Source organism: Caretta caretta, chromosome 4, assembly GCF_965140235.1.
Source record: "Caretta caretta isolate rCarCar2 chromosome 4, rCarCar1.hap1, whole genome shotgun sequence".
Taxonomy (NCBI): domain Eukaryota; kingdom Metazoa; phylum Chordata; order Testudines; family Cheloniidae; genus Caretta; species Caretta caretta.
In genome coordinates this window covers 152,225,269-152,296,641 of record NC_134209.1, presented here as the reverse complement: position 1 = coordinate 152,296,641, position 71,373 = coordinate 152,225,269, and the positions used below count along the sequence as shown (strand labels likewise).

Sequence of the window (71,373 nt, the reverse complement as noted above, 5' to 3'; positions counted from 1 at the left end):
GGTCGCCCACACGGCTCAGCTCCATGTGGGAGCAAGAGAGGCTGGAATACGTGCATGGCTGGCACCCCACTGCTGCCACCCACGGTGCCGGCTGCTGCTCGCGCCAGGCCAGCTGGCAGCGGACAGGCCCCTGCTGGTCTCTGTGCTGCTGATGGAAGCAGTCAGCAGCCGAGGTGCCTGCGAGCAGCTGCTGTGCAGGGTGGGGAAGTCCTGGCAGCCCCATAGGGAAGGATAGAGCCTGCAACTCGGGTGCCCAGGAGGAAGGAGGAGCTGTTGTCTGCCAGGGGGTCAGCAGCAGAAGGAAATGCAGCTTCAGGCCTCATTGGGCCAACAAGTCACTTCCAAGACAGCCTGGCTGAGCCTCACAGCAGCCCGGGGGGCCACAAGGCAGGAGCAAGATCCTGGCCCCAGTGAAGTCAATGGGAGTTTTGCCAACAACTTCAGCGGAGCCAGGCTATCATGCTGGGCGTGAGAGCTTTGAACAATGGCCGTAGGTCCCCCACCTACTGTTCCCTCTAAGCTCTGCGCGTGTGTGCACACGCACACGAATCCTAAACCCCACGCACACGGCGAAACACCGCACGCACAACAATTTGCACAGAAGAAATTTTTTGCGCACACGGGCTGTCAAAAATTAGAGGGAACATTGCCCCCACCCCTGCTTTTTCCTCGTCTTCTTGGTGCCTCCCATGCCAGGCCCCCGGGGGCGTCCGTGCCCCTTGGGCTGGTGGCGTTTGCTGGGGCCAGCTGTAGGAGGGCACCCCAGAGGCCCATGGTAAGGATGAACCATGTAACTGGCAGACAAACATGTGTGGGTTTAGGAGGAGGAGAAGCTCTGGGTTAGAGGCCCGGGACTCAGGAGGTCAGGGCTCAATTCCCAGCTCTGCCACCGCATCCCTGTGTGACCCTGGGTCAGTCACTGAGCCTCAGTTTTCCTGTCTGTAAAATGGGGATCATCTCCCCCCACCTCACTGCTGTGTGACTAAAGCCATTAGTCTGGAAGGCACTTGGGTCCTGTGGCGACGAGGGCTGCATAAGGGCATGTCTACATATGAGAGTTATTACACAGCAAGGTAAGATGGGAATGCAACGCAGAATGGGAATCCCTCCATGTGAGGACAAACCCTGAATGCCCTCCCCTCTGCTGCTTGTCTTCCTGGATGGGGAATGCCCCAGGGCAGGGCCCAGAGGTTTGTTCTGCATGGCGAGGCCCAGCTCCTGACTGCAGTATCGAAGATGGAAGTGCTGTCGGTCAGGTCTGCCTTTCCTTGCGGGCTCCACAGTTTCGGGCTCGCCAAGCAACCGGACAGTCCCCTCACTCTCGACACCCAGGGTGGTCAATAAACCACAGGCACAGCCCAGCATTGTGGGCAGCAGCAGCTGTGGTCTGCAGGGCAGTTATGGGAGGACACAGGAGAGAAGCCCTCCGATCCTGCCCTGGTGAAGGATCCTGAAGCCATTTAAGGGAACTGTGTGAGAGTGTGCAGGAGTCCAGTATGCAGTCTCTGGGTGTGGCTTTGCTGGCCTGGTCTGTGAGAGCTATGAAGGCAGCGTTCCCATCTCTTTTCAAAGACGGAGCACCTCCAGCCAAGCCAGGAGACTCTGGATAGGCCCAGGGTTTCCTTGGGACAGCTCCACCAAAGAAAGATGAACTGGCTTCAGGGCCTTCAGGGGGATAAATGGTGCATTTCACCAGGAAGTGCCACGCCTCCTATGTTGGTGTGAACCGATGCATTAAAGTGTGGGTCATCCTGTCCAGGTTCCTTCCCCACTCTGAACTCTAGGGTACAGATGTAGGGACCTGCATGAAAACCCCCTAAGCTTATTTTTACCAGCTTAGGTTAAAAACTTCCACAAGGTACAAAGTGTGCCTTGTCCTTGAACCCTCTGCTGCCACCACCAAGCATGTTAACAAAGAACAGGAAAAGAGCCCACTTGGAGACGCCTCTGCGTAGGTGCCAGAGGAGGGGACATGCTGCTGCTTCCTGGAGCTGCCTGAGGTAAGCACCACGCAGAGCCTGCCCTGCACCCTGAACCTCCTCCCCCAGCCCTGATCCCCCTCCTGCCTTCCAAACCCCTCAATCCCAGCCCGGAGACCCCTCCCACACTCCGAACCCCTCAGCCCCAGCCTGGAGCCCCCTCCTGCACCTCAAACCCCTCATCTCTGGCCCCAAACCAGAGCCCACCCCCCCAGCCAGAGCCCTCACCCCCCTGTACCCCAACCGCCAAAATATCCCCCCAAGCCCTACACCCCCTTTCCTGAGGAAGGCTTGATAATAATATCCTCACCAATTGGTACAGGTGAACACAGACCCAAACCTTGGATCTTAAAAACAATAAAAAAAATCAATCAGGTTCTTAAAAGAAGAATTTTAATTAAAGAAAAGGTAAAAGAATCACCTCTGTAAAATCAGGATGGTAAATACCTTACAGGGTAATTAGATTCAAAACAGAGAATCCCTCTAGGCAAAACCTTAAGTTACAAAAAGACACAAAAACAGGAATACACATTCCCTCCCGCACAGCTTATTTTACAAGCCATTAAACAAAAGAAAACCTAACGCATTTTCTAGCTGGATTTCTCACTAACTTTACAGGAGTTGTAAGGCTGCATTCCTGATCTGTTCCCGGTAAAGGCATCACACAGACAGACCAAACGCTTTGTTCCCCCTCACCCCTTCAGATTTGAAAGAATCTTGTCTCCTCATTGGCCATTTTGGGTCAGGTGCCAGTGGGGTTACCTTAGCTTCTTAACCCTTTACGGTGAAAGGATGTTGCCTTTAGCCAGGAGGGATTTTATAGCACTGTATACAGAAAGGTGGTTACCCTTCCCTTTAGATTTATGACACATCCAATGACACAAATGTCTGTGTCATACATGTGACGACATGACATCTTAGCCTCCCATTGCAGGGTGCCGGCCAGCCTCTCGGAGCTGAGCTTCCCTCCCTCAGACGTCCATAATGAAGTCCAAAGGTCAGTCATTCCTCCTCTCTTCTTCCTATGGTCTCTTGTGGCCCATTGCTGTCCTCCAGAGTGTGTGAGACCTCCTGATCACCGACAGCCATGCAGTGGGACATCTCCTCTGGGCAAAAGGCCTCTGAGCATCCCAGAATGTCCATGCAGGAGTGAGTCCATCCAGGTGGCTTTCCTGGGGTCTTTGAACACCAGGGCCCGAGGCTGAGTCAGATGGGCCTGGATTGGGTTGTAACAGCTCCACTTCTGCCACTGAGTATGACCATACTGAGCAAGAGCTTGGCCCAGGTGTCCCTGTGGGTATCAGGCTACATCTGGGCTACATGGCCATGGCTGGAAGGGATATACTCAAGATCCCATAAAACACTGCACTGAATATCAACGATACATCCTGCGTGTCACCTACATTTCTGTTCTTTAATCTCCCTTTTGCCACTTCTGCCTCTGAACATAGACCCTCAGACCTATTTATCACCACTTAACTACTTAGCACTAGCCACATGCGCCTCCAGTAGCTACAATTTATGAGCAGACTGTCTCGACTGAATGGCAGACAGTGTCATTCCCGACTTAGATCTGAATCAGGAATCAGCGCTATGTTAACGAGCATTAGGGAACATTTAGTGCACACTAGCAGGATCTATGTGGGCCAGGCAGGGCAAGACCCATTGGTGCGCTTTAGAAATCACACCCTGCTCGTGGGCATCACCGTGCTGTGTAGCCAAGCCCTGGACCTCTGTGAATAGTTGTTCTAATGACACATGGATTGTATGCTGCCCCCAGGTGGGTTTTGGATCTTGTTACCAGGCAATGCCTGCTTCCCTAAGCTGTGAACACAGGCCAGTGAAGTTGCTCCTGACAAAGCCCCGCTGGCCGGCTCTGTATCCCCATGGGCTGCGATTCATTATCAGCCGAGATTGAATTTCGTCTCCTGGCTCAGGCGCTACATAGAATCATAGAATATCAGGGTTGGAAGGGACCCCAGAAGGTCATCTAGTCCAACCCCCTGCTCGAAGCAGGACCAATTCCCAGTTAAATCATCCCAGCCAGGGCTTTGTCAAGCCTGACCTTAAAAACCTCTAAGGAAGGAGATTCTACCACCTCCCTAGGTAACACATTCCAGTGTTTCACCACCCTCCTACGGAAAAAGTTTTTCCTAATATCCAACCTAAACCTCCCCCACTGCAACTTGAGACCATTACTCCTCGTTCTGTCATCTGCTACCATTGAGAACAGTCTAGAGCCATCCTCTTTGGAACCCCCTTTCAGGTAGTTGAAAGCAGCTATCAAATCCCCCCTCATTCTTCTCTTCTGCAGGCTAAACAATCCCAGCTCCCTCAGCCTCTCCTCATAAGTCATGTGTTCCAGACCCCTAATCATTTTTGTTGCCCTTCGCTGGACTCTCTCCAATTTATCCACATCCTTCTTGTAGTGTGGGGCCCAAAACTGGACACAGTACTCCAGATGAGGCCTCACCAATGTCGAATAGAGGGGAACGATCACGTCCCTCGATCTGCTCGCTATGCCCCTACTTATACATCCCAAAATGCCATTGGCCTTCTTGGCAACAAGGGCACACTGCTGACTCATATCCAGCTTCTCGTCCACTGTCACCCCTAGGTCCTTTTCCGCAGAACTGCTGCCTAGCCATTCGGTCCCCAGTCTGTAGCTGTGCATTGGGTTCTTCCGTCCTAAGTGCAGGACCCTGCACTTGTCCTTGTTGAACCTCATCAGATTTCTTTTGGCCCAATCCTCCAATTTGTCTAGGTCCTTCTGTATCCTATCCCTCCCCTCCAGCGTATCTACCACTCCTCCCAGTTTAGTATCATCCGCAAATTTGCTGAGAGTGCAATCCACACCATCCTCCAGATCATTTATGAAGATATTGAGCAAAACCGGCCCCAGGACCGACCCTTGGGGCACTCCACTTGATATCGGCTGCCAACTAGACATGGAGCCATTGATCACTACCCGTTGAGCCCGACAATCTAGCCAGCTTTCTACCCACCTTATAGTGCATTCTTCCAGCCCATACTTCCTTAACTTGCTGACAAGAATACTGTGGGAGACCGTGTCAAAAGCTTTGCTAAAGTCAAGAAACAATACATCCACTGCTTTCCTTTCATCCACAGAACCAGTAATCTCATCATAAAAGGCGATTAGATTAGTCAGGCATGACCTTCCCTTGGTGAATCCATGCTGGCTGTTCCTGATCACTTTCCTCTCATGCAAGTGCTTCAGGATTGATTCTTTGAGGACCTGCTCCATGATTTTTCCAGGGACTGAGGTGAGGCTGACTGGCCTGTAGTTCCCAGGATCCTCCTTCTTCCCTTTTTTAAAGATTGGCACTACATTCGCCTTTTTCCAGTCATCCGGGACTTCCCTGGTTCGCCACGAGTTTTCAAAGATAATGGCCAATGGCTCTGCAATCACAGCCGCCAATTTCTTCAGCACTCTCGGATGCAACTCGTCCGGCCCCATGGACTTGTGCACGTCCAGCTTTTCTAAATAGTCCCTAACCAGCTCTATCTCCACAGAGGGCTGGCCATCTCTTCCCCATTTTGTGATGCCCAGCGCAGCAGTCTGGGAGCTGACCTTGTTAGTGAAAACAGAGGCAAAAAAAGCATTGAGTACATTAGCTTTTTCCACATCCTCTGTCACTAGGTTGCCTCCCTCATTCAGTAAGGGGCCCACACTTTCCTTGGCTTTCTTCTTGTTGCCAACATACCTGAAGAAACCCTTCTTGTTACTCTTAACATTTCTGGCTAGCTGCAGCTCCAGGTGCGATTTGGCCCTCCTGGTATCATTCCTACATGCCCGAGCAATATTTTTATACTCTTCCCTGGTCATATGTCCAACCTTCCACTTCTTGTAAGCTTCTTTTTTATGTTTAAGATCCGCTAGGATTTCACCATTAAGCCAAGCTGGTCGCCTGCCATATTTACTATTCTTTCGACTCATTGGGATGGTTTGTCCCTGTAACCTCAACAGGGATTCCTTGAAATACAGCCAGCTCTCCTGGACTCCTTTCCCCTTCATGTTAGTCCCCCAGGGGATCCTGGCCATCCGTTCCCTGAGGGAGTCGAAGTCTGCTTTCCTGAAGTCCAGGGTCCGTATCCTGCTGCTTACCTTTCTTCCCTGCGTCAGGATCCTGAACTCAACCAACTCATGGTCACTGCCTCCCAGATTCCCATCCACTTTTGCTTCCCCCACTAATTCTACCCGGTTTCTACATTGGAAGCCAGATGATGTATTCACTGCAAACAGTCAATTCATTCCAAGGTGGTTCATGCAAACGAGTGCTCTCTGCATTGCATGAGGCTCCTCCAAAGGCAGGGCAGAGCAGGAGGCCGGGGATTGGCACGAGAGAGGAAATTAAAATCTGCTCTGGATGGGCCCCAGGGACCCGGCTGTCAGGGCGTCTCTCACTAGCAATATTGATGCAGCAATTCTGTTCAATTTGCACCGATCTCAGAGAGCTCAGCTGGCCCCGTTCCACGTCGCTGGGCCTGTCTAGGGGTGCTGTGTGTTTCACACCTCACCTGGGCCAGGGCTGGGGGAGCTGATCGGGGTGGATAACCTGTGGCACTGAGAGCTGGAGTGCAGCTCCCAGGGACTTCCCCTGAGCAGCACTGCAAATCCGTCCCCTTTTACTTGGGTTTAGGTGCTGAGCACTAGGGCCTTAACCCTTCCAGATCTCAGTTTCCCCATGGGATGAATTAGCTCATTACAAAGCTGGGTAAGTATTTGAGGTCGGCAGGCATGGAGGGCTGTGCACTACTGCGGCCTGAATTCAGGCCTCAAGGTTTGGAAAGGTCACTGTATGTGACTTGCCAACGGTCACCCCGTGAGTCAGTGGCAGAGCTGGGAACAGACACCACCTGTCAAGTTAAGGTCCTTATCCATCATCACAGGACCTGAACACCTCACCTTCCTCAGTATATTTCTCCTCACAATGCCCCTGTGCATCAGGGCAGAGCTATTAATACCATTGTACAGATGGGGAAACTGAGGCACGGAGAAATGGAGTGACTTGCCTGTGGTCACACAGAATGCTTACAGTTGAGCAGGACCTGAAGCTCCTTCCCCCCCAAGGACTTCTTTGTGGCGGGGACAGTTGGATGAATGCTCCCTGGAGTAACGAGAATATTACGAGCACCAGGAAAAGGAGCCAGCTGACTGGGTTGCCACTTCCCCTTCTGCCAGTCATTCCCAGCACAGTCTGGCCCCCTTTCCCTGGGGCGGCCAGCTGACTGCAGCCCCACCCCCCAGGATCGAAGGACAGCCAGAGAAGACATCAAAGGAGATGCAATTAAAACTGCTAAAGCAGGCGGGGAATCAGATCAGAGAAGGTGGCGGCAGGAGCTGAACAGAGCCCGAACCCAGAACTCATAAAGGGACACAGTGAATTATGCAAAGAAATCTAAGGAAAGGAGAAGCCATTATATCTGTCCAGCTTGAGTCATTCAGACTAGACAAAGCGTGACTGTAGGGAACAGACCCACAAGGAACTGGAATAGACACACCCTAAAGGCTCTTTTCATCTCGGACTGTGGGACGACAGAAGCAATACACTATCTCAATGCACATGACCGTGTCTCGATCTCCCCCGGTGGTGGGCTGCAGTGACCATAGCAGCCTGCTACTTTACAACACCTACAGGCGTCTTCCCCCGCTTACGAGGGGCTGTGTGGCCCAGTGGTGAGCATGCTAAGCTAGGGCTCAGGAGAGCTGGGTCCTGGGCCCAGCACTGGCCCCACCCGGCTGGGTGACTGTGACAATACACCCCATATTCCTCATAGAGATATTATTATAATAACAATCATAATATAGTGTATGCAGGAGAGGTCCTATGAGATGTCACTGGAAAGGTTATGACTTACTGAATATGATTATCCTATTTGTATTCATGTATCATTTTTGTATCTGAAGTTAGGAATATTGACTATATCTGTATTATGAAAGTGTTTACACCTGGGGAAGGCCCACTAGGCAAAAGACTGTCAGTCTAGATGGCTAGCAGGGAAGGACCCATTCAGGTTAAAGGGCGATTTGGAGAAAACAATAGGCTTTAGAAGCAGCTAATCTACCACCAGGAAGCCTTCCCGAGGATGCTGTAAACAGCTTCTGACTCGTGGCTGCTATGACACTATCAGGTCACCTGGTGCTGGACTCCATCTTGGAATATCAGTGTTTTTCCACTGACGGGTCTGGGAACCAAGCTTTGAGACAAAGGATTCCCGCCATCCGCAAAAGCTATTTAAGGCACTGGAGTGACATCATCATGGTTCTTCACTGACTCCCCGCCCCAAAGAGACTCCTGGAAACACCTGAGGAACAAGGCCTGAACTAGAGGGAAGTGCTGGACCAGTCTAAAGGGATTTTTAGCCTCTGAATCATAGAATCAGAGAACTGGAAGGGACCTCGAGAGGTCATCTAGTCCAGTCGCCTGCAATCAAGGCAGGACTAAGTATTATCTAGACCGTCCCTGACAGGTGTTTGTCCAACCTGCTCTTAAAAATCCCCAATGGGGGAGATTCCACAACCTCCCTGGGCAATTTATTCCAGTGCTTCACCACCCTGACAGTTAGGAAGTTTTTCCTAACGTCCAACCTAAACCTCCCCTGCTGCAATTTAAGCCCATTGCTTCTTGTCCTATCCTCAGAGGTTAAGAAGAACAATTCTTCTCTCTCCTCCTTATAACTACCTTTTATGTACTTGAAAACTGTTCTCATGTCCCCTCTCAGTCTTCTCTTCTCCAGACTAAACAAACCCAATTTTTTCAATCTCCCCTCATAGGTCATGTTTTCTAGACCTTTAATCATTTTTGTTGCTCTTCTCTGGACTTTCTCCAATTTCTCCACATCTTTCCTGAAATGTGGCAGCCAGAACTGGACACAATACTCCAGCTGAGGCTTAATCAGCACAGAGTAGAGCAGAAGAATTACTTCTTGTTCTTGCTTACAACCCTCCTGCTAATACAGCCCAGAATTATGTTTGCTTTTTTTGGAACAGAGTTACCCTGTTGACTCATATTTAGCTTATGGTCCACTGTGACCCCCAGATCCTGTTCTGCAGTACCCCTTCCTAGCTCCACCTGGAGGACAGTTGCAGTCCTGCAAGGTGCCAGGCTGCACTGCGGAACCTGGGGAGAGTCCAGTGCAGCCTATGCAGGGGTGGTGGTAGCCAAGAAGCAGAGGGCATGGCTAGGGTGATGCAGTGGGTGAGCATCACCCAGAGAAGCCTGAAAAAGGGAGCCCATTCCCCGAGGTAAAGGTGCTCAACCTGGGTGGATCCAGAAGTGGATGGGATCTTCTCCAGAGTCCAGGCGGGCTCAGGTCGAGCAGCCATCAGAGTAGCCAGAGTGCGGCACACCCTGCCCATGTTCCTTCTTTCCCAGACGTGCCTTTGACACCTCCATGCCATGGTCTAAAAGGGGTACAGGGTGGCACTATTCTGGCAGGTCCATGCTATCTGGGGACCCCTCTCCTACCTGTGCTATTCCTCAGGAGCCACCTCTACCCAGTCCATAGCCCATTCCTGGTGCCAGAGTGTCAGAAAGAGGCCAAAGGGCAAGCCAAAATTAGGCTCTCTGTTAAGACAGGAAACAGCTGGGCCCAAGAAGCCCAGCTGTTGTCTGGCTGGTATTTGAGTGGCCAGCACATGCTTTGAAGTCAATGCAGAATATTGGTTAAGATCAATCCCAAGCCTCCATCTGTTCTCCTTTTGAGATCACCAGGGGAGGTGTTTGATTGGCCCAGCAGGGTGCGGGAGACAGAGCCGGCTGCGAATATACTGAGAGCCCATTAGCAACTCTTAATGCATCCTGTACAGGAGCTGTTGAGAGAGGAAGGGAGGGGGAAGGCCCCATCTGCACTGGCAGGGCGAATACCGCATTCAGACTAAGGAACAGTTTGGCTCTGGCTGTGGCTAGACAGAGAGAGTCCTGGCCAGTTTGGACACCCATGATGACAGGTCTCAAAGTCTGGGGCAGGGAAGAGAACGCGGGGAAGAGAGGGAATGGAGCTGCTGTCTCCAAGGCAGACCCGAGCAGCCAAACAAATGCACCCATGTTTGCACTAGCATGTGCTTGGTGTTCATTTAACAATCCCAGCACAGGCCACTGTCAGGGAATGAACCTGGGATCTTCAGAGCACAGACCTCTACTGCGTAAAGCTAAAGGAGCAACTCCATTAGTGGATAGCACTAGTGGGATGTTATCCTGTATGCGGAACAGCCGCTAGAAGGAGACAAGACTCACACGTCACGCTCCCAGCCCTGTGCCTAGAAATGCGGCTGTATAGATCTAGTTGAGAGAGATTCTGCACTGATATCAAAGCCACCAGATGACAGGACCCTGGACAAGTCTGAGACTCCTTGGGACTAAGGTAAAGGAAAGATTTTAAGCAAAAAAGGAGGCGTGGGAGTCTTTTCCCTCTCATGCTTAACTGCACCTGGCCAGGAGCGAGCTCAGGTCTAGCCAAATATCAACAAAAAGGCACCAAGTTCACAAAGCCAGCAGACCTCAGTGCATAAAAGCAGCGCAAATGCTTCCCCCTCTCCTATCCATGCCCCAAACCAGGCTCCCAAGTCACCTCCTGCCACACAGGCATGGCCCTGCTCATTGCTCCGAAAGGATGGGATTTATGTGGCTCCAGAGATTATAAACTCGCAGGCTCCAGGGCTTGGGCCAACCTGTACCCACCAGAGGGTAGGAAGAAATGTTTCCTATGGATGGGTTATCCCACCAGGGGATTTTTTGCACTTGCATCTGATGCTAGCCACTGCTGGAGATGGGATACTGGGTTAGATGGACTTTGGGTCTGATCCATTCTGGCAATTCAGTTAGGACTTCTTGACAGTGAGGTCTGTAACATATGGATTGCCAGACTGGATCAGCCATGAGCCCACCTAGCTCAGTGGCCAGCACCAGATGTTGCAGAGAAAAGTGAAAGAACCCTGCAGTCGCAGATGTGAGGTAGTCCACCCCCATAAAAGTCTCTTCCCAATCTCTAATACTTAGAGATTGGCTTAAACCCTGAAGCAGGAGGTTTAATGTCCCTTCCAAACTTTCTGTTAGAGTTAACTGTGATCCAGAGTTAGCTATATAAATGTCAAACCCCTCTTTGAATCTCACTCCATTCTTGGCCTTACTGACATCAGGTGGCAGTGAGTCCCACAGATTAATAGTATATTGTTTGGGAAAAATAGTTCCCCACCTTTCAGCTTCATTGAACGTCCTCTTGTTCTTGTGTTATGAGCCAGGGAGGTTCAGACTGTAGAAGAGTCTCGCTATTGAAGCAGCACAAGCCCCCTTCCTGGAGACATTTCACATGAGATTGGAGTAAAGCCCTAGGCACACCAGGAACCATACTGTGTTGTCCTGGAGGGATTGATGCTGTTGTCAGCCTTTCCTTCTCTGATTTCCAGGTTCCTTTGATAAAAGGTTAGAGCGCTCACAGGAGGAAGCAGGAGAAGAGCATGGAGCCATCACCATGGCATTGCTTGGCATCGTTTGACACTTGGCTGCGATGTCTGAATAAGCAGATGTCAAAACACACTAGCATGTATTCCCAGGTGTGATGTTGCTCTCTGTATGCTCTATAAAAATATGTTTATAAGTGTGAATATGATGTAACTGGAATATGCTTTATGCAAAAGGTCTCTTGTAGGGTACCATTACAAACCTTATGTTCTACTGAGTGTGTTCATACTATTTGTATGTATGGTTTCAGAGTAGCAACCGTGTTAGTCTGTATCCTCAAAAAGAAAAGGAGGACTTGTGGCACCTTAGAGACTAACAAATTTATTTGAGCATAAGCTTTCGTGGGCTACAGCCCCACTTCATCGGATGCATGTAGTGGAAAATACAGTAGGACAATTTTATATACACAGAGAACATGAAACAATGGGTGTTACCATGCACACTATAATGAGAGTGATTGGTTAAGATGAGCTATTACCAGCAGGAGAGAAGAAAAAAAAAACCAAAAAACACCTTTTGTAGTCCATGGAAGTTTATGCTCAAATAAATTTGTTAGTCTCTAAGGTGCCACAAGTACTCCTGTTCTATTTGTATGTATGTATCACTCTTATATCTAAAGCTAGAAATATGAAGTATTACTCTGAACTCCTATTGTAATTATACAAAATGTGGGCCATTAATGTTGACTTGGAATCTTGATGGCTCCCATCAACTAGGACAATTGGTCGTGAATGGCTCTGTTTACTTGCAAAACTTCCGGGGTACATGCTGGCCAGTCTTGGAAGAATGGAGACTAGGGGTCTCACAGGACATTTGACCATGTCACATGATACTGGAATCCATCTTAAACCTGGTACTTTTCCATTTCGAAGGAGGTGTGGGAACCCAGAGAGACAAAAGATTCCCGTCTTGTGCCAAAGCTATAAAAGGGAATGGAACAGAACAAAGGGGGTCCCCAGTCATGAGAAAGGTCCTGCTTTTCACCTAAGATGCCTGCTGGAACTAACAAGGACTGTACCAGGGAAAAGAATTGGGCTCAGACTAGGAAGGAGTCCAGTCTGTGAACAAAGATTATTGGAACATCTCTGAGGGTGAGATTTACTTGTACTCAGTTTCTTAGTGTATTAGGCTTAGACTTGCATGTTTTGTTTTATTTTGCTTGATAACCTACTTTGTTCTGTCTGTTATTACTTGAAACCTTCTTTTTATACTTAATAAAGTCACTTTTGTTTATTGATAAGCCCAGAGTAAGTGATTAATACCCGGGGGAGCAAACAGCTGTGCATATCGCTCTATCAATGTTATAGAGGGCGGACAATTTATGAGTTTACCCTGTATAAACTTTATACAGAGTAAAACAGATTTATTTGGGGTTTGGATCCCATTGCAAACTGGGTGTCTGGGCGCTGGAGATATGTGACCTGCTGAGCAGTTTATGGTTAAAGTCTGCAGCTTTGGGGGTGTGGACCAGAGCTGGGTCTGTGTTGTATCAGGCTAGCATGTCTGGATCAACAAAGCAGGGTTCTGGAGTCCCAAGCTGGCAGGGAAAATGGGCTCAGAGGCAAATTCAGCACATCAGGTGACAGTCCCAAGGGGGTCTCTGTGACCAAATCCATCACACCAGGAAACTGAGGGAATCAGTAAACTGGTGAAACATACCTTTTTGATGCAGCTTATTTGAAAGGGAAAAAAAAACGAGAGAGACACACAGAGAGAATTCACCTGTCATCTCCCCAGGAAACACACCTCAGAGTCAGAGAACATGGGAAGGTAGGACCGGAGCTGGCTGGAAAATGACAATTTGGTTTCATGAAAAACCTTGAGGTTTTGAAATTTTAGTTGCATTCTGATGTGGAACAAACTTTTGAAAATTGATAAGGGAAGCCAAGGAATACAAGGAGAAATCTACGGGCAGCAGAGTTCAGGAAGAGTTTAAAAGTATATTATGCATTACCATAAGAATGCAGAAAAGGCAGAAGCGTTCAATAAATATTTCTGTTCTGTATTTGGGGAAAAAGAGATGATGTCATCATATATATGACAACATTCTTTCCATCCCACTAGTATCTCAGGAGGACGTTAAACAGCAGCTACTAAAGTGAGACATTTCTTAAATCAGCAGCTCCAAATAACTTGCATCTGAAAGTTTTACCAGAGCTGTCTGAGGAGTTCACTGGACCATTAACGTTGATTTTCAATGAGTCTTGGAACATTGTGGACATTTCAGGGGATTGAAAGAAAGCTAATGTCATGCCAATATTTTAAAAGGGTAAATGGGATGACCCAAGTAATTATAGGCCTGTCAGTCTGACATTTATCTTGTATAATGGAGAATCTGATAAGGACCTAAATTAATAAAGAATGAAAAGAGGGAAATATAAATTAAAGCCAATCAACATGGGTGTATGGAAAATAGATCCTGTCAAACTAACTTGATATCTTTTTGGATGCAATTACAAGTTTGGTTGATAAGGGTAATAGTGGCAATGTAATATATTTAGACTCTGTTAGGCATTTGACTTGTTACCACACAACATTTTGATTAAAAAACTAGAATGATATAAAATTAACCTGACCCACTTGAAATGCATTAAAGGTTAGCTAACTGACTGATCTCAAAATATAAATGGGGAATCATCCTTGGACTGGTGTGTGTGACACTCGGCACCCCATATTCATCATCGTGGTATGATAATGATACAAATGCACCAAGTAAGGGGTCAGTGATTTGCTGAATATGATTATCCTATTTGTATGCATGTATCATTTTTGTGTCTGGAGTTAAGAATATTGGCTGTGCGTCTGTATTTCAAATGTGATTGTCCTGGGTAACACCCACAACCAGCCTTTCAGGTACAACAATGAAGAAGCTAGACAGTGCTAATGGCCCATCAGTGAAAATAGGCCATGGAAAAGGCTTGTCCTCACCTGGGGACGCTTCAGTCAGCCTATGGATAATGGCTTCTCTGACTCATCGGGACATGCAAGGGCTTGTGACTAGACCACATGACGCTGAACTCCATTTTGGTACTTGTATTTTTCCACAAACTGGGCTGGGAAAAATTGGCTTGGTTGGAACAAGGGGGTTCCCGCCATATGGAAGAAACTATAAACGGGGGAAGTGACATCACCAAGGGATCCCCATAACTCAACATCTGGAAATACCTCTGGAACAACAAAGACTGAACGGGGGGAAGTGCTGGTCCCAAGCAGGGAAGAAGGAAGCCTGCCTGTGTATGGAAGCTTGGTGGATTGTTTATACTATTTAACAGAGTGAGACATTGATTCAAATCCTATCTCGTGTATTAGACTTAGATTACAATTTTGTTTATTTCTTAGGTAACCATAGCTGATCTGTTTGCTATCACTTATAATCACTTAAAATCTATCTTTCTGTAGGTAATAACTTTTTTTTTTAACCTAAAACAGTGTGGTTTGAGTGAAGTGTTTGGGGAAACATCTCAGCTCAGTTAACAAAGGCTTTGCACATATTCCTCTCCACATCACGCAGGGGGTGGGGGATGGAGTGGGTAATTTTAATAAATTCATACTGGTCCGGTTTTGACCAGGGAAGGACTGTACAGCTCTGAGGGTCTAGGCTGGGGAGTTGGGAGTATTTTGGCTAGAGCCTCTGTATTGTTGGTTTATACAGGGGCTGGCAGAGCATTCATGAACACAGCTGGGTGTGGTCCCTGCCTGTGGATGTTTGTGTGAGGGCAAGCTTGGAGGCCTTCGCAGCTTGTCACAATGTCACAATGTGAGAGGGAACCCAGATTAGTAAAACAGAAGGCTCAACTGTACCCCAGTTCCAGGTTGCACCCTGGGGAGACCTGTCACAGTGCGTTTCTGGTTGGGTCCTGCAGGGATTAGTTCTTGGCCCTATGCTATTTAACATTTTTATCAATGACCTGGAGGAAAATCTAAAATCATCACAGATACAGTTTGCAGATGACCCAAAAATTGTGAGAGTGGTTAATAATGAAGAGGACAGGTCACTGACACAGAGCGATCTGGATCGCTTGGTAAACTGAGAGCAAGCAAACAATAGGAGTTTGAATATGGCTAAATGCAAATGAATCCACCTAGGAAGAAAGAATGCAGGCTATAATTACAGGGTGGGGGAATTCTACCCTGGGAAGCAGGGACCCTGAAAAGGATTTGGAGGTCGTGGTGGATAATCAACGGAACGTAAGTTCAAAGTGCGATGCTGTGGCCAATAGAGCTAATGGGATCCTGGGCTGTATAAACTGGGGAACCTCAGGTAGGAGTGCGACAGACTGACAATACCCTGTAATATCCCCAACACACCTGTGGAAATAAGTTAAACTTTACCGAACAAGCTAGACCTTATTGAATGAGGGTTAATGCCTTTGGGGGACATTGCACTAAAAATGCAGTTGTGTCTGGGTTGTTACAGCATTGTATGCACCGTCTCCTGGCAGGGAGTGGGGATGCTAATGAATTTCCTGTTACCTTTGAAGTCGCCTTTCTGGGACATACCCGTATACTAGTTCAGACTGGATTCTCCAGGGATCAACAGACAAAGAAAAGACTTTTGGGTAACAAAAGGGTGAGTTTAAGCTGGCTGAATGCCTTCTTCCTGGTCCAGCAAACTGCCCTATATTATCCCTTGCTGCTTTTCCCCAGAGCCTCCCCTACCTTTCTCGCTCCTCACCATGCTCTGGGTTTGCCAGCCCAAACTCCCTCCTCCAGGGGGGTAACCATCGTCCACCCTCTATAGCCTCAAACACAGCTCCCTTCACCAGGAGTGACTGCAGCCTGCTTCCCTGAAGCTCCCTTCTGCTCTCAGCTCCCTGGCTTTATAGAAGCCCCTTGTGTTCCTGCACAGGTGAGCTTCTCCTAATTAGAGCTTTCCTCTCAGCCTTCAGCGTAATAGCTTAATTGGTCCATCTGGCCTCCATGAACCCCTTCTGGGCGAGTGTGGGGTGGACACCCCATCCCAGGGCCCCAGTCCTTAGAGGAGGATTGGAAGGACTTGGCCTACTGAGGCCTCATCAGACTGTGTGCTGAAGCTGTGATGAACTTGTAACCACAAAGCCACCCCTGGGGTGGGGGGGTGCCTGTTAAGTTCATTAGCACGTGTGCAAGTTATTTAATTGTTTTTAATATGCTTTCCCTGTAGTGCTTTTTAATGTAAGAATAAAGTTGGCTTGCTTAGAAAGAGCTGGGTGGTAACTTATACCGGCAGCAGTCCCTCTGTGATCAGTCTCTGACTAGAAAGCAAGCAGGCCTGTTTAGACAGACTGTCCTTGCTGGGAAACACACAAAGAAGGCAGCCTTGGATTACCCATCAGAAGAGAGAGAAACGCAGGTCTCCACCCAGAAAGGCAACAGCTGGGGACCTGGAAGCCAAGAGCTGGGCTGTTTGCCTGTGGCTGAACAGAAATCTTCCCCGCTGTTAGCCATTCGGTGTGGGGAGGGGTGAAGCCATCATCCCAGAGAATTGGGGGAGTGTGTGGGGGGGTTAGTTGGGCTTCTGCTGCACATGAACCCCGGAAACCGCAGCCCCTCCTTCTAAATTGCCAACCCATTGTTAATGGCCAACCCAATGGTTACTTCGTATGGGAAATGAGGGCGCTGCTGTTTGAAACCATTCCCACATGTTGTGAAGGTTAAAGAAGCCAAAAGACTGTGGCTTACTATGGCTGCCTGCAAGCCGAATTCTGCTGCCCAGCCCTGCGTGAGTGATCTCTTATGCCAAACCGGCATACCCTCAATAAGAGGCAAAATAAGACTTTGTAATGAAAGCACATGTGCTATGGAATGTTAACAGCAAGGTTTACCATGAAAGAGTCTACCCTGTCCTATAAAATGTGTCTTTTTAACTACCACTCTCCCTTTTTTTTCCCTCCACCAGCTGGATATGTTTCTCCTTCCCAGAGGCTAGCGAAGATTAGAAGGTGAAAAAAATGCACTTGTGATGAAATGTTCTCTGACCTCATGCTGTCCTCCCACACTGACAGAGCACAGCAAAATACATGAAGGCAGACATGTCAGAGTGCAATATGACCGTGAGGAGAGGTGGCGGGCTGAAGATGGTAGGTGGCATCAGCTTGCTGAAAGAAGGCAGGAGTCAGTGCTCAGGCTGCTGGAGGATCAAACTCATATGCTCCAGCGTATGGTTGAGCTGCAGGAAAGGCAGCAGGAGCACAGACCACCGCTACAGACCCTGTGTAACCAACCGCCCTCCTCCCCAAGTTCCATAGCCTCCTCACCCAGACGCCCAAGAATGCGGTGGGGGGGCCTCCGGCCACCCAGCCACTCCACCCCAGAGGATTGCCCAAGCAACAGAAGGCTGGCATTCAATAAGTTTTAAAGTGCTATGTGACCTTGTCCTTCCCTCCTCCACCACCCCTCCCAGTGCTTCCCTCCTCCACCACCCCTCCCGGGCTACCTTGGCAGTTATCCCCCTATTTGTGTGATGAATAAATAAAGAATGCATGAATGTGAAGCAACAATGACTTTATTGCCCCTGCAAGCGGTGATCAAGGGGGGGAGGGGAAGATGCTTAGCTTACAGGAAAGTAGAGTGAAACCAGGAGGGGGCGGGGGGTTTCCATCAGGGAGAAACAAACAGAACTTTCACACTGTAGCCTGGCCATTCCTGAAACTGGTTTTCAAAGCTTCTCTGATGGCACCGCACCCTCCTGTACTCTTCTAACTGCCCTGGTGTCTGGCTGTGAGTAATCAGCGGCCCGGCAATTTGCCTCAATCTTCCACCCTGCCATAAATGTCTCCCCCTTACTCTCACAGAGATTGTGGAGCACACAGCAAGCAGTGATAACAATGGGAATGGGTTTCGCTGAGGTCTAACTGAGTCAGTAAACTGCGCCAGCGCGCTTTTAAACTCCCAAATGCACACCCTACCACCATTCTGCACTTGCTCAGCCTATAGCTGAACAGCTCCTGACTACTGTCCAGGATGCCTGTGTATGGCTTCATGAGCCATGGTATGAAGGGGTAGGCTGGGTCCCCAAGGATAACTATAGGCATTTCAACATCCCCAATGGTTATTTTCTGGTCTGGAAAGTAAGTCCCTTGCTGCAGCTGTTGAAACAGACCAGAGTTTCTGAAGATGCGAGTGTCATGAACCTTTCCCGGCCATCCCACGTTGATGTTGGTGAAACATCCCTTGTGATCCACCAGTGCTCGCAGCACTATTGAAAAGTACCCCTTGCGGTTTATGTACTCACCAGCTTGGTGCTCCGGTGCCAAGATAGGGATATGGGTTCCATCTATCACCCCACCACAGTTAGGGAATCCCACTGCAGCAAAGCCATCCACTATGACCTGCACAATTCCCAGAGTCACTACCCTTGATAGCAGCAGCTCAGTGATTGCGTTGGCTACTTGCATCACAGCAGCCCCCACAGTAGATTTGCCCACTCCAAATTGATTCCTGACTGACTAGTAGCTGTCTGGCATTGCAAGCTTCCACAGGGCTATCGCCACTCGCTTCTCAACTGTGAGGGCTGCTCTCATCTTGGTATTCTTGCTCCTCAGGACAGGGGAAAGCAAGTCACAAAGTTCCATGAAATTGCCCTTACGCATGCGAAAGTTTCGCAGCCACTGGGAATCGTCCCAGACCTGCAACACTATGCGGTCCCACCAGTCTGCGCTTGTTTCCCGAGCACAGAATCGGCGTTCCACGCCATGAACCTGCCCAATTGACACCATGATGTGCACATTGCAGCGGCCCGTACTTTGTGAGACGTCTATGTCCATGTCCTCATCACTCCCGTCACCGCGCTGCAGTCGCCTCCTCCTCACCTGGTTTCGCTTTTCGTGCAGGTTATGGTTCTGCATATCCTGCTGGATAACGCGCACGGTGTTTATAGTGCTCATAATTGCTGTGGTGATCTGAGCTCCATCTTCCCAGTGCTATGGCATCTGCACTGCAAAAAGGCGCAAAACGATTGTCTGCCATTGCTCTGACGGAGGGAGAGGTGACTGACAACATGGCTTACAGGGAATTAAAATCAACAAAGGGGGTGGCTTTGCATCAAGGAGAAACAGAATGGCCCCCTCAAGGATAGAACTCAAAACCCTGGGTTTAGCAGGCCATTGATTTCACAGAGGGAGGGAGGAGAAAATGAATACAAAACAAATCTGGTCTATTTCTTGTTTTCATCCACTTCATCTATCTTTATACATCTTGCTGGCAGCAGACGGTGCAGTATGACTGCTGGCCATCGTCGTCTCCTGGCTGCTCATTAGAAGACGGTGCAGTAGGACTGCCAGCAGGACTGAATCACCATGAGATGAAACTTAAAAGGGAAATGACCTGGCTGAGTCACTCCCATGTTTGCCCAGGCGCCCTTGACCGACCTCACCAAGGTTGGCTAAAAGAGCACCCTGGAGTACGTTGACGATGGCTACCTGTCATGCTGCACTGTCTGCTGCCACAAGGCAATGAGCTGCTGCTGTGTAGCAATGCAGTACCGTGTCTGCCAGCACCCAGGAGACGTATGATGACGGTGAGCTGAGCGGGCTCCATGCTTGCCGTGGTATGGTGTCTGCATGGGTAACCCAGGAAAAAAGGCGCAAAACGATTGTCTGACGTTGCTTTCAAGGAGAGAGGGAGGGCAGGGGGGGCCTGACAACATGTACCCAGAACCACCCGCGACAATGTTTTTGCCCCATCAGGCATTGGGATTTCTACCCAGAATGCAAATGGGCTGTGGAGAAAGTCCAGAGAAGAGCAACAAAAATGATTAAAGGTCTAGAAAACATGACCTACAAGGGAAGATTGAAAAAACTGGGTTTGTTTAGTCTGGAGAAGAGAAGACTCAGAGGGAACACAATAACCGTTTTCAAGTACCTAAAAGGTTGTTACAAGGAGGAGGAAGAAAAATTGCTCTTCTTAACGTCTGAGGACAGGATAAGAAGCAATGGGCTTGAATTGCAGCCAGGGCAGTTTAGGTTGGACATTAGGAAAAGCTTCCTAACTGTCAGGGTGGTGAAGCACTGGGTTAAATTGCACAGGGAGGTTGTGGAATCTCCCTCATTGGGGATGTTTAAGAGCAGGTCAGACACACACCTGTCAGGGATGGTCTAGAAGATAATACTTAGTCCTGCCTTGATTGCAGGCGACTGGACTAGATGACCTCTCGAGTCCAGTTCTATGATTCTATGAAAGTTTCTATAACACAGGCCAGAGAAACACTCCGTGCCTCAGCTACCCACTGCCAAACAAAGGTAATAACGCTTCCTTGTCTGCCAGGCCCCTCTAGACTGGTGCAGGGATCAGCTCTCCCTCTGTGCCTGCCCAGCACCCAGCACTGGGGGCCCGGATCTCAGCTCTTGCGATTACTGTCCAATCCTGGCTTGGCACAATGATCATTCAGCCGATACAGATGCAAGTGAGAAACACAGCGTAAAAGCAGGATGCCCCGGCTGCTTCCCATGCTCTCCAGAGAGAACTTGCACTGTTCTGAGCTCTCTGGGGATGTGGACAAGTGCAGCTGAGATGAATCCCTCAGGGCTGGAACGTTATCTACTGTGACAGGAAATGTACATAGGTCCCCAGAGGCATCCCTACTAGGGGTCAAAGGAGTGGGACTCTCATGAGAACAGCGGGAAGAGGAGTGGTTAGAGATGCCCTGTGTTTGGTTGGGGCTTTGGGAGGAGAAGGGGTGTTTACCAGCAGTGAGGTACGCCCTGTATTTTTAGATATACCCCTAGGACCTGTTCTTTGACGGGTACCGAGCACCCCTGGACTTCCGTTGGATTTGCCCTACAATTCTGGAAGCCAGAACATCACAAACTAGGGTGACCATATTGCTCTATGCTGAATACGGGACATCTGGTAAAATTACTCGTATTCAAGCGAGTTCAACGGCAATCAATCAGAACTATGCAGTACAAACGTTCAAGTTAACATCAAATTAACTCAGCCCTGGTTAAAAAGAAATCCTGCGTATGTAACCCATGTGCCTAATAGGGAGATATCTCTTTAAGAGACCCATTGCGGGGTGGTGGGAGTGAGTTGTGTCTGGGTCATTGTTGCTAGACAGATTAAGCAATCCACATCCAGAAGCTTCTGGAATTGGGGGTGTTAGTTTTGGGTCTGCTCCAATAGAGTCCCTGTGGCTGGGGTCAGACTCCAGGAGGGCGAGCAGACAGGGCAGCTGCTTTGCAGGGGACCATGTGCCCTGGGTGAGCTGAGAGAAGCTGAGCCCAGGGGCAGGAAGCAGGCTGGTGTCCTGAACTCTGAAGCATTTTGCAGCAGGTTAGTGATATTATATACCCTCTAACAGGGAAGCCTGGGCAATGCTAATTATAGCATGGGAAATTGGGAGGGGAAAATAACTTCTATTTTAATTGTATGTTTGAATGTGGTTTTGATTTTAGCCAAACTGTTCTAGTTACATTGTCTGAACTAGCCTGAGCCACCAGCTGTTCTTTAACGGTAGTAATGGGGAAAGAGTCATTTCTAGTTTGCTATTCTCAGGTTTGTATTTTCTTGTAACAGGGGTTTCTTGAAATCTGTACACGTAACTGGGTGGTTGGTTAATCAGTTCGCTGACTGGCTAGGTGACTGGGAACTTTCAGTTTCCTCTCCCTGTGTTTCTGTGGGGACTGCACTGTTCAGGTTTTAATTTGTTTTCTTTATTTTTGTTTATGTATAACTGTGAAGATAATGTCTGTGGATTATAAAATAGCCATGTTACGTTGTTAAAATTCTTTGTTTCTTTATCATAAGATGTTATGAAGTTATTTAATTAAATTAATTTCTTTCGTTCTTTGTGGGGAATGTGGGGAGGTTGACCTGTGCTGAAAATCCTTAGAGCTTGAACTCTGGTCTCCAGCTACTTTCTATAGGAGCTGGGTTGTTTTTTACGGCATCGGAGATGGAAAATGAAGTGAACTCTAGCCCACCCAAAGGTTACAAATTGATGCCCGAACAGACAGGGACTTGAGGATTGCTCAGAGCTCACCTCTGAATTCTTTTGAGGAATATTGCAGCAGCTAGTTATAAAAGAATCTGGTGTTATTGAATATTATTGAATTTGTGCACTGTGTTAATATTATTAAGATCATGGAAACTTGCACACAGTTAGGGTTAGATCCCTATGGGACCATTTTGGTCAGTGATGTGTCCCCTGTTGATAGTACAGCAGAAATTAAGAGGGCTGTTAGAATCTTTGGTCATGTGACTAATATGAGGTGGGTGAAGGGAGAACAAAAACATGATTCTCTGTGAATTTGAAGGAATCAGGGATATTCTGTGCATTCTGACAGAGGGTTCAAGACTGAGACACAGGCTGTGGTTACACCCATCAGTGACAGACAGACTAGGTGGTTAACAGATGCTACACCAATTATAGACCGAGGTCCAGTAGAAGCCTTTACTCCTGCTGTGAGTCTCCCTCCTGACATGCAACATCTTTTGTTAGAGAGAGTGCTGAAATCTGCCAATGAAACTGTGACTGATGTGAAATTTAAATTGAAATGTTTTTTGGGTCATTCACCCAGACCCAATGGAGAAGTAGATTATCCTGCTTGGCGAGCACAAGCCAAAAAGATGATGGAAGACAGTAAGATTTCTGACAAAGTCAAAAGAAAGAAGATGATCGAAAGTTTATTACCCCCAGCATTGAAGGTGGCCTTAGGAGCTGGTAGCAAGGCATCTGCTGTAGAATGCTTTGATATTTTAGAGAAGGCATATGGAAGTGTCATATTGAGCTTAAGGCTCAATTTTCTGAGACCCACCAACACACTAGAGAACCACCTTCTGTGTAGCTGACTACACTACACACATTAGCCCAAGAAATTTTGGAGGCTGGTGGGGTAAAAGATACTGAATTGGACTCTTGTATACAAGATCAATTTTTCCGTGGTTGTTGGCATGAATCCTTATTAAATACACTCTTATTAAAAGGGATTAATTGTAGTGGTAGAAAAAAGAGCATCTCTTACACCACACTCCTTTTTGAGGTGAGATCCATTGAAAGGGAGCACTCTGATAAACAGAAGAGAAAACTTCAACAAGAACTAGAAGAAAAAGGAAGGCCATTGAGTAGGAGTAGTTTGCAGTTGATAAAGGCATATGAAAATCCTTCCATGAAGAAGTCACTGCACTAGACTGGAAGGAGAAATATCTGCAGGGTGAGCAGCAGTTGCTAGGACTGCAGTTGACCCAGCCAAGTTCTGAAACGTCCATTTCAGACACACAATTTACTCCTCAAAGACCCAAAGAATTTAATAAACAAGCAATACCAAGATTTAACAGAAGAAATACTTTATGTTTTAAATGTGGGCAAATAGGACATTTTCAGAATGAATGTCAGAATTCTCCTAACCCCAATGTAATACATGAGCAGCTGACTGGTACACATTCAAATCAGAGCAAGTTTGAGCCAGGAAGAAAAGAAACTAACAACTCTCAGAGCAAGGCTGCTAGTCAATGGGTTCAGGAGACAGATGTTACCCAAATGGGTGTCAGTGAGGCCATCCAGCAGTTAGTGGGACCTGCTTGTCATGGCTATGTATACCTAGGTGGAGTAAGGAGTACCTGCCTAATAGATACTGGTTCTCAAGTTATTTGCATATGTGAAACGGTCTATAATGAGCATTTATCGTATCGAAAGTTACAGTCAATTGGCAGTATACTTCAGATAGAAGGGGCAGGAGGGCAAATGGTTCCATACCTGGGATATATAACCTTGAAGATACGATTCCCAAAGTTTGTGTCTGGGACTAACAAACAACATGAGGTACCAGTCTGCGTTTGTCCAGACTAACGTGTGAATCAACAAGTGTCAACGCTCATAGGCACCAATGGTCTGAATTCGTAAGTGGGATTTCATTACCAAATGAGTGGGCTGAAACTTATAATCAATTTTTACTCAGTCAGAGGTTACAGCAAGAAGCTGACGGTGGGCTAGCGGTTCTTCCTCAATTTGTTAAAATCACTGGCTCCAGTGTGAGAATAGGAGTACATGTCAAAACCTTAACAAGGAAGGATGTCATATTGAAACCTCACTGACATTGGGAAGGGGCAAGCAGTTGAGTGGATAAAACCAGTGCCAACCCAGGTTTCAGCAGCTGCGACTGAAGAGAGAGATGGTGTCATACTGCCACTCAGCTCTGAAGGATCAGCTCTCAGTGCTGCTGAGAAGAAAAGGATTGCTGAGACTTAAGGAAGGAAGCTTATAAGGCTTTTGCTGTTCATGATCTAGACTTTGGAAGAGTTTCAGGAGTGACACATCACATTGAATTCACAAATAATCTCCTTTTAAAGAACTAGAAGGGTTTCACCCTCAGATTTTGAAGATCGACGTCAGCATCTATGTGAGTTGGTGGCCCTTGGAGTGATTCAGGAAACATGTAACCCATATGCATCACCTGTGGTGTTGGTGTGTAAGAAGACTGGAGCTCTTAGGACGGTGGTGGATTATAGAAAACTGAACAGCATAACCAGAAAGGTTGCCTATCCATTACCCAGGACAGAAGAAACCTTTGCCTTATTGGCAGGACCTAAATGGTTTTCTATATTGGATCTAAAGAGTGGATACTATCAAGCTCCAGTAGAGCCGACTGACTGTCTGAAGACAGCCTTCACTACACCGTTTGGTAATTGGCAATTCAAAATGATGCCTCAAGGTCTGACTAATGCTCCAGCTACTTTCCAACGAATGATGGAACGTGTTATGTCTGGTATGAATCTCACAGAAGTTGTAGCATTCTTGGATGACTTAATCATATTTTCAACCACGTTGGAAGAACATGAGGAATGTCTCCTACAAGTTTTGAGAAGACTTCAGGAATATGGTTTAAAACTTGCACCATCAAAGTGTAAATTATTTCAAACTTCAGTGAAATATCTCAGTCATATCATTTCTCAAGATGGGATCTGTCCAGATAAAGAGAAAACTGATGCTATCATCACTTGGCCAGTTCCAACTACTCTCAGAGAACTTCGTAAATTCTTAGGATTTGCTGGTTATTACCGACGATTTGTAGCGAGGTATTCTATTATTGCAAAACCTTTGAATTCTCTTCTTGCTGGTGGCCCTAAAGGAAGTAGATGGAATAGAAAACAGCCACTTGAGAGTAGATTGGATGCAGCTTGCCAAGAGGCCTTTGAAACCTTGAAACAAAAGCTGACTACTGTACTCCTCCTTGGGTTTGCTAATTGGAGGCTACCATATATTCTTCATACTGATGCCAGTACTACTGGGTTAGGTGCAGCTTTGTATCAAATACAGGACTAATGGGAAGCCACGAGTTATCGCTGATGCCAGTAGAGGATTGAGCAATAGTGAACGCAATTATCCAGTTCACAAGTTAGAATTTCTAGCCTTGAAGTGGGCGTTTTGTGATAAGTTCCATGATTTCCTGTATGGAGCCCAATTTAAAGTAATGACTGATAACGACCCTCTTACTTACATCCTGAAGACTGCAAAGTTGGATGCGGCTGGCCATAGATGGGTGGCAGCCCCGTAGGGTGACCCGAGGTCCTGATTTTATAGGGACAGTCCTGATATTTGAGGCTTTTTCTTATATAGGTGCCTATTACCCACCCACACACACACACACACACACTGTTCCGATTTTTCATACTTGCTATCTGGGCACCCTACAGCCTTGTCACTATATAACTTTGATATCATTTATAAATCTGGAAATGCCAGTCTTGATGCCGATGCTCTTTCTCGGTGACCGCATGGTATTCCAGGGACAGCTGTTTGCTTTTCTGACTGCCGCTGCACACCGCATGGACGTCTTCAGAGAACTCTCCACCATGACTCCAAGATCTTTCTCCTGATTTCTTGTAGCTAAATTAGCCCCCATCATATTGCATGTATAGTTGGGGTTATTTTTTCCAATGTGCATTACTTTACATTTATCCACATGCAATTTCATTTGCCATGTTGTTGCCCAATCACTTAGTTTTGTGAGATCTTTTTGAAGTTCTTCACAGTCTGCTTTGGTCTTAACTATCCTGAGCAGTTTAGTATCATCTGCAAACTTTGCCACCTCACTGTTTACCCCTTTCTCCAGATCATTTGTGAATAAGTTGAATAGGATTGGTCCTAGGACTGACCCTTGGGGAACACCCCTCTCCATTCGGCAAATTTACCATTTATTCCTACCCTTTGTTCCCTGTCTTTTAACCAGTTCTCAAACCATGAAAGGATCTTCCCTTTTTTCCCATGACAACTTAATTTACGTAAGAGCCTTTGGTGAGGGACCTTGTCAAAGGCTTTCTGGAAATCTAAGGACACTACATCCCTGGGATCCCCCTTGTCCACATGTTTGTTGACCCCCTCAAAGAAGTCGAATAGATCAGTAAGACATGATCTCACTTTACAGAAACCATGTTGACTTTTGAGCGGAACATAAATTGTTGCGCTAGGCCAACGGGGACTGCGGGAAGCGGCATGGGCCGAAGGATGTGCTGGCCACCACTTCTCACAGCCTCCACTGGCTTGGAGCGGTGAACCGTGGCCAGTGGGAGCTGTGACCGGCTGAACCTGCAGATGCGGCAGGTAAACAAACCAGCCCGGCCTGCCACGGGGCTTACCCTGGCGGGCCGTGTACCAAAGGTTGCTGATCCCTGATATAGCCTGTGTGATTCACTTCCTAGAGGCAGGTTATAGACCAAAGCCGGAGGAGGAAAAGAAGGAGGAATATGAGACTCGGTTATATTTATGGGAGTGGTCCAAACTTTTCATTTCAAATGGGGTCTTGTACCGGAAAGCACAACGGCAATGAGAGAATAATCCCTATACACATCGGGATAGAGCACTAGAAGGCATCCATGATGAAATGGGTTGTCTTGGGACTGAGAGAACTTTGGAATTAGCTAGAGACCGATTTTATTGGCCTAGAATGACCAAAGCAGTAGAAATAAAATGCCAAGACTGTGAGCGCTGTATTAGAAGAAAAGCTAGAGTGGAAAAAGCTGCCAATCTTATGAACATTATATTATATGCTCCTCTGGAACTGGTTTGCATAGACTTTTTAACCTTAGAGCCAGATGCTTCCGGCACTAAGAATATTTTTGTGGTGACTGATCATTTCACTAAATACGCTCAGGCTTATCCAACGAAGGATCAGATGGCCAGAACGTGTGCTCTGGGAGAATTTTATCACGGGAGAGGTGACACACACATATTCCCGTACACCTCTCTCACACGACCCTCACTGCCCGGCGCTCTCCACCCTCCATGCCTGGCTGGGCCCCCGGGACAGACCCACCTCTCCTGGTACCTGCTGCCACATCTTCCCGAGGCAACTCATGGTGGGGGACACGCAGGGTCACATGTCCCCCCTCCCCAGATTTCTGCCAGGGTTCACACCAGAATGGGTCCAGCAGCAGCCATTCTGCACTGTGTGGGAGGGAAGGGGCAGGAGCTGCTTTCAGCTGCAGGGGAGGTGGGGGGAAAGGGATGACCTGGCCTGTGTCTTTGCAGAGCTCGTGGCACCTTAGAGACTAACCAATTTATTTGAGCATGAGCTTTTGTGAGCTACAGCTCACTTCATCGATGAAGTGAGCTGTAGCTCACAAAAGCTCATGCTCAAATAAATTGGTTAGTCTCTAAGGTGCCAGGAGTCCTCCTTTTCTTTTTGCGAATACAGACTAACACGGCTGTTACTCTGAAACTTTGCAGAGCTCATCTCTTCCCCCGCCCACCCCCTGGGGCTGGAAGCAGCTTGTCCCTTCCTGCCCGCACAGTGCCGAAAGGCAGCTAACACCTCCAGGCTGCTGCTGGCCACCGACAGAACCCACCTGCCTCCTGCCCCCCGGCTACAACACGGGCAGGAAGGGGTTGGGCCCCAAGGATGCATTGTGCACCACGGTCCAGGGAACCTGACTGCAGGGGCTTCAGCGAACCCGGCCAGAGCGGTGGCTCAGCAGGGGATGGAGCAGCCCCGCACTGGTCGGTGGGGAGGTGAAGAGGGTGCTAAGCCCCTGCCCGGGGGGCTGCTGTGGAGCCTGCAGGGTTGGGGCACAAGCAGGCTAGAAATCCTCCCCTCCCCCGCCACTCCAGAGCTTAGCTGAGGGGCCGAGAGGCTTCCCCGGGCCAGCGCTGGGTGGGGCTTCGGCACAGGGAGGGCTCGGCTCCTCCTGGCCAGTGTCCCGGGCCAGAGGGTCTTGGGCCTTCCCGGGGCACCCGCCCAGCCAGAGGCGGTGGGGGAAGGACGGAGCCTGCCAGCCAGGCTTTTGGTGAGCTGGGCGCGCCGGCTAGGGGCTGGCTCTCCGCACACTAAACGGGGGGATACGGAGCAGCAGCGGGGCTGGGGAGGGGGCGAAGGGCAAAGCAGGGAGAGGACAGCCAGAGGGGGAGCACGTAAAGGGCTGAAGGGTGGCAGCAGAGGTGACAAGTAACCGGCCGGCACCTCCCTGCACTCACCAGCCACCGCAGCACGCAGCCAGTGCCGGTCGGAAACGAGACCAAGAGCCAGCACACAGCCCTGATGGACCGGCAGGGAGAGCGGCCGGCCCTGCACACTGCAGCTTTGCCCTGCCACCAGCCTGGCACGCCACCCCCATTGTTGGCCACTGGACCCCACCACTCACCGCTGGTAGGCGGGCAGCTGGCGAGCAGGGATCCAGCCAGTAGCAGGACCTGCCAGTACTGATGTGGGGGAGACAGAAAATATGGGACAATTTGCCCATTTTTAAGAAAAAGTCAGGACACCTGCAGGGGAGCCTAATTGCGGGACTGTCCCTTTGAAAACAGGACGTCTGGTCACCTTGTCACAAGCCAAGGGCCGGGAGCTGGGAACTGCTGATTTCTAATCCTGCCTCTGTATGCCTGGGGCCAGTCGGTTCACTCACCAGGGAACTATTCCTGTGCTTAAAGTTATGCACATGCTTAAGGGCTTGGGGCCTCAGCGTGCTTCCTGCTCCCACAGAAGTTAATGAGAGTTTTGTCCCAGACTCCAACGGCTGCAGGAACAGGCTTTTAAAAAGGGCCGCATCAGCTGCAAAAGCGCAATTATCTGTGAGCACTGTGAGCTGCCAATTTCTCTACAAACTACAACCCATAAATCCCAGAGGCCGGGGCTCCCACAGAAAGGGAATTGCAATCAGCTGGCCGGGCTGTGTCTCAGGCTGAACCTTGATGTGTCTTAGACTGTATCTCTGAAGCGCGTCCTGACCGTGCAGTGCATTCTGCCAAGCGGTAGCTGGTTCTCGCAAGGTTTCATTGCATTTCTACCAGCCACTCAGTCCAGAGGCCATCGTCTGAGAACTGCACCCCAGGGGAACACTCACCATCAGACACAACTCCTCAAGCCAGGACGGTGCAATCGGCCAGCCAGTCTGACCTACCACTGACAGTAGAAGTGTGGCTGAATCTCATGAGCCATGACAGAGCTGGTTACATTTTTAACAAAGACTGGCTCAGTAGATTAACACTCAGTTTGGTTCCAAGTGGCTCATGGGGAGCTGTTGTTAGTCATTTTGGACAGCTGCTGGGCATCCATGAAAATGTTCACAGATCCCCAAAGTCTCCTGGATTTTATCAAGGCTGAAATTCCATTCGGCAAGTCAAGGGGCCAGGGAGGAGAAATGACACCATGTGACTCAAGTGACCAATCATGCCCCACAGATCGTTCCGAGCTGAACCAAACAGGTCATGAAGGATGCAGTGGATGAAATCTGTTTGTGTAAATAATTCAGTGAATCTTCACCTCTAGATTCATAGAAATCGGGGTCCATTTGCTGCCTAGAAAAGAGAGAACTCAGTGGTGAATATTCCTAATGAGTCATTCAGCCAGCGCTAATCAATAGCATCAAATGCCACCTGGAAAAACCATACACTTAGCAGCAAAGCAATATGAAACTTCTGTGCTGAGCCCTGAATCCAAGATGAAATTCACCAGATCTCAGGTTCCATTAGAAACTCGGGGGGAACCGGGCTAGGACTGAAACAAACCCTGCCATGATTAAAGGAGGAGCTGATCCAGGTGGAAACCATGGTGGGATTCTGTGCCTTTGCTTGATTTTGGCCCCAAACCAGGTGAAATGGGGCGGTTTTAGCCATCTGGCTGCAAGATTTTCAGTTCACTCAAAACAAAACAAAATGGGGGTTAGATCCCATATGAGATGAAACCAGAAGAAGAGGCTCATGCAGCTCTGCCTTTATGTGAGGTTGTCAAAGCACTTTGAAGATATAAATGATTTAATCCTGCAGGGGAGTAGGGAAGTTTCACTAGCCCCATTTTACATATGAAGGACACTGGGGCACAGAGAATTCAAGGCCAATATTTTCAAAAGCATCTGTCTGGGGTGCTGTGCCCCCCTGCAGCTCCCATTGCACCCAGAGTGAGTGAACACTAGGTAAGGAGCTGGAGCACAAAAGGAGCTGGAAAGAGAACCCAGGAGCTCTGGCTGCCCAGGTCTGTGTGGTATAACCATTAGACTGATTGCCTTCCTTTCAGAAATCCACAGGAACTAGGGGAGGGAAGGGAACCTGAAATTGCTGTGGCCAATCAATAATGCTGTACTCGTGCAAGTCCAGTTTCTCTGCTGCCATATGATGGATTTTAAAAGCAGACTGAAATGTGGATTTAAACCACGAGGAAGGTAAAGGGCAGCTGATTGATTATTCAGTCTTTTCAAGAACCTTTGACAGAAAAACACAAATGAGAAGCTGGCTGAAAATGAGATGCCAGCAGCTGCCAAGGTCTGGCTCTTCCATAATGGAATGATTAAAACATGCCGGAGCGATTCCAGAGACGGAGTCACAATGCAACCTATCCAGGAGGATTATCACAGCAAGCGCTGGTTAGCATCCCTCTACCTGCCAAGCAGGGACTGGATTGCAGCCCCAAACCCTGAGGCAATTTCAAAATATCTGATAGTGGCACGAAATAATGTGCATGCAGGACCAAAATATGGCTCGCCTGATGTGGGAGGGAGACCGTGAAGGAAGCCATTTCGGCTCCCCATGCACCTGTTTTTGATATGTGTGCATGTAACTACCTGGTGCGGGCGTAGGACACATCCCCACTCCCCTCCCCCACCTCATCCACAGAGGATATGGGCAGGGTAGTCAATAGGCGGACTGTGAGCCAAATCGGGACCACCAGATGTTTTTGAACCTCAAAATCTTTTTATTTACTCATTATTATTGTTATTGTATAAGTAGGGGCATAGCGAGCAGATCGAGGGACGTGATCGTTCCCCTCTATTGGACATTGGTGAGGCCTCATCTGGAGTACTGTGTCCAGTTTTGGGCCCCACACTTCAAGAAGGATGTGGATAAATTGGAGAGAGTCCAGCGAAGGGCAACAAAAATGATTAGGGGTCTGGAACACATGAGTTATGAGGAGAGGCTGAGGGAGCTGGGATTGTTTAGCCTGCAGAAGAGAAGAATGAGGGGGGATTTGATAGCTGCTTTCAACTCCCTGAAAGGGGGTTCCAAAGAGGATGGCTCTAGACTGTTCTCAGTGGCAGCAGATGACAGAACGAGGAGTAATGGTCTCAAGTTGCAGTGGGGGAGGTTTAGATTGGATATTAGGAAAAACTTTTTCACTAAGAGGGTGGTGAAACACTGGAATGCGTTACCTAGGGAGGTGGTAGAATCTCCTTCCTTAGAGGTTTTTACGGTCAGGCTTGACAAAGCCCTGGCTGGGATGATTTAACTGGGATTTGGTCCTGCTTCGAGCAGGGGGTTGGACTAGATGACCTTCTGGGGTCCCTTCCAACCCTTATATTCTATGATTCTATGATTATTTTAAAAATAATTTTCTCTGGAGTCTGAACCATGACTATACCATGAGCAAGAAATTTGGACCTTGACAAAAAAATTGACTATCCCTGGGATATGGGTCTGTTACAGCTCTCAGCTTGAGAGCCTGGCTGGTTACCACAAGCTTCAGCCATTCATGATCTCAACCGTGGAGGTCCCTGGGTCGATCTCTGTGGTTGGCCGGGATGGGAACTGTCATAGGTGGGCATCTGGGTTTCACAAAGGTGCTGAGCATCTGTAGCTCCCATGGAATGCAGCTGGGACTGTGAGTGCTCAGCCCCACTGTGAGTCGGGGATTAACCCTGGGCTGGAAGTCTCTCAAAAGCATTAAATGCCTTTATTAGGGAAAAGTCAGTGGGAAGTGGCAGCTCTGACATCCTGTGCTATTTATTCCTGAGTCTATTCCTGCCCTGTCCAAGGGCTGTGGAAGGGAACCAAGGGGTCTGGACTGAGTGGGGTTCTTGGGTGGAGTTTGGGGACAGTTTAGCAAACAGGGTGCCCCCACCACACTGGTCACTGTACTGCAAGGGTCATAGAACATAAGAACGGCCAGACTGGGTCAGAGCAAAGGTCCATCTAGCCCAGTGTCCTGTCTTCCGACAGTGGCTGATGCCTGATGCTCCAGAGGGAATGAACAGAACAGGTGATCATCAAGCGATCCATCCCCTGTCACCCATTCCCAGCTTCTGGCAAACAGAGGCTAGGGACACCATCCCTGCCCATCCTGGCTAATAGCCATTGATGGACCTTTCCTCCATGAATCTATCTAGCTCCCTTTTGAATCCCGTTATAGTCTTGGCCTTCACAACATCCTCTGGCAAGGAGTTCCACAGGTTGACTGTGCGTTGTGTGAAAAAATACTTCCTTTTGTTTGTTTTAAACCTGCTGCCTAGTTCTTGTGTTATGAGAAGGAGTAAATAACTTCCTTATTTATTTTCTCCACACTAGTCATGATTTTATAGACTTCAGTCGTCTGCCCCCTTAGTCGTCTCTTTTCCAAGCTGAGAAGTCCCAGTCTTATTAATCCTCTGGCAAAGAGTTCCACAGGTTGACTGTCGATCGGGTCAAGCTGGGTAAGCCGGACTTGTCTTAGACAGACAGGAAAGAGGTAAGAAGAATAATGCAAGGGTGGAAACAAGCACTGGGGAGAAGGCAGCAGGAACGGTAGGGTTCTCATCTCAGGAACGAGCTAGTTCAGAACAGAGCCATGGAAACGGAGCTGGTGGGGGTGGGGGGAGACCTGTGGAGCTGCCTGGGGGCTGCTTGCCCGCCCCCCCCCCCCGCCGCCCAGGGCAGGTGGAGGGTCTGGTGCGGCTCCCCATAGCTGCCTGCCCTGCTCTTAGCGTGGCTGGGCTATGGCTCCAAGCCCCCCCACCCCCGCTAGAGCCAATTCTGGGAGAGCCGCGCTGGCAGCTGTGTGGCCATCAGTGTCCCTGCCCGCCCCCAGCCTCCCCATTCAGTATCCCTGTCCCCTGGCCCCTTCGCCCAGGACAGGTGGAGGAACCCAGGCTCCCCACAGCAGCCAGCACGGCTCTCCCTGACCCGGCTCGGGCCGGGAGGGCGGCTCGGAGCTGCAGCCCAGCCACGGTAAGAGCCAGGGAGGCCGCTGTAGGCAGCTGCAGCAGACCCTCCACTTGCCCTGGACATGGGGCCCAAGCAGCCCCCTGCCCAGTGCCCCTGACCCCCCCCCCCAGCCCCTCTACCCAGGGCAGGTGGAGGATCCCTGCCGCGGTTTCTCGCAGCTCCCCGCCTGGCTCTTACCGTCAGAGCCCAGCGCGGAGTGCAGGGAGTGGGTGGGTGCCGGTGGGGAGACATCTGCTGACTGCAGCACATGCAGCCGTTGCTGGGACAATTTTAGAGGGTCTGGGATTCCACAGGTCCCACAGGACCTGCTGGCATAATAGCAGGAGTGGGATAAAAAATCAAGAAACGGTGCGGGAGCAGGTGGGATTGGGAGTGGGTATTGTGGGGCGGGACGGGAGCGGGCTCTGCTCTGCAGCCTCAATGCCGCCCTCCACCATGGCTCAGGTGACACACCTGCAGCCCCCGTAAGGGCTCCATTGGCTCTCAGAGACAGAATGCAGCTCTTTCCTGTCATCAGAGGGTACGTAATGCTCGGGACCGGCCAGAGAGCAGGCGGGGGACTGCCTGGCTGCACAAGCAGCTCTGATGTTATTAAGCTTGTCCATAAAATGATGACAAATAAAAATGGCATCCAGTACGGCAGGACCTCCGAGATAACCATGGATCGGTCTGGGTTAAGAAGTCCATCCAGAGCATTACATAGAGTCGCAGACAGGGCCATCCTTCGGGTTTATGGAGCCCTGCGCAGTATTATCAAACTGGTGCCCCTGTGCCTGACAGCAGCCCGGCTCGCGGCCTGGGGGGAGGACGAGGCAGCAAGGGGTACCGAGCCTCAGACCGGCGCACAGTCTCAGTTCCCCGCAGAGCGCACGGTGCTGGAGCATTCGGCTCTGTAAATACAGCCCCTGCCTAAGGAGGCTGCAGCGTGCACTGGGTGTACGGGAGCCGACCCGCTCTTACCTGCTGTCCCGGGCACTGGGTGAAGCTGCCGGCTGGGGAGGCTCGGTCCCCAGCCCTTCTCTTCTGCCTGTGGCCCCGCCCATATTCCACCCTGCTCTGCCCCAGGCCCCGCCCCCACTTTGCCCAGGCCCCGCCCTCTCCCCACTGTCTCCCTCCTCTCTTCCCTCCCCCTCCCTGCTCGCCCCCTTCCAGGCAAATCCCTGAACCCAAATGAAGCAAAGGACATTAGAAAGAAATTGCAGGAGAGTGTTTTTTTCAAAAGACAATGGAGCATGTTTTCCATGGCGCGCCGGAAGGTGAAGACTGGACACGCAGAAGGTACCTAATTAAAAGCACAAAATTTAGGAATAAAAAATGTCGGTCACCGGTATTTTGATATACCCTGAAATTTGTTAGATTTGCAAAAACTCTGTGGTAAGGGCGAGTCAGCTGCCCTGCTGAATCCAACATGAAATGTCGTGGGATACACGAGGCACATCTTCTCTGTTTTACTTTTTCTTAATTAGTATTTTTAAGCTGATTTTCTATTTTAAATGTACTCTTAAGCCTTCAGAAAGGAATCATTCCAGATGACTACATATCTAACTCACTGAAACAAAGACATTATTTAAAATGAATCAGTCACAGAGGTTTAGTGTGTTCATAACAATGTTCCCTGCTTTTTGAAAAAGGGAACACTCATTTGCTTTGTGTGATCTCCATAACAAGAGACATGTTTATGAAATTTCACCAACTTTGAATTTCCCCACTATATTTTCCACTGAATGCATCCAATGAAGTGAGCTGTAGCTCACGAAAGCTCATGCTCAAAGAAATTGGTTAGTCTCTAAGGTGCCACAAGTCCTCCTTTTCTTTTTGCGAATACAGACTAACACGGCTGCTCCTCTGAAACCTTTAAAAATATGTTTCCAAAGATTTTAGGCATAACAAAGGATTTTATATCTTGCTAATTACTGATTTTGCTGGAGGGTTCTCTTAAAACTAGTTCATCAAATAGTCAGAAGTAAAGAAAGGGAAACTCGTTTGTCCAGCTATCTGGCAGGAAACTGGTGTTGTCCCTTTAAGGGCTGTCTTCAAGAGCGGGGTGAAGGGAGAAAGGGATGGACAGAAAGGACAGGAAGACTTTGGAAGCAAGTTTTTTGTACTATCGTAATTCAAATGAAAATGTGTATTTTAGATGGGGGTGGTCTTTTGAAGGATTTATTTCAAAAACTCTATGTCCAAGCACTACAGTAACGCACAACCGCTTTTGTCAGTACGTTCAGAAACTGACCGTCTATACCTGGGGGTTGGCAAATGCCTGTTAAGTGGCTTCATTACCAGTGAATGGCTCTTTACCAGTGTCAGTGGTGTGCTAATAGGGCTGGCAGGCTGGAGGCTTTTTCACTTGTAAGTTACTAGATCCCCTCCGGAGGAAGACTCGCCAGGCTACACCAGCCAGCTGTGATGGGAGCCTGCAGGAAGGGTCAGAAGAGGGATAGGAAGAAGGGGAGAGGGTGGACATGAAGACCCAGGGGTGCCCCAAATTTTTTGGTGCCCTACGCAGCCCGGTATGCTGCGTACGCCTAAGCACGGCCCTGGTCACAGAGCAATTCTTGCTGGTGGAAATAATATGAGAGAAACAAACTGCCTTTGCGCGAGCAAGAGACCCACAATCTATATTCTTAACAGGCCGTATTCTTAGCACTCCGATGAAGTGAGCTGTAGCTCACGAAAGCTTATGCTCTAATAAATTGGTTAGTCTCTAAGGTGCCACAAGTCCTCCTGTTCTTTTTGCGGATACAGACTAACACGGCTGCTCCTCTGAAACCAACCATTACTAATTGTGTGAATTGATATTTGAGCTTCCCTAGCACCTTTCATCAGAGGGTCTCAAAGCTCAGCTCCTCTGCTGACGAGTGCTGTAGAAAAACCAGACAGGAGGGTGCGCACGGCAAGGGATGCGACAGGTTCGCCGGCTGTGCAGCATGCAATTCAGTAGAGGTTCTATATAATTAAGCAGGTGTAGAGCCAAATATAACAATTTCACCCTTTGATAATAACGGTAACAACTGTATCTGCCTCCTGCCCCCTTCTGGGATTTAATTCTCAGGTAGGACTCTCATCGGGGCATGATCAAAGTGGAGAAAAAGTCCCTTATTGCCTACAGACTGGCAGTGATAATGGCTTTATTTATAGTGGCTAATTAGTTTCTGGGATATGCCAGCCGTTCGCACTCCGCTAATGATGATTTTGTCTGGATGTCAGTGTGTTGGGGAGGGCTCTTGTGTTGATCATGCAGCTAAGGGCATGCAAACGCTCCTCGGGCCGAGCTCGGCGAGGGTGGCAGAGGACACTGCCCTGTTAGGACAGAATAGGGGTGTCGGGCAGGGCCTGGCACCAATGGAAGTGGCTGGACCCGGTTCAGATCTTCAGTTACACAAATGCAAATCCAGGGCTACCAATGGAGGTACACTGGCCTGGTACAGATCAGACACGCTGCTGCAAATCTGGAGCCGCTCCACTGATTTCAGTGACTGGGATGTAGCCGGGTGTCTCTGAGAGCCAAACCTGACCCTTCATGTCCATTTTGCAGAGCAGATCTATCTGGGTTCAGCTCCCTGGGCAGATCTCTGTTCTCCATTGCCCATGCTGTGAGTTACTCTTCTGCCACGTGTTATTAAAGTGTAAAAAGAAAAGGAGTACTTGTGGCACCTTAGAGACTAACCAATTCATTTGAGCATGAGCATGAATTGGTTAGTCTCTAAGGTGCCACAAGTACTCCTTTTCTTTTTGCGAATACAGACTAACACGGCTGTTCCTCTGAAACCTGTTATTAAAGTGTGTTTACCTGCTCCACCAGCCTTGAACGGGATTTTCCTTGAGCAGTTGGGCAAGCAGTTTACATATGGCTGAGGGCCTAGCGTCACCTAGTGGTCTGCTGTGCTATTCCATACTGCTGTATCTGCTGCCTCGTTCCCTGCTCAGTGGAAACCAGAAGAATAATAATACCCGGCTCTCCTATAGCGCTTTTCCTAAGCAGATCTCAAAGCACTTCATAAAAGAGGTCAGTACCATCACCCCCATTTGGGGAAAATGAGGCACACAGCAGGACAGTGACTTGCCCAAGGTTACCCAGCAAGTCAGTGGCAGAGCTGGGAACAGAAGGTGACTTGACTTTCATGAAGCCTTTAGGAGGTGTTATATATATATATGAATGATGGGAATTTTTGCAACATATTCCCTCTTAACCATGGATTTCCATGGGAAATTTAACTTGTGTTTGTAGCTACCTGGAAGCCTGGGCTAGTCAAACGCTCACGATTCTTGTCCGGACGTCAAGAACCCGACTGCTGGAACAAGCAGGGGAATCAAATAAAAAGGACATGCAGCAGCCCCACCCACAGGGGTGATCAAAGCCGAATGCAGCTCCAGGCGCAGAGATTCTGTGCTGCGATCTAAATCTGAGAGCAGGCCCTAGGCTGAACTCAGCATTCAGTTCTGACTCTAGCCCCAAACCTTCTCCGCCATCGGGGGGTTTTAATGTAGTTCCAGCCCATCCTTATCGCTATGTCCACCAGGCAACTGGGCAGCCCTCTCACCAGTGTGTCAGTTGAGTTTCCTGCGTGTGATGGAGCTAGCATGCTAAAAATAGACAGGGAGGCTCAGCAGTACAAGGAGCAGGATGGGCTAGCGGCCTCAAATCCCGCCCGGGACCCTAGGTACATACTCAGGACAGCGAGCCGTTCCTCTTGTTCACGGGTCGCCCTGGTATTTTTCGCGCTGTAGCCGAATCAGACCTAGTGCGGGTACGTCCCCTTGAGCTGGAACGTATAGCTCCAGCTCCATTGCAGCCGTACCCTACGTGACTTAGGGGCCCAATGAATTTGACTCTCTAGGTCTTTCCCACAGCAAATCAGCATCATCACCTCTGACCTTTCCAGATGGAGCCTTAGCCAGCTTCTGCTCATCCAAGCTCCGATCGCAGCCGGGTTCTGGAAGCCAAAGCCACCCTCCCACTTGGGTCTGGTCAACAGGAGAAGCGCATACGGAGAAGCGCCAGAGACTGCTGGCAATGAAGCGGGGTTGAGCCGGGACGGTGTCCCCGTGGGAGGCGTCCAGGGACCCTGTGGTGCAGCTCGGAGTGGTGGGGGTTGCTGAGTCAGATTGTGACATTCCCTTCTGAGAGTCGGGATGGACTCAGCGACCCAGCGAGGTGCTAGGGAGCACTTAGAGGCATGGGCGGCTGGTATCATAGGCCAGGGGAGGCTAAGCCTCCCCTAACCCAGGCCATGCTCATGCCCAAGCTCGGCCCCGAAGCCCTGCTCTCATTTCCCTGAAGGTGGTGGGGGTCAGCTCCAGCTGGTGGCCTGGAGCTTGGGGCTTGGTCCGGCTGGAGGCCTGGGGGGTGGGCTGGCAGCCAGGGACCGGGATGGCAAGGGGCAGCTCGGGCTGGCTGGTAGCCCATGTGTCGGGCCAGGGTTTGAGCCAGCCATCAGCCCGGGGCAGCTCAGGCCGGCCCGGAGGTTGGGGTGGTCGGCGCAGCGGTGGTGGGGCCGGCCAGCAGCCTGGGGTTTGGGGTGTCTGGGGCGGGCAGGCTGGGCTCCTTCAGCCGCCGGGGGAGGTGGGGAGGAGCTTGGGGCTCCGGAGGGCAAGGAGGGACGGGGCCTTGGGTGGAAGGGATGGGGCCATTGGGCTAGCCTCCCCGATGGGCTGGTTCATGCACCAGCCATGCTTGGAGGTGTCATTTTGTCATTTGAGGTCCCTGCCTGTCATGCTGAGCAATACTGTTGCATTGTTCTCTTGCACCCCCATCTGTCTGTACCCGTCTGTTGTCTCTTGCCTTACACTGAGAGTGTAAGCCTCTTGGGACGGGGACCATCCTCTTGTCCTGTGTTTGTACAGCCCCTTGCACAGTGAGGTCCTGCTCCATGACTAGGGCTCCAAGGCTTTACAGAAATACAAATAATAATAAAGCATGCAGGATGCTTTTCACAGGAGAAGAGGCCTCTGGTTTAGTAGCCTGCCCTACAGCCTGTCTTACGTTCTCTCCTGCCCCCTGCCCCAGTTTCAATGGAATATGACATTCTTCACTTCCTGTCCTAAACTGGTGTGCAGTGCTGCATTGTGCACTGCTAAGCAACTGCATGCTGCACCCCAGACGTAGCTGCATTTCTCTGGCAGGCGAAGTGAGAACCTCATCCACAGCAATGTGCTGACTGGCTTTCTCCTCTGACCCGGTGCGGCTGGAAGCCTCCTGAGAGAAATGAGTCACCGGATCCGAAGCACGGAGGTCCGAGTGCCCTGCTCCCTTTGTGTCCGAGGGACAAGCACAGAACAGTGCCCTGCAGTGACGTTTCCTAGCACCACCCATACCTCTTCATTCGTTCAGGGCTACAGGGCCACAGTCCCCACTGCCTTAGATGTACTATGGCTTCACGTCACTGATCTCAGGGCAAGGCCACCAGCAGAGAGGTCCCATTACTTTCCTGTCGCAGCCCCTCGCCACCTCGTTAGCCTCCCGCACCCCGGTACAGCGGGAGTGCTACCACCCCCATTGCACAGATTGGGACTGAGGCACCTCACAAGGGCCACATTTTTAACCATATCTGGGTGCCTGCAGATGCAGATTGGCCCCTGGTCGGGCTTTTCGAAGTGCCCGAGTCCCACTGATTTCAGTGCCAGCAAGGCGCTTTGGAAAATCCCCTAGCTTTGGATTTTTGGGAGCCTAGTTACCTTTACAAATCTGGCTCTAGGTGACTTAGTTGGCTACGTACCATTTTCAAAAGTGATTTAGGCATCTCAGAGGCTAAGTCTCATTGGAAGCCAGTAGAGCCTGGAGCCTAAGTCACTTTTGAAACTGAGGCATAGCAAGTCCCTTAGGCCTTGGACCATGGAACGGAGCAACAGCTCCATCCCTGTAAAAATCTGGGCCTAGATGACGTGCTCAGTGTCCCAAATGACAGCTGCAGAAGTGTAGGGAGTTGAACCTGGGTCACCTCCTAAACTGTGGCCCCCACCCCCCAGGCCATCCTTCTGCTTTCGCATACCCCCCTGACAATCCCTCCCGAACCTGCTACACAGCACACAATGCAGCGCTAGAAGGTAAATAACCAGCTGATATTCAACACCCCACCCATCACTTCCCCTTCGCAACCTCAGCTACCTCCCTTCCACCGCCCACACAACTCAACTTCCTCCTGAGTGCCTGCAGGGCACCCGGGATGCCAGCCGCAGCCAGTGCCCAAACCCGCAGATTTCAAGCCTGTACAGACAAATTCTGTACAGACAAAATCTGTACAGACAAATTCATGCCAAACACTGTTTAAGAACATAAGAACGGCCAGACGGGGTCAGACCAAGGGTCCATCTAGCCCAGTGTCCTGTCTGCCGACTGTGGCCAATGCCGGGCGCCCCGGAGGGAATGAACAGAACAGGGAATCACCAAGTGATCCATCCCCTGTCGCCCATTCCCAGCTTCTGGCAGACAGAGGTTAGAGACACCATCCCTGCCCAGCCTGGCTAGTAGCCATTTGTTTCCCTTTCCAGGGATGCTGTAACATTCTGACAACCTGGGCCTTCACTCACCCCTCTCCTCGTCCCTTCCAGGGCCTCTTGCTGTTAGAAAAGGGCTAGGGCAAGGCGGGGAAAATGGAGTCACAAGTGATCGGAGACTGGCAGCTTGTGGCTCCGCTATAGAATGAACTGCCTCCTGTTGTACTGGAACAAGGAAGTAGCTGGAGGATGTGAGCAGTTCCGCTGGGTTTTCTTGGAAATTGGTTCTGAGGAATCAGAGGCATTCCTCAGTACGTGTTTACTATAGATGATCAAAAGTGGACTATGTCTGATGTGTTATATGAGAGAGAGGGAGGGGGGAGAGAGGGTGTTGGGGGTGTGGAGTGTGCAGTTCAGCGTTGCTGGGGACTGGAGTTGTTTAGCTAGAAGGAAACCCCAAAAGTGAGCCACCTTCTCATCCCAGAGCATCTTTGCAGCCCCGGGGAGCAGTACAGCATTGCCCTTCCTTCCTGTCCATGGCTTGTTCCTCAGGACTCATCGACTCTACGGCCAGAAGGGACCATCACAATCATCTAGTCTGACCTCCGGCACAGTGCAGGCCACAGAACTTCACCCACCCCCTCCTGTAATAGATCCAGAACTTCTGGCTGACTCACTGAAGTCCTCAAATCATGATTTAAAGACTTCAAGTTACAGAGAATCCGTCAGCCTGGTCACGACCCTGCATACCGTGTCCTGCCATCTCGAGGGTAGTCAGCCTCTAGTCATAGAATCATAGAATATCAGGGTTGGAAGGGACCTCAGGAGGTCATCTCGTCCAACCCCCTGCTCAAAGTAGGACCAATCCCCAACTAAATCATCCCAGCCAGGGCTTTGTCAAGCCTGACCTCAAAAACTTCTAAGGAAGGAGATTCCACCACCTCCCTAGGTAACCCATTCCAGTGCTTCACCACCCTCCTAGTGAAAAAGTTTTTCCTAATATCCAACCTAAACCTCCCCCACTGCAACTTGAGACCATTACTCCTCATTCTGTCATCTGCTACCACTGAGAACAGTCTAGATCCATCCTCTTTGGAACCCCCTTTCAGGGAGTTGAAAGCAGCTATCAAATCATAGAATCATAGAATCATAGAATATAAGGGTTGGAAGGGACCCCAGAAGGTCATCTAGTCCAACCCCCTGCTCGAAGCAGGACCAATTCCCAGTTAAATCATCCCAGCCAGGGCTTTGTCAAGCCTGACCTTAAAAACCTCTAAGGAAGGAGATTCTACCACCTCCCTAGGTAACGCATTCCAGTGTTTCACCACCCTCTTAGTGGAAAAGTTTTTCCTAATATCCAATCTAAACCTCCCCCACTGCAGCTTGAGACCATTACTCCTCGTTCTGTCATCTGCTACCATTGAGAACAGTCTAGAGCCATCCTCTTTGGAACCCTCTTTCAGGTAGTTGAAAGCAGCTATGAAATCCCCCCTCATTCTTCTCTTCTGCAGGCTAAACAATCCCAGCTCCCTCAGCCTCTCCTCATAACTCATGTGTTCCAGACCCCTAATCATTTTTGTTGCCCTTCGCTGGACTCTCTCCAATTTATCCACATCCTTCTTGAAGTGTGGGGCCCAAAACTGGACACAGTACTCCAGATGAGGCCTCACCAATGTCGAATAGAGGGGAACGATCACTTCCCTCGATCTGCTCGCTATGCCCCTACTTATACATCCCAAAATGCCATTGGCCTTCTTGGCAACAAGGGCACACTGCTGACTCATATCCAGCTTCTCGTCCACTGTCACCCCTAGGTCCTTTTCCGCAGAACTGCTGCCTAGCCATTCAGTCCCTAGTCTGTAGCGGTGCATGGGATTCTTCCGTCCTAAATGCAGGACTCTGCACTTGTCCTTGTTGAACCTCCTCAGATTTATTTTGGCCCAATCCTCCAATTTGTCTAGGTCCCTCTGTATCCTATCCCTACCCTCCAGTGTATCTACCTCTCCTCCCAGTTTAGTGTCATCTGCAAACTTCCTGAGGGTGCAATCCACACTGTCCTCCAGATCATTAATGAAGATATTGAGCAAAACCGGCCCCAGGACCGACGCTTGGGGCACTCCACTTGATACCAGCTGCCAACTAGACATGGAGCCATTGATCACTACCCATTGAGCCCGAGAATCTAGCCAACTTTCTATCCACCTTATAGTCCATTCATCCAGCCCATACTTCTTTAATTTGCTGGCAAGAATACTGTGGGAGACCTTGTCAAAAGCTTTGCTAAAGTCAAGGAACAACACATCCACTGCTTTCCTCTCATTCACAGAGCCAGTTATCTCGTCATAGAAGGCAATTAGATTAGTCAGGCATGACTTGCCCTTGGTGAATCCATGCTGACTGTTCCTGATCACTTTCCTCTCCTCTAAGTGCTTCAGAATTGATTCCTTGAGGACCTGCTCCATGATTTTTCCAGGGACTGAGGTGAGGCTGACTGGCCTGTAGTTCCCAGGATCCTCCTTCTTCCCTTTTTTAAAGATGGGCACTACATTAGCCTTTTTCCAGTCATCTGGGACCTCCCCCGATCGCCATGAGTTTTCAAAGATAATGGCCAATGGCTCTGCAATCACATCCGCCAACTCCTTTAGCCCTCTCGGATGCAGCGCATCCGGCCCCATGGACTTGTGCACCTCCAGCTTTTCTAAATAGTCCCGAACCACCTCTTTCTCCACAGAGGGCTGGTCACCTCCTCCCCATGCTGTGCTGCCCAGTGCAGCAGTCTGGGAGCTGACCTTGTTCATGAAGCCAGAGGCAAAAAAAGCATTGAGTACATTAGCTTTTTCCACATCCTCTGTCACTAGGTTGCCTCCCTCATTCAGTAAGGGGCCCACACTTTCCTTGACTTTCTTCTTCTTGCTAACATACCTGACGAATCCCTTCTTGTTACTCTTAACATCTCTTGCTAGCTGCAGTTCCAGGTGTGATTTGGCCTTCCTGATTTCACTCCTGCATGCCCGAACAATATTTTTATACTCTTCCCTGGTCATTTGTCCAATCTTCCACTTCTTGTAAGCTTCTTTTTTGTGTTTAAGATCAGCAAGGATTTCACTGTTAAGCCAAGCTGGTCGCCTGCCATATTTACTATTCTTTCTACACATCGGGATGGTTTGTTCCTGTAACCTCAATAAGGATTCTTTAAAATACAGCCAGCTCTCCTGGACTCCTTTCCCCTTCATGTTATTCTCCCAGGGGATCCTGCCCATCAGTTCCCTGAGGGAGTCAAAGTCTGCTTTTCTGAAGTCCAGGGTCCGTATTCTGCTGCTTTCCTTTCTTCCTTGTGTTAGGATCCTGAACTCGACCATCTCATGGTCACTGCCCCCCAGGTTCCCATCCACTTTAGCTTCCCCTACTAATTCTTCCCGGTTTGTGAGCGGCAAGTCCGGAAGAGCTCTGCCCCAGTTGGTTCCTCCAGCATTTGCACCAGGAAATTGTCCCCTACACTTTCCAAAAACTTCCTGGATTGTCTGTGCACCGCTGTATTGCTCTCCCAGCAGATATCAGGGTGATTGAAGTCTCCCATGAGAACCAGGGCCTGAGATCTAGTAACTTCCATGAGTTGCCAGAAGAAAGCCTCGTCCACCTCATCCCCCTGGTCCGGTGGTCTATAGCAGACTCCCACCACGACATCACCCTCTTTGCTCACGCTTCTAAACTTAATCCAGAAACTCTCAGGTTTTTTTGCAGTTTCATACTTGAGCTCTGAGCAGTCATACTGCTCCCTTACATACAGTGCAACTCCCCCACCTGTTCTGCCCTGCCTGTCCTTCCTGAACAGTTTATATCCATCCATGACAATACTCCAGTCATGTGAGTTATCCCACCAAGTCTCTGTTATTCCGATCACATCAAAATTCCTTGACTGTGCCAGGACTTCCAGTTCTCCCTGCTTGTTTCCCAGGCTTTGTGCATTTGTATATAGGCACTTGAGATAACTCGCTGATCGTCCCTCTTTCTCAGTATGAGGCAGGAGCCCTCCCCTCTCGCACGCTCCTGCTCGTGCTTCCTCCCGGTATCCCACTTCCCCATTTAGCTCAGGGCTTTGGTCTCCTTCCCCCGGTGAACCGAGTTTAAAGCCCTCCTCACTAGGTTTGCCAGCCTGCTTGCGAAGACGCTCTTCCCTCTCTTCGTTAGGTGGAGCCCATCTCTGCCCAGCACTCCTCCCTCTTGGAACACCATCCCATGGTCAAAGAATCCAAAGCCTTCTCTCCGACACCACCTGCGTAGCCATTCGTTGACTTCCACGATTCGACGGTCTCTACCCAGGCCTTTTCCTTCCACGGGGAGGATGGACGAGAAGACCACTTGTGCCTCAAACTCCTTTATCCTTCTTCCCAGAGCCACGTAGTCTGCAGTGATCCGCTCAAGGTCATTCTTGGCAGTATCATTGGTGCCTACATGGAGAAGCAGGAAGGGGTAGCGATCCGAGGGCTTGATGAGTCTCGGCAGTCTCTCCGTCACATCGTGAATCCTAGCTCCTGGCAAGCAGCAGACTTCTCGGTTTTCCTGGTTGGGGCGGCAGATAGATGACTCAGTCCCCCTGAGGAGAGAGTCCCCGACCACCACCACCCGCCTCCTTCTCTTGGGAGCGGTGGTCGTGGAACCCCCATCCCTAGGACAGTGCATCTCATGCCTTCCAGTCGGCGGAGTCTCCTTCTGTTCCCTTCCCTCAGATGTATCATCTAGTCCACTCTCCGCAATGGTACCTGTGGAGAGAACATGAAAACGGTTCCTCACCTGTATCTGCGTTGCTGGTACATGGACGCTCCCCTTTCTTCTTCTGGAGGTCACATGCTGCCAAATTTCTTCACCGTCCTCCGGTTCCCCGCAGTGTAGCCTGCTCTGAATCTTCAGAATGCTGTGCCCGTAGAAGCATATCCTGATGTCTGTCCAGGAAATCTTCAGTTTCTTTTATGCAACGGAGGGTCGATACCTGTTGCTCCAGACCTTGAACCTTCTCTTCCAATATGGAGACCAGCTTGCACTTTGTACAGACAAAGTCGCTTCTCTCCTGAGGAAGAAAGACAAATATGGCACATCCAGTGCAGGTCACAACATCTGAACGCTCCCCATCCATATTACCTTCCTTCTACGAGCTTCCTCAGGAGTTGTAGTAACTTCTCAGAGAAGCCAGCAAGATGTAAGCCTCAGTGGGCTCTCCCCAGGTGAACTCCCTTTGTTAGCCTCTCTGCTGTTCGCCGCTCAGCTGGTTCGCAGCTGACTGGCTTTTTATAACAGTCAGGCCCACTCATGGCTCACCTGGAACAAAGCACTCCCTATTCACACTTTTCAAACAACCAGTCAAGCACACGGTCAAACTGTCCCCCCTGTCAGACCCACCTGGTTGTGTTTGTATTATTTTCTTTTGTATCCTCTCACCTGTTTGTCTTCTGCAGTATCCCCACCCACACTGGGATACAGCGGTGCAGAGACACATCCCCCCTGTCTTCAGGAAACCCAAAAGGGGTTGCACCAATATTACAAATCAGGTGCTGTAAACCAACTGTATTCAGGAGAAGGGAAACTGATTTCAAATTAGGGCAGTCAGCGCTCACTTTGCCTCTTCAGGCAAGTCTGTCCAGGAGAAGGAAACCTCTGATTTCAAATCCGAGCAATCCAAGCTCATTCGCCTTGGAAGACGAGCGGACTGATACCTGTTCCTAGCAGGGAAGCAGGCTATGGCACAACATGGAGAGGCTGGATTGGCCTACCAAGCCTTTGCATCCAAAACTCCTGGTTCCAAAAAAGGTACAGCAAAAAGTGAGGCTATCAGGATGAATTTCAAAACAGAGCATTTCAAAATGGTTCCTCTGCAAAATTACTCTGTTATTTCCAAGAAAAGTTCAGCTGTCTCAGGAAGAGAGATTGAGTCAAATCTGGAGACTAAATTCAGTAATTGAAGTGAGAAACACATGGACTTTCATCCTTCTATGAAGTGCAAATCTCAGGGCAGACAGAACTCTGCGCTCGCTTCCAATGCCTCAGAGACTCACTTCGTTCCATTAGCAGGAGAGAGATTTACTTTCTTCTTGATACTCCTCAACTATACATCCAAGCGTTGCATTTGGTCTTTTATCTACAGCAGCACACTGCAATCTCATGTTTATCCAGTTATCCACCATGACCTCAAGGTATTTTTCAGTGTCACTGAAATCCGGGATACTGTCTCCCACGCTATAAGTGTAACCTGTATTCTTGGTTCCTAGATGTCAGACCTTGCATTTATCTGTATTGACACATGTCATTCAAATGAACCCAGTCTACCAAGCAACCCAGATTGTGCTGTCAAACCATCACCATGTTCTGTTATTTACAACTCCACCAATCTGTCATATGCAAACTTTAGCAGCACAGATTTCATGTTTTCTTCCAGGTCACTGTTAGAAATAGTACTGGGGCAAGAACAGAAGACTTTGGTATCTCACCTCTCTGGGTGTTGATTTACATTTACAATTAACATTTACACTTACTTCTTGAGATCTAGCAGTTAGCCCGTCTTTAAACCCTTCAATATGTGCCGCATTGGCCTGGGATAGTGCTAATTTTTAAAAACCAGAACGTCACACAGGACGCCGGGAATTGCCTTACAGAAGTCTAGGTATATTATAGCAGCAGTTTTCTTTGTCAACCAAATTTATAATCTCCTAAAAAAACAATATCAGGTTTGTTTGACAGGACCCATTCTCCATAAAACCAGGTTGACTGGCATTAATTAGGAAACCGTCCTTTAATTTTTTATTGATTGAATCCAATATCAGCTTTTCCATGATTTTGCCCTGGATCGATGCCTGGCTAACTGGCCTATAGTTACTCAGATCATCCCATTTACCCTGTTTACGTGTTGGTACAACATCAGCTTTATTCAACTCCTCTAGAATTTTCCCAGTGATCCGAGTTTTGTTAAATATCAGCATCAGTGGCTCAAGCTCCTCAGCCAGCTCTTTAAAGAGATACATGTGCACACCCCTCCCGACAAAATAATTAAAACCAAAACCAAAACCATGCAGTCCTAGCATGCTTGAAACTCATCCCGCGGTTTGTATGTTGCATTCCTTTCCCTCCCAGATTCTTTGTCTGTCTTAACTCTTTAGAAGGCAAGCTCTCCAGGGCAGGCACTGACTGCATATGTATCTGTTTAGCACCGGGTGTCAAGCTGCCTTCAGTGCCTCAAGAGAATGGGTACCAATCTCAGGGCAGGCTGTTAGGAAGCAGGGCACAAATCCAAAATGGATTGTGAGTTCTATACTTAGGTTTCACCAACCAATTATCAAGTATAAACTCCTCAGGCACCATAACGGCCTAAACATGGAGTCACAGACAGTTCCCTTGGGTGCTCCAATCTGTCTTGCCACTCAGATGAGCCTACCTTTGTGACAGATGGTTGTTTACACCAAGAATCACAGCAATATTCAAGTTTCTCCCATTCTCAAAGGACCAGTCACTTACCCCAGGTCAGTTGCACCTCAGATCTCACACCAAAGACAATGCTTGTAGCCAATCCTACAATAAACTATCTAAAGATTTATTAAATCGGAAGAGGAGACAAGAGAGTTATTTACAAGGTTAAAGCAGGTAAACATACACACACACATGAATTGCAATCTTCAGTTTCAAAAAGTAACAGAAGCTTCTATAATAAGCAAGGCTCTATATGTCCTTTAGGGCTAACTCAGGCTGAGCAGCTGGGGGTCTCTTGCTTATGCCTCGAAAACCTTCCACCACCCCAATTCCAAGCAGTGTAGAGATCCAGTTCCTTCTTGTTAGGGTTTTTATCCCCCTCTTCCCATGTGCTCTGAGCTGCAAACTCAGCTGACTGGAGGAATCCACTTGCATGACTCGTCTTCATGGAGGGGGGATGGGGATAGCAGAGCAACTAAGTCCTTTGTGCTCTTTAATATCCCACTATTGTCTGTCTGGTGTCAATGGACCTTCCCTGTTGGCCAGGACATAACACCTTCTGCTGGAGACCAGCCTTTCATACTAAGTAATGTCGCTTTCCTGTCTGGTGATTTACACAGTCACAGGGGCTCACAATACAACCACTCAAATATTACATAAGAATATAAGAATGGCCATACTGGGTCAAATCAAAGGTCCATCTACAGTATCCTGTCTTCGGGCAGTGGCCGATGCCAGGTGCCCCAGAGGGAATGAACAGAACAGGTGATCATCAAGCAATCCATCCCCTGTCGCCCATTCCCAGCTTCTGGCAAACAGAGGCTAGGGACACCAACCCTGCCCATCCTGGCTAATCGCCATTGATGGACCTATCCTCCATGAATTTATCTAGTTCTTTTTTGAACTCTGTTATAGTTTTGGCCTTGACAACATCCTCTGGCAAAGAGTTCCACAGGTTGACTGTGTTGTGGTAAGAAATCCTTCCTTTTGTGTGTTTTAAACCTGCTGCCTATTAATTTCACTTGATGATTCCTAGTTCTTGTGTTATGGGAAGGAGTCAATGACACTTCCCTATTCACTTTCTCCATCCCAGTCATGATTTTATAGACCTCAATCATATCCCCCCTTAGTCGTCTCTTTTCCAAGCTGAGAAGTCCCAGTTTATTAATCTATCCTCAAATGGAAGCTATTCCTTACCCCAATCATTTTTGTTGCCCTTTTCTGTACTTTACAATGTGGGATACAGATACTATAAGAGGGATGAATGCCGGCAGCAACTCAAGTATTCAATAAAATCTAAACACCAAACACATTCTTATAATTCTAACACCTATTTTAAAAACACTGACACACAGGTGAGCCAGACTTATTCCAACCAGGAATTTGTCAGTGTTTCATTGAGGCATGGGGACCTTCGCATGAGCTGGCACCTGGTCTGCGAGCATCACACCTGGCACAGTGGGTCCCCAATTCTGCTTGGGGCCTCTGGAATAGGCCTTGAAAGCCGATGGTGCAAGCACCAACCAGTTGATTCACTGTGACTCGTGCTGCAGCATCATGAGTCTAGGAAATCCAGTTCTCGAGCAACCATCTTTGCCACAAATAGTGCAGGTATACGGCACAGGACCAGAGGAGGAAGTGGGTGTATTACTAGCTCTTGAGCCCTTTCCTCTTCTCTCTCTTTGCTTCCCTCTCTCTTAACCACCTCTCGCCAGCCTCTTTGATTCCATAGTGCAGTGCAGCCCTCCAGCACGGCCTTTTGCTAACTGCCGCTTCCTAGCTTACCAGGTCAGTGTTGAAAGTTTTCAGGTCCTTGGGACATTCACAAGTTTTCCATACTGGAGACCCTTTGGAGTGTGTCCATCGTTCATCCAGAGCAGTAATTAAGACAACAATGAAGAAATCTGTGTTTAGTGATGAAATTTGGGGGTTTTGCTTTCTCAAGTTCTTTGCTGCCAGGAAGTTTGGTTTCCAACTCGATATTTAGAAGATGGTGACGACAGCGGGTGTGGATGGAGTTTAGCTTTCTGTTGTGCCTCCTGTGGGCGGTCCGTCTCTCACCACCGTATAGCAGCATGCTCAGAACACTCATCTGGTAGACCCACACTGTGGTGTTCAGAGTTAGTTTCCCGTTATCACACACACACTTGGCCAGTTGGCCGAATGTGCTAGCTGCCTTTCCAATGCAAGAATTAAGCTCATCAGTGATTGAGACAAGTTATTTGATACAGTTGATCCTAGGAAGAAGAACTTGTGTCCAACTTCTAGTGTGGCGTTACCCATTGAAGCATCTGGTGCAGTCAACACACCTTGTGCCAAAATCATTTTCTTCTTTAGATTAACGGGTAATCCAAAGTCACCGCAAGCTAGCACAAACCTATCGCAAAGTTGCTGGAGCACCTCTTCACTGTGTGCAACAAATGGCCTCTGGACTACCAATTAATTAATTAATAATAATAACAATAACTACAATCATAATAATTAATTAATTAATAGTTTCCCCTGCTGTTCTATTACCTCATAAAGATGATGAATTTGGGGAGATGGACTGCATGTGAGGAAGACAAGCAGGGTTTAGTCCAGAGGTGGGCAAACTACAGCCCCGGGGCTGCATCCGGCCCTTCAGACCATTTAATCCAGCTCTCGAGCTCCCGCTGGGGAGCAGGGTCCAGGGCTTGCCCCACTCCAGTGCTCCAACCAGGGAGTGCGGTCGGGGGCTTGCCCCACTCCACACATGCTGTGGCTCCGCATGGCTCCTGGAAGCAGTGGCATGTCCCCCTTCCGGCTCCTACATGTAGGGGCAGTCATGAGACCCCAATTCCACCTCTGCAGCTCCCATTGGCCGGGAACTGCAGCCAGTGGGAACTGCAGGGGCGGCGCCTGCAGACGAGGCGCAGAACTGCCTGGCCGTGCCTCCACGTAGGAGCCAGAGCGGGGACATGCCGCTGCTTCTGGGAGCTGCTTGAGGTAAGCGCCACCAGGAGCCTGCACCCCTGACCCCCTCCCGTGTCCCAACCCTCTGCCCCAGTCCTGATCCCCCTCCCACCCTCCAAACCCCTTGGTCCCAGCCCGGAGCACCCCCAACCCCACCCCACCCCAGAGCCCGCACCCTCAGATGGAGCCACACCCCAACCCCCACCCAAGTCTGAGCCCCCTCCCACACCCTGAAAGCCTCCTTTCTGGCTCCACCCCAGAGCCCACACCCCCCCACTGGAGCCCTCACCCCTCCCACATCCCAACCCCCAATTTTGTGAGCAGTCATGGCCCGCCACACAATTTCCATTCCCAGATGCAGCCCTGGGGCCAAAAAGTTTGCCCACCCCTGGCTTAGTCCCTGGTGCTGCAATTATAGAGGTTTCCTCTAGTTTTCTGCGAGTAGCCCAAAGCAAGTGGGGATCAGAAGGTTGTCTGAGCTGCCTGTTGACTCTTCGTGTTGGTGAAAGCAGCTGGATTGGCATCCCTTGCAAGTAAAGTCCACTTTAGCCACAGACCAGATATAGCACAGTGCTAGCTTCCCCCACACCAATCCAGCTCCCTTTGAGCGTTCTTCGCCTACTAGCTCTTGTCCTTTCTGCACAGTCCATCGCGGGTCTCCTGAACAATTGTGGCAGGTTTTGTGATCTGAACACTTGCCTGTGGAATGGCCTGTGACAGTTCATGCCAAAGTTTGTGGCTAACTTGCAGCCTGGCTGATCCCCCTTATCTCTCCCTACACCTGCAGTCGCTCAAAGATCACAGCGGTGTCTGACTTGGCACTCTGTGGTCTGAGCCGTTTTGGTTTTGTTGTCCTTGAGACTTTGTAGATCTCATTTCCCATTTTTATTTCTCAGTCACACATTTGGGTGAGAGAGACATTCACAAACCAGTCAGGAAGACCACCTGACATGGACCAGCTGCGAAGTTTTCCACTCACAAAGTGGGCAGGAAAAGAGGAAAATACCTATCAGAATGTGACCAGAGTAATTCCGAGTCGACAACTTGGGGAAGGTAAGAAGCATTCGATCTTTTATTTCATCTTTTCTGGGCTTCCTTTTCTCTGCAGTTCAGCTTTGCTGAGTGGCAGTCACTGGTGGGCATAGAATCATGGAATATCAGGGTTGGAAGAGACCTCAGGAGGTAGTCCAGTCCAACCCCTGCTCAAAGCAGGGTATGGGACGCACAGCCTGCTCTGACAGCTTGAGCTGCACAAGTGGTGCTCAATCTGTTTCTGAATTTTTCCTCCACCTCAGAGGGGCCAAAGAAAACAACCCCGGCTTGTGTTATGCAGGAGGTCAGCTGGATGGTCCTGATGCTTCTTTCTGGCCCTATGAATCTGTCTGTACAGAAACACAGCTTGACCAGTTTTTTAAAAGAAAATGATCAGATTTGAGGGGAAGATTCTTATTTTATCTGAATTGGTTCAGCCACTTCCTGCCAGAACTAATTTTTGGAATTTCCAAAATTTCTAGATATTCCCCTTCTCCTGGGGTCTAGTTTGTGTAGTTCATACAGCTTCCCCAAAAGACATCAGACTCTCCCAAAACCTTAAAGGGGCATGCCATGCAATCAGGGTAGGCTAAGCACTAGCCACCACTACCTTTAAAGGGACAGACTCCCCCCCCTCCCCCACAGCCATATAATTATAGGCCTGCCTGCCTGATGTTGATCCAAAGCAAAATAAAGGGGTGGTTGATATGGGACTCAAATAATAAAGAATTTAAGGAGGTTTATACAATTAATGCCAATCAACATGTGTTTATGTAAAATAGATCTTGTCAAACTAACTTGGTATCTTTCTTGGATGAGATTACAAGTTTGGTTGATCATGGTAATAGTGTTGATGTAATATAATTGCAATCTGTAAGGCATTTGACCTGGTACCGCCAGGGCCAGATTAATCATTTGTGGGCCCCAGCGCCAGGACCGTAGCCCCGCCTCCCACTTCTCCTGCGCTCTGCCCCAGGCCCCACCCGCACTTGGCCTCTTCCCCCCGAGGCCCTGCGCCCGCTTGGCCTCTTCCCCACAAGAGCCTGCCCCAATCAGCTTTTCCCCCCTAGGCCCTAGGGGGAGGGGTGGAGAGGAGCAAACGGTGGGTGGTGCCTCGGGGGGAAGAGGCCGAGCAGGGGTGGGGCCTCAGGGCAGAGCAGGGGGTGGGGACACAGTCTGGGTGCCCAGGCTCCTTCTGAGTGTGGGCCCGGTGCCACGGCATCATTGGCGCCATTGCAAACCAGGCACTGGTTAAGAAACTAGAATCATTCAACATCAACATGGCCCACATTAAATGGATTTAAAACTGGCTAACTAATTGTAACTGTGAATGGGGAATCTCAGAGAACAGGTGTGTTTTTAGCGGTATCCTGCAGGGATCAGTTCTTGTTTTCCTGGAAGAAAACATAAAATCATCACTGACACAATTTGCAGGTGACACAAAGATGGGGGAGTGGCAAATAGTGAAGAGGATGGGTCAGTGAATGAGCTAGACCACTTGGTGAGCTGGGCACAAGCAAACAATTTGCATTTCAATACAGCCAAATGTACAGCCATACATCTAGGAACAAAGAATGGAGCCACACTTACAGGATGGGGGACTCTGTCCTGGGTAGCAGGGACTCTGAAAAAGACATGGGACTCACGGTGGGTAATAAACTGAATATGAGCTCCCAGGGAGATGCTGAGGCCACATGGGCTAATGTGATCCTGGGAGGCATAACCAGGGTTTCTTGAGTAGGAGTGAAGAGGGTGTATTACTTTTATGTTGGTCACTGGTGCTACTGCTGCTGGATACTGTGTCCAGCTCCTGCGTCTGCACTTCAAGAAGGATGTTGATAAATTTCAGAGGGTTCAGGAAAGTGCCACCAGAATTATTAAAGTATTAGAAAACCTGTCTTACTGAATCATAGAAATGTAGGCTTGAAGGGACCTCGAGTGGCCATCTAGTCCAGCCCCCTGTGCTGAGGCAGGACCACGTAAACCTAGACCAGCTCTGACAGATGTTTGTCCAACCTGTTCTTAAAAACCTCCAATGACGGTGTGACGGGTTCTCTGGGGTGCAACCTGGAACTGGAATACCGCTGAGCCCTCTGACATACCAACCTGGGCTCCCTCTCACACTGTGATGCTGTGATAAGCTGCAAACCTCTCCAGGTTCTGCACTTACACAGCCATCCACAGGCAGGGACACACGCAGCTGAGTTACATGAATGTTTTCACCAGCCACTCACGAACTAACAATAGAGAGGCTCCAGACTAGGGCCCCAAGGCTGTACCCTCCTGCCCTGTTCAGAAGCCTGACCAGTGTAAATTTATTACGCAGTCTGCCCCTCCCTCAACGTGGAGAGGGCATGCACCAGCTTTTGTACAGTGAGCAGATTTCCCAAGCATTTCAACCAAACCACACTGTTTAAGGTAAAATATAAAACAGATTTATTAACTACAGAAAGATAGATTTTAAGGGATTATAAGTAGTAAGAGAACAGTTCAAAGTTGGTTACCTAAGAAATAAAAGTAAAATCACAATCTGAGTTCTATTAACTAGACAGGATTTGAATCAAGCAGTGTCTCATCCTGATGATATAGTTCCTTACTACACAAGCTGGAATTCTCCTTTCCAGGCTGGGACCACCTTCCCCTTGTCAGTCTTTGTTCTCCTTATGTGCTTCCAGGTGTTGCCTTGTGGGGGGAAAGTGAGGCCAAGTAATGATGTCACTTCCCCTCTTTTATGGTTTCTTCCAGCCTGCTGGAAACATCTATGCTTGTGACATGGGTCAAGCAGTCTCCATTGCCTGTGTTCTCTCTGGGAAGTCTCCATTGAACAGATTCCTGGAACAGTCCTTGTGAGTGTGGATTCCCTTTAATGGGCCATCAGCATGTCTGGCTCCTCCATTGTTGCACCTGATAGGCTGGTTGTGGGTGTTCCCAACCTCACAACATATTTCAGTAATGCACACACACACACACACAGCAAAACTTCATAACTCCACATACAATAACAGCACATACAATCCAACAGGATATTAATGTTCAACAGATCAAGCCTTTTAAAATGATACTTCTCAAGACATAGTTTGTACAAAATGTATCATAAATATATCACCATGGTAGATGTGGGGGTGCCAGGGTACTGCTTTGGAGCACTGAGTGCCACATACGGGAACTCCGCAACCTCCGTTGGACACCTATTCCGGAGCTTAAATACCCTTAGAGTTAGAAAGTTTTTCTCAATATCTAACCTACATCTCCCTTGCTGCAAACTAAGCTGATCACTTCTTGTTCTATCTTCAGTGGATATGGAGAACTTATCACCATCCTCTTTATAACAGCCTTTAACATATTTGAAGACTGTTATCAGCTCCCCCTTCAGCCTTCTCTTCTCTAGATTAAAAAAGCCCAATTCTTTCAACCTTTCTTCATCAGTCAGTATAGCAGGATGACCATGTATATAGTGACCCCTCCTGGCCAGGGATGTCTCTGCAGGCTCCTCACCACTGAGTTTTTTTCTTATAAGGGCCCTTTAAGAATTTACAGGGGCTTTCTCTGATTAATAACGCTCTTACATGGGGCTAGTTTAGTACAGAACCAGTTTACAACAACCCAGAGTCCTAAACGAAAGCCAGTTCCAACCACACAAAGTCCTTGTGTTTTCTCTTGCCCCCAGGGCTCTTCTTCAGGCCCAGTCTGATCTCCCAGGCAGCTCGCCCAGCACTCCCTTGCTGGGACTCTGACATTCAGTCTCAAACACAGTCAGGGTTTCCTGCACCCCAACTGCCTCCCACTCACTGAGCTATACCCTCCACGCTCTGTGGTGCCGTGGTCCTGCAGCACCCCTTTTTCTCCCTGAAGTATCCTTCAGCATAGCTGCAGCTCCTTGTGCTTCCCTCTTTTCCTGCTCTTTGTAGAGAACTGCCTTATCCCCCTCAGGTGGGGCTCATTCCGTATTAGGGTTGGCTTAGCCCCAGGCTCTCCAGCTGGCAGGGCAAGGCACCCTGTTACAGTCAGGTTTTCTCTTATCATTTTTGTTTTCCTCTGGACTCTCTCCAATTTGTCCACATCTTTCTTAAAGTGCGGTGCCCAGAATTGGACACAAGCCTCCGGAGGAGGCCTCACCAGTGCTGAGCAGAGTGGGACAATTACCTCCTGTGTCTTACGTATGACATTCCTGTTAATACAACTCAGAATGACATTTGTCTTTTTCGCAACTGCATCATGTTCTTGACTCATATTCAATTTGTGATCCTCTATAAGCCCCAGATCCTTGTCAGCTGTACGGCTGCCTAACCACTCCCCCCCTCCCATTTTGTGTTTGTCACATTTTTCCTTTCTAAGTGTAGTACTCCACACTTATCTTTATTGAATTTCATCTTATTGATTTCAGACCAATTCTCCAATTTGTCAAGATCATTTTGAACTCTAATCCTGTCCTCCAAAGTTCTTGCAACCCCTCCCACTTTGGCGTCATCTGCAAATTTTATAAGCATGCTCTCCATCCAAGTCGTTAATGAAAATATTGAATAGTACCAAACTCAGAACAGACCCTTGTGGGACCCTACTGGATACATCCTCCTGGTTTGACAGTGAACCATTGATAACTATTCTTTGAGAATGGTCTTTTAACCAATTGGGCACGCACCTTATAGTAATTTCATCTACACCACATTTCCCTAGTTTGCTTAGGTTGGATATTAGGAAAAACTTTTTCACTAGGAGGGTGGTGAAACACTGGAATGTGTTATCTAGGGAGGTGGTGGAATTTCCTTCCTTAGATATTTTTAAAGTAAGGCTTGACAGAGCCCTGGCTGGGATGATTTAGTTGGGGATTGGTCCGGCTTTGAGCAGGGGGTTGGACTAGATGACCTCCTGAGGTCCCTTCCAACCCTGATATTCTATGATTCTATGATTCTATGAATATCATGTTGGACTGTGTCAAAAGCCTCAATAAAGTCCAGATATATCACATCTACTTCTTCCCTGCTATCCACTAGTAAGAAACTCAAGGAGCTAGTCTATTTAGCTTATGAAAGAGCGGTTAAAGGATGGCTTGATCACAGTTTATAAGTACCTTCTTGGGGAACCCAAATTTAATAATACAGAGTTCTTCAGTTTAGCAGACAAAGGCATAACAGTGGTTATGTCTTTGTCAACCTTTTTTCAGTTGTGGACTCCTAAAAATATTGAATGAAGGTGCAAACCCCTTTGGAAATCTTAGATATAGTCTGTGGACCCCCAGGAATGTGTGGACCACAGGTTGAAAACCACTGTTTTGTGGTAACAACAACCTTTCATCGATGTCTTAGACATAGTCTGCAGAGCCCCAGGGATCCACAGACCATAGGTTGAAAACCACTAGTACAACACAATCCCGTGGCTGCAAGTTGAAGCTAGACAAATTCAGACTAGAAATGAGGCACAAATTTTTAGCAGTGAGGGTACTTAATCATTGGAACAACTTATCAAAGGCTGTGGTGGATTCCCCATCACTGGAAATTTAAAAATCAAGACTGGATGTTTTTCCGAAAGGTACACTCTACATCAACCACAGCTATTGAACTTGAAGTAGGAATTATCTCAGGGCAGTCCTTTGTCCTGTGTTATGCAGGACATCAGACTAGATGATCACCGTGGTACCTCTGGACTAGAAATCTATGAATCTATGAATTTCTAATTTACACAACCACTTAATAAATTTAAATATTTATAAGACTCTGTGTGTGTGTATTCTTTTTATTGTATTAGTATATGATTTTATCTTTATTATAATTAATAGCATTTCAGCCCTTGCAATGCAGCTGTAACATTTCCTCTTCTCCTTCAAGGAAGACTACCTGAGACATCTCAGAAGAGAGAGGTCATCATCCGTGCTGTACTTATGCTGCTGAGTCTTTCCCTCAGTGCTTCTTTTGTTACTATGACCATTATGTGTAAGTTCAACTATAGCTATAAACTCAACATTTATGTGAGTTTTGGGGGGTGGAGGTGGGAGGAGGGTAGCAAAAAACTGTTAAGTGTTGAAGGCTGGAATGCCATTGCCTCGGTAATACTGTTCAGGCTGCTTGAGCCGTTCCAGCTGCTCAGTTCTTCTGTTCTTGGAGCTCCAGTGTTATCAGCACTAGCAGAGAGTGCAGCCTGCTAATTCAACAGACCTTGATGTTACTCATAAAGAAAGACCACTGGCACAGTTCGCTGACAAAGGCACTCGGCCAGGTTTATTGCCCTCAAGGCACATTCCTAGTGTCCCCAAGGAGCTACAGATACACTAACACATGAGTCCCCCATTGCAAGGAATGGCTCAGTCAGCAGTGGGAATTTCTGCTGTCTCCTCGGCCACACACAGGACTAAGGCGAGGTACCCTGACATTTATAGTCTGAGACAAACAATTTATCTACCCACCTTATGTGTCTCATGACACCTGCTTGTTACCTTGCTCCAGATGTCATGGGCAAAACATCCCTCTTCCTCATTTCTGTCAAACCCTCTTATCTTGTGCTAGGTCAGGATGTATCTGGGCTGATCTTTTGGAATGTGTTCACATACATACCCAGTATCTGTTGCTTCTTAGGAGTGCCTGTGTTTTAGCAAGGCAGTGCCCTTGCCAAGTTCATATATCGGACAGTGAACGTGTAAGCATCTGCTTTCATACATGGCTTGACTTTGCTGACTATGGTTCAGACCTTAGCTCTTACACCAGGCCCAGTGCTCCAGGCTCGCTCACTCTCTGACAAAAAACATCCATTTAATGATAGGGTTTTTTAATATTTAACTATGTTACAAAAAGAACTTGAAGGTTGCAAGTAGGACCATTCAAAAGTCAGAAAATTCCAAAATTAAATTAGTCCCAAAAACTCTTAAGTCTTCCCCCATACTTTGACATTGGTTACAAATAGTTTATAAGTACAGGATCACATTCTCTTTGTTCTGCTGGCTCCTTGTCTCATCCAGTGTGAAGGCTGGACAGTGTGCAGGAAATGAGGAATTTGTTCAATATGTATTTTTGTCCTCTCTCGCCCTTGAGGGGATGCCTGCCTAATTTATTACACATCCCTCACTCATTCAGTGACAGCAGTGTCCATTCAGATATATACCATGGTAATTGCCAATAGAATTTGACCAAAAATAAGGCATAGATCCATACATTTCAGCCCAAAACATGAAAGCTAACAAACGCCTAATCAACTGAAAAGATCCTTTAGAATGGAAATATTGAGGAATTGTAATTATGCCACGTGCCCTATGTCACTCTGTATTCAAACTACAATATATGGAAGGAAGATTTAGGAAAATACCACAGAGTGATCCAGGCTTCCTGCAGCATCAGCATAGACATTCTCTGGCGTGTTCTATGCAGGAGGGCAGACTAGCTGATCTTATGATCTCTTCTGGCTTTAAAATCTATTAATCTAAGCTTGCGGCGTCTCCTTCAGATGATTTAGTTAAACAGGTGTAATGTCTGTGTGTGAACACTCTTATTTCAGCATGAGTGTGTTACACTGAAATTGACTTTAAGTGAATCAGTCTGAGGCATTCAGAAACTAAACTATGAGGCTCCCCACAAGGAAGTTGCACCCGTTTAACCAAATCGGTTTATAAACCAATTTAATTTTCTCATGTAGACAAACTCTTAGCACCCACCGGCGTGGGGGAGGGCATTGCAATCCAATTTCTTCTTTCTCCTCTGAAGACAGGGGGCAAAGTGTCGACTCTCCAGTTATTTCTCCCTCCTGTCATCTCTTGTAGATCACCAGGAGCTCAGGAAGAAACACCAAGTTGCAGAAGCGATTCAGAGAATCAAAGACTTTTTGAAGCTTGGCAATGCATCTTACTCACCAGCCCTGGAACAAAATGGCAAGTATTATTATTATATTAGAAAGTATTAGAATCTTGTCTGCTGGCTTTTCCTACTGATCCCCGTACTCACACTGAGCAGTGCCTTACTCCATGTGTTGTCCCATTCGTTCCAGCGGGGCGTGAAGATGGCACCCCATGCATAGGTGGGTATTTTACTGCATTTATCTACACTTTGTGTCACTTCAGGGTATTTGCTGGACTGTGAGTCAGGCCTGGGTCCGTTCAGACCTAGTATGCCTGGAGCTTACAACTACGGACACAAGACATCCTAAACCCTCAGAATATCATCTGAGATCCTGGGGTGGGCAATTGCTAACGCTTGGACCTACACCGCATGGCAGTGCCCCTTTAACTATTTTAATGGGTTTTAGGCTCATTACTGGACACGCTGCAGCTGTTAATGGGCCCTTTGGAGGAAGTCGGTACCTCCCGTGCCACAATGCGGAAGCAGTACAGTAAGTAACGGGAGCAAATGCTGCAGGGAATCTAACTACCAGTGGGACAGGCATTAAAGTAAGGGGGTGGGGGAGGGTGAAAGAGGGCAGCCAACCCATCTCTTCCTCTCCTGGGCTTGTGGGGAGCTCAGTCTGAACCACTGGTCAGTGTTTGTTACGTGCCCCTGCTCCGTGCCCGATCCACGGAGGGTGTGAGCCTGTCTCAGTTCCAGCTACGGGGTCTGGCTCTCCAGCTCAAGCTGTAGTGACTCGTGCTTCCCGCCCTGGAGGCTCCTGGCTCATTCCCCTACGGCGGTCGTCACATCGGCTTTGCAGAAACTATAATGCAGCTTGAACGTGGGTTACCTTCCCCAGGTGATTTCCACAAGGCTGGAGGCGGGAGGAAGACATGGCACCCCACAGTTCAGCCTGGCTATACCCCCTTCTCCTACACAGCCCCTGGACTGTGGAGAGAGAGTGCCCCATGTCTGGGGTGGGGAGGGGGAACGGTGCCATGGAGTTCGTGGTTCTACCTGCAAAGGGGGAGATCTGTACTTGGAGGGCCCTTCCACATGCAGGCTGGAGAGGGGTACAATTAGGGTTGCCAGGTGTCCAGTTTTCGACTGGAACTCCAGGTCGAAAAGAGACCCCAGCGGCTCCGACGACCAGGTGTTAAAAGTCCAGCCGGCGGCACAGCAGGGCTAAGGCAGGTTCCCTGCCTGCTGTGGCTCTGTGTGGCTCCTGGAATCAGGGGCATGTCCCCCCTCTGGGTCCTGTGTGTAGGAGCAGCCAGGGGGCTCTGCACGCTACCCCTACCCCAAGCGTCAGCTCTGCAGTTCCCATTGGCCAGCAGCCACGGCCAATGGGAGCTGCGGGGGTGGTGCCTGCGGATGGGGCAGTGCGCAGAGCTGCCTGGCTGCGCCTCCGCATAGGAGCCAGAGTGGGGACATGCCACTGCTTCCAGGAGCTGCTTGAGGTATGCGCCGTCTGAAGCCTGGACCCCTGACCCCTCCTGCACCCTGGACCCCTCATTTCTGGCCCAACCGCAGAATCTGCAGCCCCCAGCCCAGAGCCCGTACCTCCTCCCATACCCCAACCCCCTGCCTCAGACCGGAGCCCCCTCTCTTACTCTGAACCCCTCAGCTCCACCTCCCAGCCGGGAGCCCGCTCCTACACCCCAAACTCCTCATCCCTGGCCCCCCTCCAGAGCTCTCACCCCCATCCAGAACCCTCACCGCCTCTCACATCCCAACCCACTGCCTCAGCCCGGAGCCCCCTCCCACACCCTGAACTCCTAATTTCAGGTCCTACCCTGGAGCCCTCACCCCTCCCGCACCCCAACCCCCTGAACCAGCCTGGTGAAAATGAGAGAATCAGAGAGGGTGGGGAGAGCAAATGACATAGGGAGGAGGGATGGAGTGAGCGGGGGAGACCTCACAGAAGAGGCGGAGCATGGGCGGGGCCTCGGAGGAGGGGCAGGGTAGGGGACAGGGCAAGGGTCTTTGGTTTTGTTTGAGTAGAAAGTTGGAAACTTTAGGCACCATCTGTCCCATAAAAAGACACTCATGGTGTGTATTCTTCTGGTAAAAGAACAAGTGGGACCTGTGCTACGGGGCTAAAATTAGCAATGTAGATGTTTGGGCTCGGGCTGGAGCCTGGCCTCTGAAACCCAGTGAGCAGAGAAGGTCTTGAAGCCCAGGCTCCAGCCAAGCCCCAAATGTCTACACTGCTACTTTTAGCCCCGCAGCACAAGCCCCAGGACCCCAAGACTGTTAACCCAGGGTCTGATGCTCGCTGCGGCATGGTTTGGGGTTTTTTTGCTGTATAGATGTCCCCTTAGAGACACTCCACACCATGGAACCATTGGTGCAATCAATGGGGGCCTTCAGGTGAAGAGATCTTTGCAGTAAACGGGAAGGAGCTGCTGTCAGGGCTTGCTCTGTGCTGAAAGAATCATGGCTTAGAAGTTCCCTGAATCTGTAGCTGTCGAGAGGCAGAGGGTTGGGGGAAAAGCAGCTCCAGAAATCCTGACCTCTCTGTGTATTTCCCAGGAGAGTGTAGCACCTTTGTACTGCGCTTCTGACCTCAGTCTCTGCTCCTAGGTGACGTGCTGACAAAGCTCTCCAGCGGCTGGAGATTTAACGGTGGGAACCTCTATTACTTCTCACGAGAGACAAAGTCCTGGGAGGAGGCCGAGCGGTTCTGTGTGTCTCAGGACTCGCACCTGAGCTCCATTGTCACGGAGGCAGAGCAGGTGAGAGCAGTAACTTCACAGCGGCCTGAAGGATGATTGAATCACCTCCCAATCACCTGTGATATCTCCGCCCCATGCCACAAGCCATCGGGGATGGAGCCAGAGTCCACCACTTCCCAGGCTTTCCAGTCCCCTCCCCAAAGGAGACTCAGAGGGAAGCTGGTTCCCACTTTGTTGTACTTCTGTAGCACCTTTCTGTGCCACAAATGGAGACTCTGCCCTGTACTTCTCTCCTCCAGCCCAGCCCCTTCTTCACAGAGAGCTCCAGGGAGCTCCTAGAGCCAGGACTTGAACTGGGAGCATAAGCCCCTGTCCGGCATGCGGACATCAGTGGAGTTACTCCTGATTTACACCAGTCAGATGGGAACTGGGCCCTTCACTTACCAATCAAATACAGCAGAAGACTTTCCATGTAACACCTATTAACCCCCGGCAGCCGTGGCTGGATTACTATCATATTGCTCAGGGTCCTGTGGGTGAAATGTAAGCAATATAAGTTGTGTTTTGCAGAAATATCTTGTCAATGCAACCTGGGGAACACATCGCTGGATTGGACTCACTGACAAAGGGACAGAAGGCAACTGGCGCTGGGTGGATGGTGCCGAATACGCAGGAGGGTAAAGTTTGAAATGAATCATTATGCTGCTGCCACGTATTAATTATCTAGGAAACGGCTACGGATGCTCCTGCCTATAGGGGATCAGCGTCAATGCTCAGGCCTGTGCTCAGCAGAGCCAGCTGAAGAAAGAAAAGGGAAGATTTCACGAACATTTTCAAAAGAAATGACTTACCCATTCTTTAATGAAAGCTTTGTTCTTTCTCCAAAGAGAAATAGTTTGTTTTGGGTGGGTTGGTTTTCATTGCTTTCCAAATGATTTGTAGATATTGTTCCTTAGGAGAAGGTGCATTTTAACCCAGTTCAGGTACTTCTATGGCCCCCTTTTACCATGCCTCACAACCTTTAATTGGCCAAGCTTGTAAAGGCCATATACTCAAGGGGGGCCAGGTCTATGCTACAGACCAAGTGTGAAAAATCCACACCCCTGAGTGACAGAGTTATACCAGCTTCACCCCCCCGTGTACACAGCACGATCGTAACGCCGATAGAACCCAGTTGTCAGCAGCCAGGATCAAACCTGGGACCTCTGCAGCTTAGTGCAGGAGCCTCTATTGCATGAGCTAAAAGACACCTCTCTCTTAGCCAAGGCTGTAGCAGCCTCATTGAGCTCTAGCTGGTCTGGCTGCCACTACAGGGGGACAGAGCGCCAGCCCAAGCAGGCTTGGGTTACACTGTCGACGGGAGAGCTTCTCCCAACGACGTAGCTGCCGCCTCTCCGGCAGGTGGATTAACTCCGCCGATGGGAGATGCTCTCCTGCCCGCGTAGGCAGCATCTTCCCGAGGACGCTGCAGCTTCGCTGTGATAGTGCGGTACGTGAAGACGAGTCCTGATGTCGTTACTGTGTTTGCCTGGAGTGCACTAACTATTGAACACTAGCCATCGATTCCAGCATTAATGGCCAGAATCCTGTTGATTTGTGGGGAATCAGCACTCCACAGAGGGAAAGGGGGGCACATGGAGCCCCTGCCATCTGTTTAGCATACAGCCCCAGCTTCCATTCATTGATCAAACAGTTGGTTGATGGTGCATTAGTGCCTTCCAGCATAGCAGTAACCCTACTCAGCCTCCCAATCGAGCTGGATGTGTTGACACCCTGAGTGACCTATCGCCCAGGCAGATAATACTGGTGGTGGGACTGGGAGGAGGCGGATAAGGACGGGAAATGGTCACTTGCACACAGCCGCTGGCATGGGCAGGAATGGGGAAACTCTAGTATGGGAGCAAGGGGAAATGGGGGCACACAGACCCCCTGGTTGGGGGAGATTGTGGGACCTTTGTAGGGGGGAAGGGGAGCATGAGGGGAAAGAGAGGACTGGGGGTGCACCTCGAGCCTCTGCCATGGTGGAGAGAATGGGGGACCTGCTATGTGCGGAAAGAGGAAAGGGAGTGTACAGCGCCTCTGCATGGGTGTGAGAATAGGGGACCCTGCTATGGAGGAAGGGGGCCCACACACAGCCCTGGTAGGAGGGGAGAGCATATGGGGACCCTGGGGAATGGGGCCCCAGAGAGACCCTGGCGTGTGGGGGACGTGAATCCCTGAAGTAGAGGGCGATGAGATGGTGGCAGACAAGGAGCTGGGGGGGCGGGGGGAATGGAGCTGCCAAAGGAGCCCTGGGGTGGGCAATGAGCTCTTCCTGCAGAAGCTCTGAAATGTGCAACCCCCCAAGTAAAAAAAAATCTTTGTAAATGAAGTCCAGTCCATTCAATCAACAGGAAATTTCATTTTATTTCTAGGTTCTGGGCTACAGGTCAGCCAGACAACTGGAATCAGAGCATAGACAGGACAGAGGACTGTGTGTTCCTAGACTCATTCCAAAGCGGTTTTTGGAACAATGTCAGCTGCACTTTCCTGGAAAGGTGGATTTGTAAGAAGGTCGCTGCGCTGTGACGTGGCAGGTCTGAACACAGTGGAGCATACTGTCCCCGCCCTGGCTAGAAGAGCAGACAGGAAACAGCATGTCCTATTGCAACACAGTGGCAAAAAGAAAACTAGGCTGAGATAGATGCAGTGCTGCCAGCTCCCACAATTTCATCACAAACCCTGTAATATTTTTGGGAGGGGCAGGAGGAGAGGCCGACCCAGAAGTTTTGAAGACTTGCGGGTGGCAGCACCGTAGTGATCCCTGCGGGATCAGGTCTACGTAGGTCGGCCATTCAAACGTTCCCAGAATACCGGACGTTCCGATACTTCCAGGAATGGCGTGGGCCGGCCCCCGCTGGTGTGACCTTACATACACGATGCATGTGAGGTCACACCACATAGGGAGCACCATTTTGCAGAGCACACCCTCCTTTCCCGCCCATGCCAGCACAATCTTGCACGCACGGTGTTCAGAATGGCATCCCCCATCTAATACAGGACAAAACCACGCCCAGTTTTGTCTCAGTACCGGATGGGGGACAAACCATCCAAAAAGATGACTGTCCGGTTCAAAATGGACAAGTGGCCTCCCAAAGTCCAAGGAGGGGTTTCATCCCTCTCTTGGTCCAAAGCTGGAAAAAAATAGATTCAACTGGTTTGTGTGACAGCAACAGCCAAGCCACCGTAAAATCCTGGCCTCTTAATGCCAATAAATATCAAAGCTGCAAAGAGTCCTGTGGCACCTTGTAGACTAACAGACGTACTGGAGCGTGAGCTTTGGTGGGTGAATCCCCACTTCGTCGGATGCATGTGTTTGTTTAGTCTGGGAATATTTTTGCATGCATCCGACGACGTGGGTGTTCACCCACCAAAGCTCATGCTCCAATACGGCTGTTAGTCGAGAAAGTGCCACAGGACTCTTTGCCACTTTTACCGATCCAGACTAACACGGCTCCCCCTCTGATACTAAATATCAAAACATCCCTAGATAATAGAATAAAAATATTCTACTCTGTTGTGTTTTCCTTTCTTATCATAATGAGTTTTGTCTTCCTTTTTCTCCCCATTCTCTAACTATTTCAAGTTATTTTTTTCTCTAAAATGTCCTCTCCTAATTCAAGATTTTTTCCTGGTTTCTTCTTTTTCCCTTATCCATCTTCGGTTTCTTAACAATAAGTGCTGCAGCAGGCAGGCAGAGTTGTAGGGGACTGGTCTATAATCATTATGCTAAGATGCCAGCATTACATACTGAGGCTCTAAGGATTGTGCGCTAGCTCGCCACCCCTTCCCCCAAGACCCCCCTCCCACCCTGCCTCTTCCCCCGCCTCCCCTGCCCCGTTCTGTACCCCAAGCCTCTTCCTGTCCAGTTCTGCCCCCTCCCCTGATTGCACCCCTTTCTTGCTCCTCCCCTGCCCGTGTATCCTGCATGCTATTAGAGGGCTTATTCCTTCACCCACTTACTTCCCTGGTCCTTCTCGCATGAACAGAGAGCAACAATACCCGAAGTCCAAAGGTGCAAACAATTCGATGTTTATTGGGGTGAACTTCCAGCAAGCATGATTCCAGTTTCCTTCCCTTAGTGTCCCTCTTCCCAGCTCTGACACCACAGAGCCTTACACCTGTATCCCTGTTCCCATTCCTGCCCTTAGCCAAACATGATTCCAATTTCCCCACCCCCATTCCCTGTTCCCATTTCCCTCTTTAGCAAAACATGATTCCAATTTCCCCACCCCATTCCCTGTTCCCATTCCCCCCCCCGCACCCACCCACTTCCTGACTGACTGCAGACTATATAGTAAAACTTGAGTTCTGCTTTGCTATACCTTAACCAATCATTTTCCTGAAATTTAACTAACCAATTGTCACGGAGTCCCTGGGCGATGCTCTGGAACTGCTCCCCATGAAGCCAGTCAGGACTCTGGGGCAGTCGCCTTTCTGTGAGCAGCCTGTCTGCAGGACACGCAGCTCACACAGCTTCCACCTTCCTGGGTCTGACCTCGGAGCATTCAGCATCCTCTGCCCCTCCGTGCGCTTCCCACAGCGAGTCCGCTCAGGCGGGGCTCCTGGGGAAGCCAGAGGGTCCTGCACCCCAAGTTCGCAGTCAGATGTGACTCTCAGCCAGCCAGTAAAACAGAAGGTTTATTAGACGACAGGAACATGGTCTAAACCAGAGCTTGCAGGTGCAGAGAACGGGACCCCTCAGCTGGGTCCATTTTGGGGGGGCAGTGAGCCAGACAACCACGTCTGCACTTCACTCCATGTCCCAGCCAGCCCCAAACTGAAAACCCCCTCCAGCCCCTCCTCCTCTGGGCTTTGTTCCTTTCCCGGGCCAGGTGGTCACCTGATTCCTTTGTTCTCCAACCCTTCAGCTCTCACCTTGCAGGGGGGGAAGGGTCCAGGCCATCAGTTGCCAGGAAACAGGGTGTCGGCCATTCTCTGTGTCCAGACTCCTGCACACACCTGCCCTCTAGGGCTCTGCAATGATCATACACCCTTACTCCACCCCCTAGATACTTAAGAACTGCCTAGGGGAAACTGAGGCACCCCCACACTATTCAGAGGAAACATTAAGAACAGTCCCACTTCGTCACATCTCTCCCCCCTTCGAGATCGAACTGAGCGGGGTCACTTTAGCCGGTGACCTGGGGAAGTTCGAAGCCACCAATGTTCCCATGGATGCCCCAGCATCTCTCCCATTCCTTGGTAGGAGTTACACCAGGCCCTTCCAGTTTCACGCCCTCCCTTAGGTCAGGGGTGGTCGATAGCACTCGCAGGCCGCATGTGGGAAGGTTTATGCAGCCCATGCCCTTTGGCCACCCCAAGAATGTCTCCCCATTGACCATCACCTTCTGCTCCCACTGGAGGTCCGGGGGGCCTGGCCCCAGGAAACTCCACACAGACATATAGGTTGGGGTCAGGAGTGGGAGCCTGTCCACATCCCCAACCATCTGGCTGACGGAGTCTATGGCCTTGGGACCCAGCAAGGGAGCTAGACACCGGGGCTTTTCCGCAGGGTCCCCTTGGTTCAAATCTCCAGCCTGCTCAAAGGCAGTGAGGTGGGCATCCACATCTCCCCCCTCCTTAACCAGGGGCAGCAATTTAGTCTCGAGGTTCCCTGCGGAACTGGCCCCCTGGGATCTATCCCCACTCACCCCGGGGAGGTCCCCTAGGCCTCTCCGCTCCCCCACCGCCAGTTCATCCTGCTGCTGCTTCTGCAGCTCTTTCTCGGGCTCTCGCTGTCTCCCACGGTCCTCTTGCTCTCTCAGACTCAGCTCCAATCCTGTCCGTCTCGATCCCCCGATGGGGAACCCGATCGTGAAGACCCTCGTCTGGTCGGGGACAGGAGTCTTGGCGATGCCTGGCTCCCGCTTCAGCTGCTCCCAGATCCTGCTATAGCCCCAGTTGGGGTCAGGAATCTGTTCCTTAGAGCGGTCATCCTCCTCCAGCTGCACGATTAACTCTGCTTTGGTGAACTTTCCAACGCTCAACCCTCTCTTTTTGCACAGGGTTACAATGTCCTTCTTAAGGAGACGGGGACAGGCCATCACTCCGCTCCTCCCAAGTTGTTGTGGACTCACAGGCCCGTGTGTTCTCAGCTCCCCACGGTTTCCAGGGAGAACCCCTAGTGTGCCAGCCCTTCTCGAGGTCACCACCTCTTTGCCAGGGTCGAGCTGCAGACTCCTCCGCCCCTTGGACTGCTCGCTGCAATCCCCAGGGGAACCCTGTTACTGCACAGTCCTTCTCACTGGTCACACACTCCCAGGGGTTAACCGCCCCCCGAAACCGCTCCTCTCTGAGCCATCAGCAGGCCTGGTCCTCGGCAATCCCCCTTCGTGTTACTGCTCCCCAGTCACTTACTGCAGGAAGCACCATCCACGGGGTGTAGTACATCCCACCGCTGCCACCAGTTGTCACGGAGTCCCTGGGCGATGCTCTGGAACTGCTCCCCATGAAGTCAGTCAGGACTCTGGGGCAGTCGCCTTTCTGTGAGCAGCCTGTCTGCAGGACACGCAGCTCACTCAGCTTCCACCTTCCTGGGTCTGACCTCGGAGCATTCAGCATCCTCTGCCCCTCCGTGCGCTTCCCACAGCCAGTCCGCTCAGGCGGGGCTCCTGGGGAAGCCAGAGGGTCCTGCCCCCCAACTTCGCAGTCAGACGTGACTCTCAGCCAGCCAGTAAAACAGAAGGTTTATTAGACGACAGGAACATGGTCTAAACCAGAGCTTGCAGGTGCAGAGAACGGGACCCCTCAGCTGGGTCCATTTTGGGGGGGCAGTGAGCCAGACAACCACGTCTGCACTTCACTCCATGTCCCAGCCAGCCCCAAACTGAAAACCCCCTCCAGCCCCTCCTCCTCTGGGCTTTGTTCCTTTCCCCGGGCCAGGTGGTCACCTGATTCCTTTGTTCTCCAACCCTTCAGCTCTCACCTTGCAGGGGGGGAAGGGTCCAGGCCATCAGTTGCCAGGAAACAGGGTGTCGGCCATTCTCTGTGTCCAGACTCCTGCACACACCTGCCCTCTAGGGCTCTGCAATGATCATACACCCTTACTCCACCCCCTAGATACTTAAGAACTGCCTAGGGGAAACTGAGGCACCCCCACACTATTCAGAGGAAACATTAAGAACAGTCCCACTTCGTCACACCAATCCTAACATATTGTAACATGATTATGTAACCAATTATATCCCACCACCTTAATTAGTTTACACCCAGCAAAATTAATTATACAGCAGACAGAAACAATCACAGAACCAGACAGAGATGATACAGACAAACAATAGCAAAGTGGGAACTATAATGACAAAACAATACAGAAGTGAGGATTTCACATCCCAACTATTGATAAGTGAGTTCTTGCCAGACAGGATGCTATCAAACTAAGTTTCCTTTTACATCTTCTAGGCACTTTCCTTTCTCTGGAGGCGATAGGCATTATCAGGACAGGGTTGTATCCTAGTGGCCCAATAGCACCTTCTTTCAATGTGACTAGTTTGGAATATGAGGAGGTGACCGGTCGCTTCCCAGCTTATGGCTGCCTCTGTTGCTTAGCCAAAGGCCTTAGCCTAAGCACAGGGCCTCAGGCTGCCACAGTAAGAGAAGGCCCTTACACCAGCAGACAGTGATTTTGATTCTTTCTTTTATACCTCTAGACCTAGCCAAGTGATAAGAATACACCTAAATTCTTAGAGTATAGGCCTTTACAGACAGGCCTGAATATCTATATCCTAACACTCACCATGGAACAGCTGATCATGGCAGGTGGGAGGTGCTGGGAGGGAGGGAAGGAGGGAGAGGGAGCTAGCTGCTGGTGGGTGCTAAGCACCCGCTAATTTACTTCTGTGGGTGCTCCAGCCCTGGAGCACCCACAGAGTCGGCACCTATGCTAAGCACTGTGATGGAATGTGCCCCTGTGTCCACACCCTACACACTATTGTAATAATCTTTGTACAAAGTATGCCTTGTGAGGTATCATTTGAAAGCTCATAATTTGCTGGACATTATTGTCCTGATAAAATGCGTATGGCAATGTTGTATGTCAAGTTATAGGATCCCACTGTAATGTTATTAACACATGTTCCAAACCACAGCCAAAGTTGGCAAACAGGTCTGTCTCTAACAAAGGAATGTGTGTTCTGTTTAATTTGCATTTAAGCAGTAAACAGAGTCATGAAGCAGGAAGGGTAGACAAAGAAATCTCAAACAGATGAGGAAAAGCAGCAA

General features: G+C 49.4%; 1 protein-coding gene across 3 annotated transcripts; it reads left to right on the top strand.

Moving 5' to 3' along the window:
* Nucleotides 1–21,502: 21,502 nt before the first annotated feature.
* Nucleotides 21,503–66,666, top strand: LOC125635158 (C-type lectin domain family 4 member F-like). Of its 3 annotated transcripts, none has more exons than XM_048846467.2 (8): nucleotides 21,503–21,712; nucleotides 52,496–52,652; nucleotides 58,454–58,558; nucleotides 60,373–60,480; nucleotides 60,855–60,938; nucleotides 63,020–63,171; nucleotides 63,682–63,788; nucleotides 65,526–66,666. In XM_048846467.2, the coding sequence occupies exons 2-8, from the start codon at nucleotides 52,550–52,552 to the stop codon at nucleotides 65,677–65,679; spliced, it is 813 nt and encodes a 270-aa protein (XP_048702424.2). In that variant the 5' UTR covers nucleotides 21,503–21,712; nucleotides 52,496–52,549; the 3' UTR covers nucleotides 65,680–66,666. The 3 variants fall into 3 exon arrangements, with proteins under 3 accessions (XP_048702424.2, XP_048702426.2, XP_048702427.2); XM_048846469.2 differs by lacking the exon at nucleotides 21,503–21,712 and adding an exon at nucleotides 33,150–33,303; XM_048846470.2 differs by lacking the exon at nucleotides 21,503–21,712 and adding an exon at nucleotides 55,377–55,477 and having other exon boundaries at nucleotides 52,566–52,652.
* The last annotated feature ends 4,707 nt before the right edge of the window (nucleotides 66,667–71,373 follow it).

Excerpts from the sequence above, each read along its gene's own strand:
- LOC125635158 (XM_048846467.2), top strand. The coding sequence starts at position 52,550 with ATGGACCAGCTGCGAAGTTTTCCACTCACAAAGTGGGCAGGAAAAGAG. Across the intron at positions 52,653-58,453 it reads GAGTCGACAACTTGGGGAAG|GAAGACTACCTGAGACATCT; the intron begins GTAAGAAGCATT and ends TTCTCCTTCAAG. Across the intron at positions 58,559-60,372 it reads TGTTACTATGACCATTATGT|ATCACCAGGAGCTCAGGAAG; the intron begins GTAAGTTCAACT and ends CATCTCTTGTAG.